Source organism: Bufo gargarizans, chromosome 2 (assembly GCF_014858855.1).
Source record: "Bufo gargarizans isolate SCDJY-AF-19 chromosome 2, ASM1485885v1, whole genome shotgun sequence".
Classification (NCBI taxonomy): Eukaryota; Metazoa; Chordata; class Amphibia; order Anura; family Bufonidae; genus Bufo; species Bufo gargarizans.
This window is the reverse complement of record NC_058081.1, coordinates 25,792,637-25,864,725: the sequence shown is the minus strand read 5'-3', so window position 1 is coordinate 25,864,725 and position 72,089 is coordinate 25,792,637. Positions and strand designations below refer to the sequence as shown.

General features: G+C 44.3%; 2 protein-coding genes across 4 annotated transcripts; one reads left to right on the top strand and one right to left on the bottom strand.

The window, feature by feature from the left end:
* Window positions 1–23,540: 23,540 nt before the first annotated feature.
* Window positions 23,541–65,332, top strand: LOC122929253 (aspartate aminotransferase, cytoplasmic-like). Of its 3 annotated transcripts, none has more exons than XM_044282765.1 (10): window positions 23,541–23,672; window positions 27,100–27,238; window positions 35,131–35,312; window positions 35,543–35,660; window positions 56,169–56,281; window positions 57,000–57,101; window positions 57,633–57,783; window positions 59,682–59,847; window positions 62,896–63,038; window positions 64,982–65,332. In XM_044282765.1, the coding sequence occupies exons 1-10, from the start codon at window positions 23,637–23,639 to the stop codon at window positions 65,119–65,121; spliced, it is 1,290 nt and encodes a 429-aa protein (XP_044138700.1). In that variant the 5' UTR covers window positions 23,541–23,636; the 3' UTR covers window positions 65,122–65,332. The 3 variants fall into 3 exon arrangements, with proteins under 3 accessions (XP_044138700.1, XP_044138702.1, XP_044138701.1); XM_044282767.1 differs by having other exon boundaries at window positions 27,090–27,238; XM_044282766.1 differs by having other exon boundaries at window positions 27,011–27,238.
* Window positions 65,333–68,572: 3,240 nt separating this feature from the next.
* Window positions 68,573–69,520, bottom strand: LOC122925547 (olfactory receptor 1L4-like). The gene has a single exon (XM_044276906.1). The coding sequence runs from the start codon at window positions 69,518–69,520 to the stop codon at window positions 68,573–68,575; it is 948 nt and encodes a 315-aa protein (XP_044132841.1).
* Between the last annotated feature and the right edge of the window lie 2,569 nt (window positions 69,521–72,089).

Below are 72,089 nucleotides of genomic sequence, written 5' to 3'. Positions count from 1 at the left end.
TGGATTTACAACTAAGCTGATAAAGCTAAACACAATAGTACAGGTCCCACACGATCAGAAATGCTTTGGCCATTTATTGAAGGCTATTCCTAATAAAAAAAACTGACGGAACCTGCGATCAACCAGGGTGGAACGATTCTTCACTAACAGTTCCAGTGTCTACCCTTTGGAATATCCTCGGCACCTCGCATTTTCATGAAGGTAATCAAAGTGGTGGCATATCTAAGACAACAACAGATAAAAACTATTCCGTACCTAGACTATTTCCTCCTTATTGCAGAGACAAAGCAGAGTCTAGAGAGCAATGTCCAATAGACCCTGGCCCTTTTCAAAGATTTGGGCTGGATAATAAACTACGCCAAATCGGACCTAGAACCAAGTACCAGGAAACAGTTCCTGGGAGTCCTCTTAGATTTAGAGAAACATTCCTTTCTTCCACAGATAAAAAAGGAAAAAAATAAGGAAGAGGATAAAAACCTTTCAAAAGAGAAGGGACCATACACTAAGAGAAGCTATGCAGGTTCTAGGCCTAATGACATCCTGTATCTCAGTCATACCTTGGGCACAGTACCATTCCAGGATCCTACAGAGCTCAGTACTGGCAGCATGGGACAGAGATCATCAATCCTTGAACTCAAAAATAATTCTATCAAGGCAAAGTTTAGATTCTCTATCCTGGTGGACCAACCCAGAAAACCTAAGGAAAGGAGTCTCCTGGAATCTTTTACCGTCCATAGTGATCACCACGGACGCAAGCCAGAGCCCATCTGAGAGATCATTACTTTCAGGGAAGATGGTCGCAGATCGTCCAACTTCAGAGAACTGAAGGCAGTATGAGAGACTCTGAAGAAGGCAGAGCAGATACACTCCAACCACCATATCAAGGTCCTATCGGACAATGTGACGATTGTCTGTTACCTAAAACGTCAAGGTGGAACCAGAAACCCTCATCTACAAGGATTGACGAACCAAATATTTTGTTGGGCAGAGAAGAAAGTCTCCTCAGTATCAGCAGTCTACCTAAAAGGTGTAGAAAACTGGAACTGGGGTACGCCTTTCCTCCATTTCCCCTGATTCCATTGGTCCTAAAGAAGCTGAGAACATGCTCAATGACCCTAATTCTCATAGCTCCTGCCTGGCCGAAGAGAGCCTGGTTTCCTCTGTTGACAGAAATAATTATAGGGGATCCAATAACCCTTCTGGGAAGGAGGGACCTTCTCCTACAGGGACCTCTAGAACATCCGAACCTCGAGAAACTGAGGTTAACAGCTTGGATCCTGAAAGGCAGACCCTAAAAAGAAAGGGTCTGTCAGATAAGGTAATATCAACCTTACAACAAAGCCGCAAGCCCATAACCTCAGCCATATACTTGAAAATATGGAAAAGATTTACTTCATGGCTGTCACACTCGCATCCAGGGGTCTCAGACCCATCTATATGCTGCATTCTGGATTTTTTACAGATGGGGTTCGATTTGGGCCTCAAACCTAGTACCCTTAAGGTCCAAATTTCAGCTTGGAGTTGCTTTTTGGACACTTCCTTAGCAGACCAAAAATGGGTTAGGAGATTTATAAAAATCTGTTTCCAGAATGAGACCCACTATCGGGCAGACAGTACCACCATGGGACCTAAATATAGTTTTAGAGGGTCTATGTAACCCCCTGTTTGAACCAATTGAACAGTTATCAGATAAGATGCTTTCTCTTAAGACAATTTTTCTTCTAGCAATAACCACAGCAAGCAGAATAGGAGAAATTCAGGCCCTTTCCATCAGGGAACCATATCTAAAAATTTTGGACGATCGGATTATATTAAAGTTGGATCCATCCTTTTTACCAAAAGTGGTCTCTCCATTCCATAAAAATCAAGAAATAATTATTTCTTCCTTTTTGTGCCTCCTCAAAAATGTACAGTAAGAAAAATGTCACTGTTTGGATGTAAGAAGATTGGTTTTAGCCTACTTACAAAGAACAGCTTCTTGGAGAAGATCATCAAACCTCTTTATTTTGTTTGGAGGAAAGAACAGGGGCAACAAGGCCTCAAAACAGACTTTAGCTCGATGGATCAGAGACACGGTTCGGCAGTCTTATGTGCTGAAGGGACTACCTTGCCCTTTATCCATAAAAGCCCATTCCACCAGGGCCGTGGCGACTTCATGGGCAGAAAAAGTGGAGGCCTCAATTGAACAAATATGCAGGGCCGCTACATGGTCCAGTTTTTCTACCTTTTCTTGGACATTACAGACTAGATTCTCTTGCCAACCAGGACCTAGGGTTTGGTCATAAGGTCCTCCAGGCAGTGGTCCCTCCCTAAGTATTAAGCTGGTCGTTTCCAGGACGTCCCTCCATGACAGCACCCACTGGAGAACTAAGATTTAGTCTTACCGGTAAATGGTTTTCCAGGAGTCTGACATGACAGCACCCGTTAATACCCCCCCCTTTTTTTTATATTTCTTTGGATCCGTATATAATTTCCAATGTGAGGATAACATGGAAGTTCAAATAGAAGTTTGGATCCTATCTGGTGTAGTCATTTGGAAAAACACTGGTAGGAGGGGTGAAGAGGGGCCTTTTAACCTCTCACGCTTCCTGTCCCTACAGAGATCCAATAGGACATCCTCCAGTGGGCGCTGTCATGTCGGACTCCTGGAAAACCATTTACCGGTAAGACTAAATCTTAGTTTTCACCTGGACATTCGTTGTGCATATGCTCTGTTAGGGCAAATGGGTGGAAAAGAGGTAGGACCCTAATGAAATATTAGCTGATTACGGTTGGATCCATGGCAATCGGCTAATCATCAGGGTTGCTGTGGATTAGCTGTAGATTTAGGTTACATGAGCGTTATTTGTGACTTATTTTGATTCTTACAATAAATCTGCTCCAAGAGAAATGTGTGTTACATGTGAATTTGGTCTCTAATATTGTTGTGGATTTGCCTTGGATTTCACCTTTTGTAGATTTTCAGTACAGATTTTATCCTCACCAATGGAAAGAGAATTGACATTTAGAATCTGCACTGCAAGTGATTCTACATTGGGGAAATTGTTTTCTAGCATGTGAATGAGGACTTTCTTAAAATCTTATCCACCTAGCTGGGATGGTGAAACACTGCAGATTTGTTGCACAATGTTCAGTTACTGTATTTTATTTCCAAAGATAGTAGAGCGGTAGCCGTGCTTACGTGGAAAGCTTTCCTTCTTTTCAGGGGCCTTGTTCTCTACATAGGTGCAGGTTCTTCAGCAAGCCCCGGTGGGAGTCGGTGTTGAAGATGAGTGGTAGTGGCCCTGATCTAATGTTATAGTGTTATGGTGTCATACCTCAGGACACCACTCCCTGGGCTCCATTGCAGTGAAAGTTGTAGCACTGAACAATGAGGCCAGAGTTGAACGTAACAAAGTCCTTTTTACATACAGTAGCAGTAAGCTTAAGTTTAATACTTCTCTGACACCAGCTGAGGAGGTATGGTGGCAGATTGCATGGCTGCAGTTTTGCACTTAAACATTGGTGGCCTTGTGGTTGTTTGAGAGTGTCTTTAGCCGTAATCCCTAACTTTGCAGCAGTGTCTGTAGAAGTGCTGTCACAGTTCACTCTGCTGTCTCAGATCCCCAGGCTACACTTGAGTCTGTTCTGAAGAGTTGGTGATCTACAAGCTACTTCCCGACTCTATGGCAGGAAAGGGGTAACTTGGATCCTGAGCTTCCTTCAGATGGGAAACAATATGGTTCTTGGGAGTTGCTGCTCTGAGCTGCATTCTCACTTCCCTACTATCTAGATGGGACCTCTTGTGTCCCCTTTCTGCCTAACTCTGACCATAGATTACTGAACTACACTAGACTCCCCCCGGGTAGGAAGTTTGACGAGCCGAGCCCATTCTAACCGGGGGGTGGAACAGGGTGGTTAAACCCTGTTACAGCCAGCCATTGCCAACCAAAACCTCCTCCTGCTGGATAAAATGACATTGCATATAAAACATAAGAATGCAGCAATTAAAGAACACAGTTGTAATATTCTCGGGTCTGGGATATTACAGTTCCACCTTTGGGACTCACTCCTATCTGACATTGATGACCTATCTGGGCAATATACCAACAATGCACGATTAGAGATGAGCGAACCTCTGTTTTAAGTTCGGCGTCTAAAGTTCGGGTTTGGATTAGCGGAGAATCCCGATCTGGAACCGGATATGGATTCCGACTTCCGTTGTGGTCCGTGGTAGCGGAATCAATAATCGGCCGATTATTGATTCCGCTACCACGGACCACAACGGAAGTCGGAATCCATATCCGGTTCCAGATCGGGATTCTCCGCTAATCCAAACCCGAACTTTAGACGCCGAACTTAAAACAGAGGTTCGCTCATCTCTATGCACGATCATTTTCAGCAGATTATGACTTTATTAATAGACCGGCTAATCGGAGTCAAAGGTGGGATGACTTTCTTCTAAAAGACTGACACACCAGGACAAAGGAGCATTTTCCATTCTTGCAATTCCCACCTCTATGTATGATTTGTACTAATACAGATCAATGCAAATAAGAGGCTGCTCACATGTAACTTCCTTCCCTAGCGTTGAAGAAATGATAAAATATGTGCAGGGTTTGACTAGGGTTCCTTGGGCCCACCAGAATAATCGACTCTAGTGGCTCAAACCTCCTATCATCAATAAAGTCTAATAGATTTTGATAGTGGCAGGTTATTGTCTACAATTTTTTTTTTTTTTTTTTCCTGGATCTCTTGGCCCACTATGGTACCTGGGCCCACTGGAAGATCCTCTGGTACTCTGGTGGGCCATTCCGACGCTGGATATGTTTAGTTTTAGGCCCCTTTCACACGGGCGAGTTTTCCGCGAGGGTGCAATGCGTGAGGTGAACGCATTGCACCCGCACTGAATCTGGACCCATTCTTTTCTATGGGGCTGTTCACATGAGCGGTGATTTTTCACGCATCACTTGTGCGTTGCGTGAAAATAGCAGCAAGCTCTATTTTGGGTGTTTTTTTTTTTTTTTGTCTTTTTTTTTTTTTTTCTTTTCACGCAACACAGGCCCCATAGAAGTGAATGGGGCTGCGTGAAAATCGCAAGCATCCGCAATCAAGTGCGGATGCGGTGCGATTTTCATGCATGGTTGCTCGGAGAAGATCAGGATGGGGACCCGATCTTTATTATTTTCCCTTATAACATGGTTATAAGGGAAAATAATAGCATTCTGCATACAGAATGTATAGTACAATAGCGCTGGAGGGGTTAAAAAAATAAATAAAAAATTTAACTCGCCTTAATCCACTTGCTCGCGCAGCCCGGATTCTCTTCGGTCTTCTTCTTTGCTGAGTACAGGAAAAGGATCTGTGGTGAAGTCACTCCGGTCATCACATGGTCAATCTCATGATACATCACCATGGTAAAAGATCATGTGATGACCGGAGTGATGTCACCACAGGTCCTTTTTTCTGTACACGGCAAAGAAGCCGGGCTGCGTGAGCAAGTGGATTAAGGTGAGTTAAATTTATTATAATTTTTTTTTTAAACCCTCCACACCTCCAGCGCTATTGTACTAAGCATTCTGTATTCAGAATGCAATTCTTTTCCCTTATAACCATGTTATAAGGGAAAATAATACAATCTACAGAACACCGATCCCAAGCCAGAACTTCTGTGAAGACGTTTGGGTACCAAACATGCCGATTTTTCTCACGCGCGTGCAAAATGCATTACAATGTTTTGCACTCGCGCGGAAAAATCACGCATGTTCCCGCAACGCCCGCGTGAAAGATGCCTTAGAGCAGGCATCCTCAAACTGCGGCCCTCCAGCTGTTGTAAAACTACAACTCCCACAATGCCGTGCTGTAGGCTGATACCTGTAGGCTGTCCGGGCTTGCTGGGAGTTGTAGTTTTGCAACAGCTGGTGTGCCGCAGTTTGAGGATGCCTGACTTAGGGCTGTTTCACACGAGCGGATGCCGTGCGTGACATCTGCCCCGTGAATGACAGCCAAGACCTGATGCGGACAGCAGAAGCACGGAGCATTAACATGATTGATAATGCTCTGTGCCTCTCTGTGACCTCTTTACTACGAAATCACAGTGACAACTTTCTCACTCGTAGTAAAGAGATCTCAGAGAGGCACGGAGCATTATCAATCATGTTAATGCTCCGTGCTTCTGCAGTCCGCATCGGGTCTTGGCTGTCATTCACGGAGCGGATGTCACGCACGGTATCCGCTCGTGTGAAACAGCCCTTAGAGTAATGAAATACTTCTTACCTATTCATATTTGCTGTCCACAAGGAGCACTAGATGACTCTTGTGTGAGATGCAGTTCCACCCTTTGGCATCCTGCAGCTTCTTGAATTTTTTTCAGTTTTTTTATAACCTACAGCAGTGTTTCCCAACCAGTGTGCCTCCAGCTGTTGCAAAACTACAACTCCCAGCATGCCTGGACAGCCTTCGGCTGTGCGGGCATGCTGGGAGTTGTAGTTTTGCAACAGCTGGAGGCACACTGGTTGGGAAACACTGACCTACAGGTCCTTCTAAAAAAAATTAGCATATTGTGATAAAGTTAATTATTTTCTATAATGTACTGATAAACATTAGACTTTCATATATTTTAGATTCATTGCACACCAACTGAAGTAGTTCAAGCCTTTTATTGTTTTAATATTGATGATTTTGGCATACAGCTCATGAAAACCCAAATTTCCTATCTAAAAAAATTAGCATATTTCATCCGACCAATAAAAGAAAAGTGTTTTTAATACAAAAAAAGTCAACCTTCAAATAATTATGTTCAGTTATGCACTCTGAATACTTGGTCGGGAATCCTTTTGCAGAAATGACTGCTTCAATGCGGCGTAGCATGGAGGCAATCAGCCTGTGGCACTGCTGAGGTGTTATGGAGGCCCAGGATGCTTCGATAGCTGCCTTAAGCTCATCCAGAGTGTTGGGTCTTGCGTCTCTCAACTTTCTCTTCCCAATATCCCACAGATTCTCTATGGGGTTCAGGTCAGGAGAGTTGGCAGGCCAATTGAGCACAGTAATACCATGGTCAGCAAACCATTTACCAGTGGTTTTGGCACTGTGAGTAGGTGCCAGGTCGTGCTGAAAAATGAAATCTTCATCTCCATAAAGCTTTTCAGCAGATGGAAGCATGAAGTGCTCCAAAATCTCCTGATAGCTAGCTGCATTGACCCTGCCCTTGATAAAACACAGTGGACCAACACCAGCAGCTGACATGGCACCCCAGACCATCACTGACTGTGGGTACTTGACACTGGACTTCAGGCATTTTGGCATTTCCCTCTCCCCAGTCTTCCTCCAGACTCTGGCACCTTGATTTCCGAATGACATGCAAAATTTGCTTTTATCTGAAAAAAGTACTTTGGACCACTGAGCAACAGTCCAGTGCTGCTTCTCTGTAGCCCAGGTCAGGCGCTTCTGCCGCTATTTCTGGTTCAAAAGTGGCTTGACCTGGGAATGCGGCACCTGTAGCCCATTTCCTGCACACGCCTGTACACGGTGGCTCTTGATGTTTCTACTCCAGACTCAGTCCACTGCTTCCGCAGGTCCCCCAAGGTCTGGAATCGGTCCTTCTCCACAATCTTCCTCAGGGTCCGGTCACCTCTTCTCGTTGTGCAGCGTTTTCTGCCACACTTTTTCCTTCCCACTGAAGTGCCTTGATACAGCACTCTGGGAACAGCCTATTCGTTCAGAAATTTCTTTCTGTCTTACCCTCTTGCTTGAGGGTGTCAATGATGGCCTTCTGGACAGCAGTCAGGTTGGCAGTCTTACCCATGATTGCGGTTTTGAGTAATGAACCAGGCTGGGAGTTTTTCAAAGCCTCAGGAATCTTTTGAATGTGTTTAGAGTTAATTAGTTGATTCAGATGATTAGGTTAATAGCTCGTTTAGAGAACCTTTTCATGATATGCTAATTTTTGGAGATAGGAATTTGGGGTTTTCATGAGCTGTATGCCAAAATCATCAATATTAAAACAATAAAAGGCTTGAACTACTTCAGTTGGTGTGCAATGAATCTAAAATATATGAAAGTCTAATGTTTATAAGTACATTACAGAAAATAATGAACTTTATCACAATATGCTAATTTTTTTTTAGAAGGACCTGTATTGGTTTTTCTCTAAACGCTCTAAAAATGGAGCTTTAATAAAAAGTAGTGCAAATATAAATAGTGAATTACCTATAACAAGTTGACTCCTAGTTATATTTCAAAGTATCGTCCCTCCAGGTTACATGTGTACGTGGTATAGCCATCAAGTTTTGCCCTGGCCACAAAGCACTAAGGGAAGGGGGGCCCAAGCTGAATTCTTGCACCAGGGCCCATGAGCCTTTAGCTACACCCCTGCACCAACCTATCAAGTTTAGCAAGAGCATACTTCTTTCTAACATCATATTAGCCCAAAGACACATCGAGGGGAGTGTGACTGCAGGATCAGACTACTCAGGGTTTGTCTGTAGACAGCTACCACAGAGATGAGTAAATCTGCATAGTAGCTATTGATATCAAATTATAAAATTTTTATACATAAAGACTATGCTTCATTTTTCATTTTGGATACATTGGGGCAATAGAAAATTGGTTTCCAAGGTAGAATCAGCCCCACAATTTCAGGGCACAACTCTGCAGGTACACATAATGGGGGAATTTGTTATCAGAGCAATTTTGAAGTAAGGTTTTTATGACTCTGTGTTGGCCTAATTTGCACCAAATTTTATCAAACGTTGCACGCTGTTTGATAAATTTGAAGCACAAAACGTTTGTCTAGAGGTGTTATACCAGATTTTTGTATGCCACCCTTTAGTACAGTAAGATGGCGTGCGTTTTTTATTTTATTTTTTGTGCTCCTCTGTCTGGAGTTAAATCGCATAACACGGCTAAACACGCATCCTTTCAAAACAGAAAAAATTGTGTAAAAATGCAACCTGACACAAAATTTGTGGCCCAAAAAGTCACTACGCTTTATTTAGCTTCTTTTTTTTTTTTTTGACAGAATTTTGGAGCGCAGGGTGTGATAAACTCTCCCTAAGGTAGAAGTGACAATATTGAGCCTATGGACTTCATTTTTTAAATTTATTTTTTATATGAATAATGACCATTGTGATAAATATGGAATATTCACTGATGGTATGTGTGTAGTGTATTCTCAAGTTTTATGTATATTTCTTTGTTTGATGTAGATTGCTGTAATCTGACACCTGCGAAGAAGTACGGTACACCTCTACCAGCTACAGTATGTTCCTGCTGACATGAACCTGTGGATGATATGGACCTTTTTCATTATACTCAATAAACTATGATGACTTTAATAAATTAGTATTAATAGCCTGTTTTTTTTTGTTCACATCAAGGCTTCCTGCACACGTTACAGATTACGTGCAGATTCTCGTGTGGGGGAAAAATGCAGCATAATCCGGTACCAGCAAAGTTAGTGAGATTTCACAAATCTCATGTACAATTTGCTTTTCCCTTCTGTGAGGGTTTTGAAATCCTCAGGCCCGTCAATTGTTCGTATGGTTCTTTTGTATGAATTTCACCATTTTCAATACAAGGGCAGGATTGGTAAACCCACACCAAAAACCACACAAGCCGTTTTTGGTGTAGATTTGGTTGAGGAGCATGGGCGGTATGCTCTCCATTCATTTCAATGGGAGTTCTGAAAAGCTTGCTTCAGGTGTACTTTAGAGATAAATGAAGAGTACACCATGCAAGCGCGGCCACTGCTCCATTCACTTCTATGAGACTGCCGAAAAACGCTGAGACTTGTGCTATGGCTATTCTCAGCAGTCCCAAAGAAATGAATGGAGAACGACTGCTCACCTCTCACATTGGGGGTCCCATTCTGGAGATAGATGTGGATCCCTCCTCTGGGACTCTCACCTGACTTCGGTGGCAGCTCCGAGTGCAGTGATGGCTAACCTCCGGCACTCCAGCTGTGGTGAAACTACGACCCACAGAATGCTCCATTCATTTCTATGGAGTTCTGAGAAAATCCAAGCAAGTGTGCATCTTGGGAGTTATAGTTTTACCACAGTTGGAGTGCCGGCGGTTAGCCATCACAGTCCTAGTGATATGACACCAATGTCTCAGATGAGACAACCCCTTTAAAGCTCGGACTGGCCCACATGGAATCCCCCAATGGGCCACTGCCAAAGATGGGCCCCCAGTCCCCCAGCACAGCATCTCAATCAACCTACAGTTGCAAGAAAAAGTATGTGAACCCTTTGGAATTATATGTATTTCCATTACGCCCCATGACAGCACCTGTGAGAGATCCTCCTCCCTCCGGACAGGAAACAGGAACTTCCCAGATCTTTAAATTGGTCCCGTGCCTTCTACCTTCAGTTCTTTCCTGTTTCCTGTCCAGGGACAGGAGGATTTCTTTCCAGGTCTATTTCTTGGCTGCAGGACCTCTAGGGTTAAAACCAAAACCTAGTGGAGGTACCTGTCGGCGTAAGTCTCCACTAGGAGCCGCTGAGAAGCCCGGCGTCTGCGTTTCATTCCCTTTTTCGGAGCCATGGGGGGATGCCTGGGCTGCCTCGTGTCCCTGCCTGCCGGCGAAGTTGCGGCATGAGGGGGGAGGTGCGTCTTCCCCTCTCATTGAGGCTGGCTGTGCTGGACGTGCGCGTCGCACCGGAAGTGACGCGTGCGTTCCATCGGCCGGAAGGGGAGGAGCTTAACATGGGGGCGCTGCGCGGCCCATTTGAAAAAGGGAACGCCGGCCAGCCAGCGTGGTGGTGAGTAGCAGCAGGAGATCGATCGGGACACAAGCGGCATCTACAGCCCTCAATTGGCCCCCCTTTACGCAGCATTATGATGCAAGAAGTAGGGGATGTACAACAGCGCACCGACGGACAGGAGCAGCTTTTGGAACCAAGCATGGTACTCCTGGGGGTAAGAGGGGTTAACCCCCACCATCTCCCTTTGGGGAGTTGTTTGTTTTTATGGTCAGGTTAAGCTGATGGGTTGTTTTATTAAATGCAGGCTAAAGAGCACCCAAAGAAAGCTTCCCACAAAAGAGCTAAGGAGTGCGGAATTTGCAAGAGGAAGCTGGATCCATCTTACTCCAAGACATGTTGTCAACCATGTCTGGATAAGTTAGTGGCCGAGGAGTCGCCATCTTTATTACAGAGTATCCAGAATTTAGTAAAAAATGAAGTCCGTTCGTCAGTAGAGGAGCTTAAAAAATCTCTGCCTAGCTCATCCAGGCATAAGAGGCCCCAGGCGGTAGCGGAGGATGCTGTGGACTCTGGGTCTGAGGAAGGCGCTATTGCAGACTCGGATTCCTCTTCTGAGGATTTGACAGGGAAGCCGTTGTTTAGAGCAGAAGATACGGACCTGTTATTGAAGGCGGTTAGATCCACGATGGAGCTTGAGGAGGAAAAGGAGTCCAGGTCTAGACCAGAGCTAATGTTTGAGAGCCTAAAAAGTCTAGGGTTTTCCCCATTCAGGACTGTATCAAGGATCTGATTAAACGTGAATGGGAGAAGCCCGATAAAAAATTCTTTATCCCTAGAGCGGTCAAGAGAAAGTACCCCTTTGATGATCAGGAAGTGTCAGCTTGGCAGGAGGTACCGAGGGTAGACGCTCCCGTAGCCAAGATAAATAAGAAGTCAGCTCTCCCATTTGAGGATCTAGGGTCCCTTAAAGATCCCATGGACAAAAGGGCTGATGCATACCTAAGGAAGAATTGGGAAGCTTCCACTTCTGCCTTTAAGCCAAATATAGCAACTACCTCGGTGGCTAGGTCATTAAAGCTCTGGTTGGAGGAATTAGAGTCTCATATAGAGAATAAGACTCCTAGGGATCAGCTGCTGGAGGCGATACCAACTATGTCCAGTGCAGTGGACTTTATCTCTGATGCCTCCGCTGACGCATTGAGGCTTTCCGCTAGGGCGGCTGCACTCTCCAATTCAGCCAGAAGGTCGTTATGGTTGAAAGGGTGGAAGGGCGATGTAGCTTCAAAATCTAAGCTTTGTGCCTTACCTTGCCAAGGGGGTTTTCTATTCGGATCAGCCTTAGATGACATTTTAGATAAGGCATCCGATAGGAAAAAAGGTTTTCCAGCACCGTCCTTTCCTAAACAGGGGAAGCCATTTCGGAGTAATGAAAGAAGGAAGGCTTTTGGGGATCAAAAGAAAAGGAGGGAGTGGAGATCTGATAAATCAAAAAGTGTGCTGTTTAAATCCAGACCTCAAACCTCAAGTTCCACTCAACAATGACGCCAGACCCCAAGTGGGCGGTCGTCTTTCTTTATTTTTTCCAGCCTGGAGAAATATTACCGCAAGCGCTTGGGTAAAGGATATTATAAAGGAAGGCTATCGCCTAGACTTCAAGAGACTACCGCCCAGGACTTTCAAAGTTACTTCATTAAGCCAAAATTCTCCAAAACAGGTGGCACTTTTGGAGGAAATAAACAGCCTCCTGGAAAAGGCAGTCCTTGTTCCAGTCCCAAAGGACGAGCAAGGAGAGGGATTTTATTCAACCCTATTTCTGGTCCCCAAGCCCAACGGAACGTTCAGACTGATTATAAATTTGAAGGGTCTCAACCAGTATCTGTCCTATCAGAAATTCAGGATGGAGTCCATCTCCTCCACGGTCCTCCATCTGTTCCCCAACTGTGTGATGGCCTCAATAGACATAAAAGATGCCTACTACCACGTGCCCATCCATCCCTTGTCCCAAAGATACCTGAGGGTGGCAGTGAAGATAGGGGAATCAATTGTTCATTTACAGTTCAGAGCTCTTCCTTTTGGGGTATCGCAGGCGCCGAGGCTCTTCACAAAGCTGATGGCGGAGGTAATGGCAGAAGTAAGGAGGTCGGACATCATTATAGTCTCATACCTGGACGACCTTCTCTTGGTAGGGCAGTCCCCAGAGCAGCTGAAATCTCACATACAGAAGGTCCTGGGGATCCTGACGAGCCTGGGCTGGCTAATAAATTGGGACAAATCATCCCTGATTCCAACATCCAGATGTGTTTTCCTAGGCATCCTGTTAGACTCTCAGACTCAGAAATCTTATCTTCCAGCAGTCAAGAAAGAGGGGATTCAGCAAAAGATCAGGTCTTTCAGCAAGATCAAGGAAGTCCCCTTAAGAAAAGCGATGTCTATTCTGGGTCTGATGACGGCCTGTATTCCAGCAGTGAGGTGGGCCCAATTCAGGTCCAGAATACTGCAATGGCTCATTCTGTCCAAATGGGATGGGAGGTCGCTATCCCTAGATCACAAGATTGTGGTCCCGGGGTCAGTAACCCGATCCCTAGCTTGGTGGCTAAAGGCTTCGAACCTCGATCAGGGGGTAGAGTGGGTGAGACACGACCCATTAATAATAACTACCGATGCAAGCCCTTGGGGATGGGGGGCCCATTCAGTTTTGGGGTTTTTCCAAGGTCCTTGGTCAAAAGACCAGAGTGCTCAGTCCCAAAATGCCAGGGAGTTAAGAGCGGTCCTGTGCGCACTAGAGAAGAGTCTCCCCTTTTTGTCTCAAAAACATGTCAGGATCCTATCAGACAACGCCTCGGTGGTGGCTTATATAAACAAACAAGGGGGGACAAGATCCTATCAACTAATGGAGCTGGCATCCAGGATTTTCTTGTTAATGCAGGGGAAAGCTCTGTCTCTCTCGGCGGTTCATCTGAAAGGCTCAGAGAATCGCCAGGCGGACTTTCTCAGCAGACACAGATTCAGTCAGGCGAATTGGTGTCTGAATCAAGAAGTGTTTCACCAAATACAGGCCCTATGGGGATCTCCTACGATAGATCTATTCGCCTCGGGGGAAAACAAAAAGTGCAAAAAGTTCTTTTCTCTCAGCAGGGAGGATCAGTCGATAGGCACAGATGCGCTCTCACAGACGTGGGGGAAGGGCCTAGTCTATGCGTTTCCTCCCATCAGCCTATTGCCCAGAGTGATCCAGAAGATCAGGGGGGAGCAGGCGACTGATTCTAATTGCACCTTTTTGGCCAAGAAGAGTCTGGTTTGCTTGGTTGAGGAGACTATCGATAGCAGATCCCTGGGTGCTTCCAGAAAGACAGGACCTATTATATCAGGGCCCTCTACATCATCCGGAAGTCAAGAATCTCCACCTGACAGCTTGGATTTTGAGAGGTCTTTCTTCAGGTCTAGGGGCCTATCAGAACAGGTCATCGGGACTCTCCTAGCTAGTAGGAAAAAAGTCACCTCCGATATCTATCTGAGGGTATGGAAAGCCTTCCTTCGGTTTGCAGGTCCAGGCTTAGACTTGAACTCGCCCAACATCCCGTTAATTTTGAACTTTTTGCAGGAAGGCCTGAACAAAAAGCTTAAACCCAGCACTCTCAAGGTGCAGGTCTCGGCACTGAGTGTCCTGTTTGACTTTCGTTTGGCTACTCATCCTTGAGTCAAAAGGTTCATTAGGGGGTCCTCTAGACTTTGTCCTGTAGTTAGATCTAAGTCAGCCCCATGGGACCTTAACCTGGTTCTTTCTGCTCTAACCAAGGCTCCGTTCGAGCCTCTGGGGGACATCCCCTTAAAGATGCTGTCCTATAAGACTGTATTTTTAGTGGCCATTACATCTGCCAGACGTGTTGGAGAGCTGTCCTCTTTGTCCTCTTCCCCTCCATATACCCAGATTCTGGAGGATAGGATTGTTTTCAGACCAGACCCTGCGTTCCTGCCCAAAGTAGTGTCGGTGTTTCATAGGTCTCAGGAGATAGTTCTCCCTTCCTTTTGTCAGGACCCAAAGAATGAAGGAGAGAAATCCTTTCATACTTTAGATGTTAGAAGGTGTGTCTGTGAGTATTTAGAATCTACGAAGGACCTTAGAAAGACCCCGCAACTCTTTGTTCAATTTCAGGGTCAGAACAGGGGCTCCAAGGTTACAAGCCGTACCTTAGCCAGATGGATCAAGAGAGCGATAGGTTTGGCATATTCCCTATCAGATTGTCAGGTCCCTTCAGATTTTTCAGCCCATTCCACCAGGGCAGTAGCCTCTTCCTGGGCAGAAAAAGGGTGCGCTACCATAGAACAGATCTGTAGGGCTGCAACGTGGAGTTCCCCCTCTACGTTTTACAAACACTACAGGTTGGACCTTTCATCTGTGCAGGATATGTCCTTTGGGAGAAAGGTGCTGCAGGCTGCAGTCCCTCCCTAATAGTTATCTAGTCTAGTCTCTCACAGGTGCTGTCATGGGGCGTAATGGAAATACTTCAATTACTCTTACCGGTAATATGTTTTCCATGAGCCCATGACAGCACCTACATAATTCCCTCCCTTAATAAAAAAAAAATATATATATATATATTATTTTTTATATATAAAGAATAATGGGAAAAAAGAGAAGTCTACTCTTTAGTATGGTGCCAAAGAAGAGATATGCCTGGCATATATTTGGCGCAGAGTTTTTTGTCTATTATGTTTTCTCGCCTATGTTGTTAGTTCTCACTATATATAGGTGCGTTGCTGGTCCCAGGAATCTTGTCAAATACTGAAGGTAGAAGGCACGGGACCAATTTAAAGATCTGGGAAGTTCCTGTTTCCTGTCCGGAGGGAGGAGGATCTCTCACAGGTGCTGTCATGGGCTCATGGAAAACATATTACCGGTAAGAGTAATTGAAGTATTTCTGCACAAATTGGTCATAAAATGTGATCTGATCTTCATCTAAGTCACAACAATAGACAATCAGTCTGCTTAAACTAATAACACACAAAGAATTACATGTTACCATGTTTTTATTGAACACACCATGTAAGCATTCACAGTGCAGGTGGAAAAAGTATGTGAACCCCTAGACCAGGCATGTCCAAACTGCGGCCCTCCAGCTGTTGTAAAACTACAACTCCCAGCATGCCTGATAGCTTACAGCTATTAGGGCATGCTGGGAGTTGTAGTTTTGCAACAGCTGGAGGGCCGCAGTTTGGACATGCCTGCCCTAGACTAATGACTTCTCCAAGAGCTAATTTTAGTGAGGTGTCAGACAACTGGAGTCCAATCAATGAAATTAGATTGGAGGTGTTAGTTACAGCTGCCCTATAAAAAACACACACCAGTTCTGGGTTTGCTTTTCACAAGAAGCATTGCCTGAAGTGAATGATGCCTTGCACAAAAGAGCTCTCAGAAGACCTATGATTAAGAATTGTTGACTTGCATAAATCTGGAAAGGGTTATTAAAGTATCTCCAAAGCCCTTGCTGTTCATCAGTCCACGGTAAGACAAATTGTCTATAAATGGAGAAAGTTCAGCACTGCTGCTACTCTCCCTAGGAGTGGCCGTCCTGTAAAGATGACTGCAAGAGCGCAGCACAGACTGCTCAATGAGGTGAAGAAGAATCCTAGAGTGTCAGCTAAAGACTTACAAAAGTCTCTGGCATATGCTAACATCCCTGTTAGCGAATCTATGACACATAAAACACTAAACAAGAATGGATTTAATGGGACGATACCACAGAGGAAGCCACTGTTGTCCAATAAAAACATTGCTGCACGTTTACAGTTTGCAGAAGAGCACCTGGATGTTCCACAGCAGGCAGACAAATTAAACCAAAGTTGAGTTGTTCGGAAGAAACACACAATGTGTGGAGAAAAAGGCACAGCACACCAACATCAAAACCTCATCCCAACTGTGAGGGATGATGGTTTGGGTCTGCTTTGCTGCGTCAGGGCCTGATGGATAAATTCCCAAGTTTATCAAGACATTTTGCAGGAGAACTTAAGGCCATCTGTCCACCAGCTGAAGCTAAACAGAAGATGGGTGTTGCAACAGGACAACGACCCAAAGCATAGAAGTAAATCGGCAACAGAATGGCTTAAACAGAAGAAAATACGCCTTCTGGAGTGGCCCAGTCAGAGTCCTGACCTCAACCTGATTTTGAGATGCTGTGGCATGACCTCAAGAAAGCGATTCACACCAGACATCCAAAGAATACTGCTGAACTGAAACAGTTCTGTAAAGAGGAAAAGTCAAGAATTACTCAGGACTAGAGTTGAGCGAACCCTGTAAAGTTCGGGTTCATAAGGAAATTTAAGGTTTTCGGCACCCAGACCCCAACCCGAACATTTACGTAAAAGTTCTGGTTCAGTGTTTGGCAATTTATTATGGCGCTTTTTGAAAGGCTGCAAAGCCAATCAACAAGCGTCATGCTACTTGCCCCAAAAGGCTATCACAGCCATGCCTACTATTGGCATGGTTGTGATTGGCCAACTGCAGCATGTGCCCCAGCCTCTATTTAAGCTGGAGTCACGTAGCGCCGCCCGTCACTCTGCTCGGATTAGTGTAGGGATAGGCTGCAGCTGCTGTGAGGGAGAGATCAGAGAGAAATCTTATGAAGAACTGCTTCTTTACTCAGCGATCAACAGCAAATGTGCTTTGTGGGTGCAGTGCCCAATTTTTTTTTAAGCCTGCCCTGAGCCAACTACTACTGAAAACTAACTTTTTTTTCTTTCAGTTAGTCAATGTCAATATCAATACATCATCCGTAGCCATTTTATGCAACAATAGTGCACCAGCACAGGATATCTGCAAGTCCAGAAATACTGCTTTGAGTTCATATAGTGCACATCTAGGATTATCGCTGCATAAGTGACTGAAATTTAGGCCAGAAATACGGCTTTCTCATACTGGGGTGAAAAAAAAATAAAAAATCTCTTTCATATAGTGCACATCTAGGATTATAGGTGCATAAGTGACTGTGAAATTTAGGCCACAAATACGGCTTTTTGCTTACTGGGGTTAATAAAGCCTCTGATATACTGCACATCTGGGATTAGACGTACATAAATTACTGTGAAATTTAGGCCACAAATACCGCTGTCATATACAGGTCCTTCTCAAAAAATTAGCATATTGTGATAAAGTTCATTATTTTCTGTAATGTACTGATAAACATTAGACTTTCATATATTTTAGATTCATTACACACCAACTGAAGTAGTTCAAGCCTTTTATTGTTTTAATATTGATGATTTTGGCATACAGCTCATGAAAACCCAAATTTCCTATCTCAAAAAATTAGCATATCATGAAAAGGTTCTCTAAACAAGCTATTAACCTAATCATCTGAATCAACTTATTAACTCTAAACACCTGCAAAAGATTCCTGAGGCTTTTAAAAACTCCCAGCCTGGTTCATTACTCAAAACCGCAATCATGGGTAAGACTGCCGACCTGACTGCTGTCCAGAAGGCCATCATTGACACCCTCAAGCAGGAGGGTAAGACACAGAAAGAAATTTCTGAACGAATAGTCTGTTCCCAGAGTGCTGTATCAAGGCACCTCAGTGGGAAGTCTGTGGGAAGGAAAAAGTGTGGCAGAAAACGCTGCACAACGAGAAGAGGTGACCGGACCCTGAGGAAGATTGTGGAGAAGGACCGATTCCAGACCTTGGGGGACCTGCGGAAGCAGTGGACTGAGTCTGGAGTAGAAACATCCAGAGCCACCGTGTACAGGAGTGTGCAGGAAATGGGCTACAGGTGCCGCATTCCCCAGGTCAAGCCACCTTTGAACCAGAAACAGAGGCAGAAGCGCCTGACCTGGGCTACAGAGAAGCAGCACTGGACTGTTGCATGTCATTCGGAAATCAAGGTGCCAGAGTCTGGAGGAAGACTGGGGAGAGGGAAATGCCAAAATGCCTGAAGTCCAGTGTCAAGTCCCCACAGTCAGTGATGGTCTGGGGTGCCATGTCAGCTGCTGGTGTTGGTCCACTGTGTTTTATCAAGGGCAGGGTCAATGCAGCTAGCTAGCAGGAGATTTTGGAGCACTTCATGCTTCCATCGGATGAAAAGCTTTATGGAGATGAAGATTTCATTTTTCAGCACGACCTGGCACCTGCTCACAGTGCCAAAACCACTGGTAAATGGTTTACTGACCATGGTATTACTGTGCTCAATTGGCCTGCCAACTCTCCTGACCTGAACCCCATAGAGAATCTGTGGGATATTGGGAAGAGAAAGTTGAGAGACGCAAGACCCAACACTCTGGATGAGCTTAAGGCCGCTATCGAAGCATCCTGGGCCTCCATAACACCTCAGCAGTGCCAGAGGCTGATTGCCTCCATGCCACGCCGCATTGAAGCAGTGATTTCTGCAAAAGGATTCCCGACCAAGTATTGAGTGCATAACTGAACATAATTATTTGAAGGTTTACTTTTTTTGTATTAAAAACACTTTTCTTTTATTGGTCGGATGAAATATGCTAATTTTTTGAGATAGGAAATTTGGGTTTTCATGAGCTGTATGCCAAAATCATCAATATTAAAACAATAAAAGGCTTGAACTACTTCAGTTGGTGTGTAATGAATCTAAAATATATGAAAGTCTAATGTTTATCAGTACATTACAGAAAATAATGAACTTTATCACAATATGCTAATTTTTTGAGAAGGACCTGTAGAGTAAAAAATAAATAAAATTCAGTGCAATACCCTACATCAGGGTTTTTATTGATGGTTAATTATTTTTAACAGACAACCACTTTTTACTTTACTTTGCTTGGCGAACGCTAACTATGAGGCAAACATCTAATAAGGGAAGCGGTCATGGTCGTGGTGTTGGTGGAGCCTCTGGTGCAGGGAGAGGATGTGGCTGTTCTGCCACAGCTACACGTCCTACTAAACCTACTACCTCAGGTCCCAGTAGCCGCCAGAATCGACAGCAATATTTGGTCGGGCCTAATGCCGTTCTAAGGATGGTAAGGCCTGAGCAAGTACAGGCGCTAGTCAATTGGGTGGCCGACAGTGGATCCACCACGTTCACATTATCGCCCACCCAGTCTTCTGCAGAAAGTGCACAGGTGGCGCCTGAAACCCATGCCCATCAGTCTGTCACATCACCCCCTTGCATATCAGGGAACCTGAATGAGCCTCAAGTCATGCAGCAGTCTCTTATGCTGGTTGAAGACTCTGCTGGCAGAGTTTCCCAAGGGCATCCACCTAGCCTTTCCCCAGGGGTGGAAGACATAGAATGCACTGACGCACAACCACCTATGTTTCCTGATGAGGACATGGGAATACCACCTCAGCACGTCTCTGATGATGATAAAAAAAACAGGTGCAAACTGCTATGTCTTTCTGCAGTGTGCAGACCGAAAAGGGAGTCAGGGAGGAAGACTGGGTGGAAGACGATGCAGGGGACGATGAAGTCCTAGACCCCACATGGAATTAAGGTTGTGCCACTGACTTTCAGAGTTCGGAGGAAGCGGCAGTGGTGAGACCGAGCCAACAGCGTAGCAAAAGAGGGAGCAGGGTGCAAAAGCAGAGCAGCCGTCGCCAAAACATTTCGCCTGCTACTGGTCACCGTCACCAGGCACCGAGCACACCAAAGGTAGCTTCAAGGAGTTCCCTGGCATGGCACTTCTTCACACAATGTGCTGACGACAAGACCCGAGTGGTTTGCACACTGTGCCATCAGAGCTTGAAGCGAGGCATTAACGTTCTGAACCTTAGCACAACCTGCACGACCAGGCATCTACATGCGAGACACGGGCTGCAGTGGAATAAGCACCTTCAAAACCAAGAAAGGGCTGAGGCCTCTCCTGCTCCCTCTTCTGCTGCTGCCTCGAACTCTTTCTCCGCCTCTGGAGGAACATTGGCACCTGCCGCCCAGCAAACGGAGGATGTGCCACCAACAACACCACCTCAGTCACCAAGCATCTCCACCATGTCACACGGAAGCGTTCAGCTCTCCATCTCACAAACCTTTGAGAGAAAGTGTAAATTCCCACCTAGCCACCCTCGATCACTGGTCCTGAATGCCAGCATTTTTTAAACTACTGGCCTTTGAAATGCTGTCATTCAGGCTGGTGGAGACGGACAGCTTTAAACAGCTCATGTCGCTTGCTGTCCCACAGTACGTCATTCCCAGCCACCACTACTTCTCCAGGAGAGCTGTGCCCTTCCTGCACAACCAAGTATCGGATAAAATCAAGTGTGCACTGCGCAACGCCATCTGGGGCAAGGTCCACCTAACCACAGATATGTGGACCAGTAAGCATGGCCAGGGACGCTATATCTCCCTAACTGCACACTGGGTAAATGTAGTGGTGGCTGGGCCCCAGGCGGAGAGCTGTTTGGCGCACGTCCTTCCGCCGCCAAGGATCGCAGGGCATCATTCTTTGCCTCCTGTTGCCTCCTCTTCCTACTCTGCTTCCTCTTCTACCACCTCCTCATCTGGTCAGCGACAGACCTTCACCACCAACTTCAGCACAGCCCGGGGTAAACGTCAGCAGGCTGTTCTGAAACTGATGTGTTTGGGGGACTGGCCCCACACCACGCAGGAGTTGTGGTGGGGTATAGAACAACAGACCGACGAGTGGTTGCTGCCAGTGAGCCTCAAGCCTGGCCTGGTGGTGTGCGATAATGGGCGAAATCTTGTTGCAGCTCTGGGACTAGCCGGTTTGACACACATCCCTTGCCTGATGCATGTGCTGAATTTGTTGGTTCAGAAATTCATTCACAACTCCCCCGACATGTCAGAGCTGCTGCATGAAGTGCGGGCTGTCTGTGCGCACTTCTGACGTTCCCATCCTGCCGCCGCTCGGCTGTCTGCTCTACAGCGTAACTTCGGCCTTCCCGCTCACCGCCTCATATGCGATGTGCCCACCAGCTGGAACTCCACCTTGCACATGCTGGAGAGACTGCTAGGGCCCACTACTGGAGGAGGAGGAGGAGGAAGATGGGGATGAAGCATGCTCACAGCGGGGTGGCATCCAATGCAGCTCGAGCCCATCACTGGTGTGTGGCTGGGGGGGATACTGAAGACGCAGACGATATGCCTCCCACAGAGGACAGCTTGTCCTTACCTCTGGGCAGCCTGGCACACATGAGCGACTACATGCTGCAGCGCCTGCGCAACTACAGCAGAGTTGCCCACATTTTAACGTGTGCTGACTACTGGGTGGCCACCCTGCTGGATCCCAGTTACAAAGATAATGCACTGTCCTTAATTCCCTCACTAGAGCGTGATCGTAAGATGCGCGACTACAGACGCACGCTGGTAGACGCGCTCCTGAGAGCATTCCCGACTGACGCCGGGGGACAAGTGGAGGCACAAGGCGAAGGCAGGGGAGGAGGAAGAAGTCACCAACGCAGCTGTGTCAGCGCCAGCACCTCAGAAGGCAGGGTTAGCATGGCCGACATGTGGAAAAGCTTAGTCACCTTGCCACAACAACCGGCCCCAACTGCTGATATGGAGCGTGTTAGCAGCATTTAAACAACATGGTGAAACAGTACCTGTGCACACGACTACACGTACTGACTGATGGTTCTGCCCTATTCAACTTCTGGGTCTCCAAATTGTCCACATGGCCAGAGCTTGCCCTGTATGCCTTGGAGGTGCTGGTCTGCTCTGCAGGCAGTGTACTCTCTGAACGTGTATTTAGAACGGCAGGAGGCGTCATTATAGACCGACGCAGCCGCCTGTCCACAGCCAACGTGGACGAGCTCACGTTCATTAAAATGAACCAGGCCTGGATCCAGAATGGACAGTTCTTGGCTACCTATTCCTCCTTCGCTGCCGCTTCCACCTAGACCGCCACGTGAGCCTACACGGCCACATCCACCCATTCACCGCCTCCTCAACCTCTTCCTCCTACATCATTCCTAATTTTTTATTTTTTTAAGATTTTAGTTTTTTTTTTTATTCATTTCCCTATCCACATTTGTTTGCAGAGCATTTGCCATGCTCTTAAGCAAATTTTTATGCCTTTTGCAGCCCTCTAGCTCTTTCCAGGGCTATTTTAGAGCCACTTTAGTGGCCATAAGTTCGGGTCCCCATTGACTTCAATGGGGTTCGGGTTCAAGTTCGTCCGAACCTGCTGAACCCAAACATCCTTATTGCTGCCTGCCGCCATGTGAGCAGGTAATATTTGCATGTAGCTGTACTGGTGGGCTCTAAGCATCCCAGTCAGACACTACATGATGGACAAAGCTCCCAGAAAGGTGGAGTTGCGAGGTGTTGGTCCCCACCAATCATTGATGGCCTATTCCAAGGATAGGCTATCAATATTAAAATCCTGGATAGGCTCTTGTAAGGCCTCATGCACACTAACGTTGTTTGGGACTGTATCTAAGCCGCATTTTTTGTGGTTTGGATGCAGACCCTTTAACTTCATTGAGGCCATGAAAGATGCAGACAGCCCTCCTTGTGCATTTGTTCCTGTGGCTCCACAAAAAAATATAGAACATTTCCTATTCACGGTTTTGAACCGTGAGTAAGAGATTTCCATATTTTGGGGCTGAGATTTGTTGACTGTTTAGCCTGCCCCCATGCTGAGCATCTATGAGCAGTTAACTCCACTTCTAGTTTGCCTGAGGGGGTTGGAACTAAAATCCACATTAAAAAATATAGAAACATTATCGCATTACACCATGTTTTTGGCACTTGTTCTGTGAATGTCTTGTGCTTCACAATGTCATTACACCTCCCCCACCCCAAGGCTATGTTATCAGATCACCTTGGTGACTACCAGTCATTCATGTTTCGTTACCAACGACATAAAGGAACTGAAACATTGACTGCCATAGTCTGGAGGCTCAAAGGACTAACGGGTGGCCGGAGGCTGTGTACAGGAGATCCACCTGATAATTCTGTGTACACTGTGGAGGAATGAGCCTGAAGACTTGTCCCTGAAGGTGCACAGGAATGTGCTGAACCATTGAATAGATGAACCCACAGGAACAGAACTTTCTAGTGCAAACGGTAAGGTATCTAAAATGTTTTCATTTACCTTTGCTCCTTTGACGTGGACATTTTCCCTACCATATACCTAGGTGTACCATGCTCAGGAAGATTTCAACAGTGCTAAAGTGGGTTTCCCACTATTTCAAGTAATCACTCGTTGGTAGGGATCTAATCACCGGGATCTCCATTGGTCATGATAAAGGTGCTGTAGCCACTTTAACAATTTTTGTGAGACACTCTCTGTGCAGGCAACTACAACAGAGCCCTGTTTATTTAAATAGAGTTGCCTGTACCTATGGATGGCGGGGAAGGGAGCTTTTCTCTTTCTTTATCGGGATTGGTAAGATTCCCTGAGGTAAGGCCACTGTAGATCTTAAAGGGGTTGGCACATCTGGGACACTTATGGCATACTGCTAGGAGTTGTCATCCATGTCAGATGCGGGTCCCACCTCTGGGACCAACTCCTGTTTCCAGAACGGGACCCCCGATGAGAAGGAGAACACACCACCCTTGCTCTCTATTTACTGTGAGGCTGCCTTCACACGTGGCAGATTTTGTTGAAGAGTTTTCTGCGCCTGAAAATCGGTTAAAAATGAATGGAACCGATTTTCAGGCTCGGGAAATTCTGGAACAAAATCTGCCCCGTGCGAAGGCACCCTTATGCTAGTGCCGAAAATGGCAGAACCAGCGCTCTGCCTTTTTTTCTGAACTCCCATAATGGAGAATGGAGCGTGGTCACACATGCTTGGCTGCTCTCCCAGTACTTTTTGGGCCCTGTTCTGGAGATAGTAGACAGTCCCAGATGGGTTGTTCAGTTTTATACTTCTACTATATTGATATTTTTTTAAAACTTTTTGTCAGTGAATGTGCACAATCAAAGATCCAAAGGATGAAAATGTGTATGGACCAAATACCTCATATCTAAAGATTGGCTATAATAACATCCAGTGTCTGTGAAGGCTTTCATCGTATATCAGTAGTAAGAAGTTGTATATATATTTTTTTTTCTTGAAGATGTTTTGGCAGTCAGCCAACTGGCATCCTCAGTTAGAATGGTTAGAATTATCTAGCATTAAATACTGGTGACTCATGTTTCAGTCATGGAGTAAGCTGTTGATTGCATTTGCGTGACTGAAACCATTAAATGTGATTAAACTGCCTCAAAAGAGGTGTTAGAACAGCATTGTAAGGGGCCGACAATCCTCAGTGACCTAAACATTAGGGATGAGGAAAGCGAGTTTCAGATCCAAGATTCGAAGTTGCTTTGCTCCAAACTTTGTTTTAATGCTGTATGAGGATCCGTCTCCGTACAGCATTTTAAAATGTATGGGCTCCAGCAAGGCAAATTTGTTATCACCGAAATCTGGGGGATTCGGTAAATAACTTCGGGATTTGATTTTTCAACTTGAAAGCCATTTTAAAACTTGGTTCAGAAGTCTGCTTTGGTACTGAAGTAGGAATTGGTGCAGAAGCCAACTTCAGATACCTGTTTTCAAGTTTAATAATTATATGCTAAAGTTATTCCTCGAAGTCTCCCGAGACTTCGGCAATAACTAATTTCACCTTGACAGATCTCCGTACAGCATTAAAACGAAGTTTGGAGCAAAGCGACATCGGATCTTGGATCCAAAACTCGCTTCGCTCATCCTTAGGCCTCATGCACACGACCGTGCTGTTTTTGCAAAAAACGGAAGTCGCCTGTGTTGCCTTCTGCAATTTGTGGAACGGAATGGGCGCCGGCAATATAAATGCCTATTCTTGGCCGCAAAGCGCGGACAAGAATAGGACATGTTATATTTTTTTAGCGGGGCCGCAGAACGGAGCAACGGATGCGGCAGCACAAGGAGTGCTGTCCGCATCTTTTGCGGCCCCATTGAAGTGAATGGGTCCGCATCAGAGCCGCCAAAACAGGGGCTCGGATGCGGACCCAAACAACGGTCGTGTGCATGAGGCCTTACTAAACATCACAAGCTCAAATTGTCTCTCCTATCTAATCTGCTTGGTAGAACGTACGGTATTAACATAGGTAGATGTCAACCTGAAGCCCAGACTGTATAATCCTATACCAACTATTTTAAATGGCCCCTAAGGCTATAATCAGACCCTGTCCTGCCTACAATGAACACAGTGCAAGTACCCCCAATGGCTGGGATGGCTAACCTCCAGCACTCCAGCTTTGGTAAAACTATGACTAATAACTTGCTTGGCTGTTCTCAGAATTCCATAAAAATGAATGGAGCATGTTGGGAGTTGTAGTTTCACCACAACTGGAGTGCTGGAGGTTAGCCATCACTGCCCTAGGGTATACATCCCACAGGCTGAGAAGAAGTCAAGGGGGTAGCCCTTCCCTCACTCCAGGCTGTAACTCCCCTGCCCTAAACCCGCCTCTATGCAGTCTAATTGACACCCGGCTCAGTCGCTGGGACCGCGCCGTCGGCCTCAGTAGCAGCGCGATCCCGTCTATTGCGTGGACTCAAGTGCAATCCTGTAACTGAATTACAGGATCGCGCTTGAGTCCGCGCGATAGACGGGATCGTGCTGCTACTGAGGCCGACTGCGCATGCGCCACCTGTACAAGCGCGATCCCGGCGACTGAGTCGGGTGTCAATTAGACTGCATAGAGGCGGGGTTAGGGCAGGGGAGTTACAGCCTGGAGTGAGGGAAGGGCTACCCCCTTGACTTCTATCGTGACTTGTGGAGCTGGAGAAGAGGACTTTATAAGGCGATTTTTTCATGCATATACATGGCAGAAAAGTGGGACAAGACTGTATGATAACACAATGAGGATGATCTATAAGTTTATTAAGTGAAATGCAGGTGAAAGGTTCGCTTTAAGTAACCAAACATTTCATTCAGTGACAGCAAGTAGAGATCTTGTTAAACAGTTGTAGAACTTTATAGTATTCAGTAAGTACATAAAACTATCCTGAAGGCCAAAATTAGCTGCATCCTCCTGCTGACTGTTTGATGGTCAATGAGGACAACTCCTTTTAAGAGGTTAACCTTCATGTACATTGGATTGGAGACCATTTTAAGAGTCTCTATGGTGTTTAATGTTCAGTGGATGGAGTAACTAGCAAATGTGCCTATGTGTCCTCCCTATAGGGCAATGCTAAGCATCTCCATAGCTTTCAGGAAGGCATGTATAAGGAACAGCAATGTAAAATGTATGATGACATAATATTCTCCAGCTTTTTCCTTATTTGTGCTACATTTCTCACTAAAGGAAAATCATTTGCTACAAATAAGCTATTGTTTTAGTTCAAAATGTCAAACAAAGTAATTTTAATATTAATAATCCTCTATCATTTTGTATCTACTGCTCCTATACTGGCCTATATGTTTCCATGGTAAAGGACAACAAACAAACCTAGCGTCTGATTCTACACTTAATGTATATCGTCTTCCATCCATCTCCTACTGAACGTTCTTCAGTGCTCCTCAGGGAAGAAATGATAAACACAAGATGACAACCCTCTCCGTGTTCCTCGATGTTCCCAAGTCTATAAAGGATAAAGATCAGCAGCAGGAAGAGGCTTATCATAAAGACAGGGACAGAAGGAAAGTTTTCCTTGGACAGAGAGGTAATGTGAAAAGCTGAAATTTCATCTTACAACATCATTCATTTTTGATGACCTATTTAGAACCCTCCTTAAACATAATCAGTCATACTCAACTGGTCATGTTTCATCCTCAAATGGAGGCCCCCGGAGCTGGTGCACCATAATGATCCTTTTTGGTCTCCTACAATCAGAGCAGATGGGGAGGCTCATGCTGCAGTCAGTTGTCTTACAGCCAGACTCGGGTTAGTGAGGAGATTGTGAAAGCTACTCTCCAGGGACCCATAGAGAAGATTATATTATGTGCTAGGCTTTCCACTTCCATAAGGGCAAGGGACACTCTGCACACTGACCAATATATATCCAAACATCAGCGCTTGCCCACTTATGATCCCCTGAGCCTAAGGCCTTATGCACATGACCGTTGTTTTAGTCGGCACCCGGGCCGCAGTTTTGGCGGCTCGGATGCGGACCCATTCACTTCAATGGGCCGCAAAAGATGCGGCCAGCACTCCATGTGCTGTCCACATCCGTTGCTCCGTTCCGTGGTCTGCAAAAAATAAACAAATAACATGTCCTATTCTTGTCCACGCTTTGCGGACAAGAATAGGCAGTTATAATAAAGGCTGTCCGTGCCGTTCCGCAATTTGCGGAATGCACACAGGCGCCATACGTGTTTTGCAGATCCGCGGGTTTGCAGACCAAAAAACACACAACGGTCATGTGTATGAGGCCTAACTCTGCGCTCACTTGAACCAATGGCAGCATAGGTTTGCTACTTACGTGTTGCCCTGCGTTCAGTCCCTAGTTACATAGCCCTCAATACAAATAGGCTACATGTGTAACTTGTTTCCTTGCTGGACTCGGCCAGGAATTCATCAGGAGTCAGATCAGATAAGCGCTGCACACCTCTGATATGGTGCATGCAGCTCAAAATAGCCACCGGCACTAGGATGGCTGTGGCACGGCCGCAAAATCCCGCTCCTTATAAGCAAGTAGCCACTCCCTCCCGGCGGAGCCTCGCAGCAGTGCGTCCAGTTAGACGAGGAGGTGTATACAGTACTCCTTCTCCTGCTGCCTTAGTAAATGCGAAGTTCGGGAGGGTAAGAATGGGTATTAGGCTAGGTCTACACAACGACATTTGTCGCAACAATTTTTATAATGATAGGCTATGGTGTCACACTGCGACGTGACAGTTGCAAAAAATTCATTAGTCGCAGCATGTCGCGTTGCGACACCATAGACCAGGCATCCTCAAACTGCGGCCCTTCAGCTGCTGCAAAACTACAACTCCCAGCATGCCCGAACAGCCTACAGGTATCAGCCTACAGCAGGGCATTGTGGGATTTGTCGTTTTACAACAGCTGGAGGGCCGCAGTTTGAGGATGCCTGCCATAGACTATCATTAAAAAAAATTGTCGTGCGACAAATGTTGCAGTGTAGTTGTGCCCTATCTGCGCGACACATGTCGTCGTGTAGACCTAGCCTTAGAGTTATACAGTGAATAAACCTGCAGCTATTTAAATATGTTCTTTGGGGACATAGTACAATGAAGAGTCGGGTAATCAGATCGATCTTAGTATTCCTCAACTAACAGCATGCCACCTAGTGAATAGACAATATACACTGTAGTGACATGACTACATCTGGTGCCTCCCTAAAATAGGGAAATCATCAAAAATTACCATTGTGTTTACATTAGCATGATCAAGATATTACCCAATACACAGCTGCGGTAAACATCAACGTAGGAGAGAGGAGTTATCCAATATCACTGTGTGCGCCTCCAGCGTGGCTCAATTACCAATCAGCCCCACATCTGGAATCGGCAATTCGCAAGAATGAAATAAAGAAACAGAAACATGAAAATAAAAATATATAGAGAATAAGGGACATACATCACTGGCCCCAACTCCCTAGATATCCGTATTTTCTAGCCTAGGGAAGTACATTAAAGATGAACGCACACCTTCCCTATGAACTGATTCCTTCATCATAGTCATATAAAGCAGGTGTATGATATAAACTCATTTAGTCCATTAGGTTTTACAGTATGGAGTCTAAATGTCCACTCTGCTTATTTCCGTAGCAGAAGGTTATCAATGTCCCCTCCTCTTGGTGATGGCCTAACATGTTCAATCCCCTGGAAGCTTATACAGTCAAACCTTCCTGCATGATGATTCAGCATATGTTGTGCTACCGGGGTATCATCCTGCTTAGTAATGTTGGATAGGTGTTCCCTATCCGTCTTCTAAATTCCCTCTTGGTCTCGCCCACATATTGCTTTTGGCAAATACACGTGGCTACGTACACTATGCCTACCGTTTTACAGTTGATGAATGATCTAATGCTGTAGTTACGTCCCGCCACAGAGCTGGTATCTGTGCTGCCTTTTTTTGATAACCTTGCATGCAACAAAGTTACCACACCTAAAGGTGCCACGTGTTATTTTTGGGAGCCAAGTGTCATTGATCGGGGTCCTGAATGCACTATGAACCAATCTGTCTCTCAGATTGCCACCTCTCCGGTAGGTGATTTGTGAGTAATCACCGACTAAATAGGTTAGATTTCAGGATACCCCATGAATCCTGAAGTATCTCCCGTACCTCTTTGTGTGCCAAATCGAATGTTCCAATGATTCTCATTTGCTCTTCATCAATGTCCCATTTCTTGGGATACAGTAAACTCTCCCTATTTCAACCAGCTGGATGCTGGTATGCCCTCTTAGGAGAGGACAGTGGATAGACTCTTTGCCTAAACCTTCTTTGGAGATCACTTGCTGTTATCTTTAAGTCTGCCCATTCTGAGCAATTCCATCGGGCCCTTAAATATTGGCCCTTGGGAATGCCCTGTTTTAGTGAGATTGGATGTTCACTGTCCCATTGTAATAGGGAATTGGTAGCTGTAGAGTTACAAAACATCTTGGTGACTATTTTTCTCGACTTGTCAATGCTGATGGAGAGGTCTAAAAATGTGAGGTGGGTATCACTGATTTCATATGTGAAATATAGCCCCAGCTCATTCACATTTAACGTGGACACAAATCCCTCAAATTCGATCTTAGTGCCTCTCCAAATTTTGAATACATCATCAATGAACCTCATCCATAACACAGTGTACGAGGTCCATATATCCATCACTTCACCAAATACAATCTCCTTCTCCCACCAGCCCAGGTACAGTTTGGCATAAGTCGGGGCACATGGGCTCCCCAATGCCATACCCCTGAGCTGGTGGTAGTTATCATTATTGAAGGAGAATGTGTTACGCCTCAAGATCAATTGTAGTAGCTCTGCCACAAACTCATTGTGCACCACCAGATGTGTACCTCTTTCCGCCATAAAAGCTCTGATCACCTTACATCCTTTATCGTGGGGGATCGAACTGTATAGAGCCTCAACATCCAAGCTGGCTAACAATGTATCTTTTTCACAGTGTATGTCTTTCAAGTGCCTTAGCACATCCATTGTGTCCCGTACATAAGCCGGCAAACTGACTACAAATGGCCTCAGGATTCTGTCTACATAGAGGCTGATCTTTTCTGTTAGGCTACCAATTCCCCACAAGTGATCTCCAAAGAAGGTTTACACAAAAAGTCTATCCACTGTCCTCTCCTAAGAGGACATATCAGCATGCAGCTGGTTGAAATAGGGAGAGTTTACTGTATCCTAAGAAACGGGACATTGATGACGAGCAAATGAGAATCATTGGAACATTCGATTTGGCACACAAAGAGATATGGGAGATACTTTAGGATTCATGGGGTATCCTTAAATCTAACCCGGTTGTGGGAGATTTAGTGGTGTAGTGTACGTAGCCACGTATATTTCCCAAAAGCAATATGTGGGTAAGACCAAGAGGGAATTTAGAAGATGGATAGGGGAAAACCTATCCAACATTACCAAGCAGGATGATAACCTGGTAGCACAACATACTGTATGCTGAAAAGTCATGCAGGAAGTTTTAACTGTATAAGCTTCCAGGGGATTGAACATGTTAGGCCATCGCCAAGAGGAGAGGACATTGATAACCTTCTGCTATGGAAAGAAGCTGAGCGAACATTTAGACTCCATACTGTAAAACATAATGGACTAAATGAGTTTATATCATATATTCTTATAGCCAAATTTACCACCCTAACTTCTCCCACAGTTTTTACACTACATAGACAGTAATATACCGAAACGTGCGGATTGTTCCCGATTGGTGTGCTATTACTTTATGGAACATTTTGCCAAATGGTTCACGAAATATCAGTGTTTTTGTGGTGAAATTGGTCCTATAGGAATGAATGGCGGAATGTTCAAAACTAGAGTGGGAGCTGACAAAAGCTCGAGTGTGAGCTGAAATATCAGGACATGATTTCTAAACTGCCTCGTTTTCAAGCCCACCTACACAAATTGGCTGCTAATGTTTTTATAAATGTATGTTTTAATGTAATTGTGAAGCACTTTGGGCAACAACATTGCAATTAAATGTGTTATATAAATAAATAAGTTGAAATGCATTACTCACTCTATCAAGCTTGCCATGTGCACTTTTTAAATTTGATCAATCAATTGGTTAGTGTGATGTTTACTATGTTACTCACTCCAAACACTCTACACAGGTACTCTGCCCAGTCCAGCTTTTCCACAGTTATTCCAGCCACTCCAACCACACAACAGTTACTCAAGCCAACAATTTCTGGGGAAATTGTGTGAAGTGTTCTGGTCTCCACCAGTAGTCTACAACTGGAGTGCGCGGAGTAACTGGGTGGTGTACCCAGTTACTTCGCCCACTCCAGTTGTAGACTACTGGTGGAGGCAAGAACACTTCACACAATTTCCCCAGAAATTGTAGCTTTTCTAGTTCTCTATATATTGTCATATGTTTCTGTTTCTTTATTTCATTCTTGCGAATTACTGTTGCCAATTCCAGATGTGGGGCTGATTGGTAATTGAGCCACGCTGGAGGCGCACACAGTGATATTGGATAACTCCTCTCTCCTACATTGATGTTTACCGCAGCTGTGTATTGGGTAATATCTTGATCATGCTAATGTAAACACAATGGTAATTTTTGATGATTTCCCTATTTTAGGGAGGTATCATATGTAGTCATGTCACTACAGTGTATATTGTCTATTCACTAGGTGGCATGCTGTTAGTTGATGAATACTAAGATCGATCTGATTAACCGGCTCTTCATTGTACTATGTCCCCAAAGACACACTGCTGCGAGACTCCACTGGGAGGGAGTGGCTACTCCCACGGATTTGCCGACCGTGCCACGGCCATCATAGTGCCGGTGGCTACTTTGAGCTGCACGCACCATATGAGAGGAGTGCAGCGCTTATCTGTTTTGTTATTCTGTTTCAGTACGTGCGCTGACTCCTCGTCGAGGAAGACGTGAGTTATGAACCAAGTTACACATGTAGCCCATTTGTACTGAGAGCTATGTAACTAGGGACTGAACGCAGGGCAACACGTAAATAGCAAACCTATGCTGCCATTGGTTCAAGTGAGCGCAGAGTTAGGCTCAGGGGATCATAAGTGGGCAAGCGCTGATGTTTGGATATACAGTACAGACCAAAAGTTTGGACACACCTTCTCATTCAAAGAGTTTTCTTTATTTTCATGACTATGCAAATTGTAGATTCACACTGAAGGCATCAAAACTATGAATTAACACATGTGGAATTATATACATAACTAAAAAGTGTGAAACAACTGAAAATATGTCATATTCTAGGTTCTTCAAAGTAGCCACCTTTTGCTTTGATTACTGCTTTGCACACTCTTGACATTCTCTTGATGAGCTTCAAGAGGTAGTCACCTGAAATGGTCTTCCAACAGTCTTGAAGGAGTTCCCAGAGATGCTTAGCACTTGTTGGCCCTTTTTGCCTTCACTCTGAGGTCCAGCTCACCCCAAACCATCTCGATTGGGTTCAGGTCCGGTGACTGTGGAGGCCAGGTCATCTGGCACAGCACCCCATCACTCTCCTTCATGGTCAAATAGCCCTTACACAGCCTGGAGGTGTGTTTGGGGTCATTGTCCTGCTGAAAAATAAATGATGGTCCAACTAAACGCAAACCAGATGGAATAGCATGCCGCTGCAAGATGCTGTGGTAGCCATGCTGGTTCAGTGTGCCTTCAATTTTGAATAAATCCCCAACAGTGTCACCAGCAAAGCACCCCCACACCATCACACCTCCTCCTCCATGCTTCACGGTGGGAACCAGGCATGTAGAGTCCATCCGTTCACCTTTTCTGCGTCGCACAAAGACACCAAAGATCTCAAATTTGGACTCATCAGACCAAAGCACAGATTTCCACTGGTCTAATGTCCATTCCTTGTGTTCTTTAGCCCAAACAAGTCTCTTCTGCTTGTTGCCTGTCCTTAGCAGTGGTTTCCTAGCAGATATTCTACCATGAAGGCCTGATTCACACAGTCTCCTCTTAACAGTTGTTCTAGAGATGTGTCTGCTGCTAGAACTCTGTGTGGCATTGACCTGGTCTCTAATCTGAGCTGCTTTTAACCTGCGATTTCTCAGGCTGGTGACTCGGATGAACTTATCCTCCGCAGCAGAGGTGACTCTTGGTCTTCCTTTCCTGGGGCGGTCCGCATGTGAGCCAGTTTCTTTGTAGCGCTTGATGATTTTTGTGACTGCACTTGGGGACACTTTCAAAGTTTTTCCAATTTTTCAGACTGACTGACCTTCATTTCTTAAAGTAATGATGGCCACTCGTTTTTCTTTACTTAGCTGCTTTTTTCTTGCCATAATACAAATTCTAACAGTCTATTCAGTAGGACTATCAACTGTGTATCCACCTGACTTCTCCACAATGCAACTGATGGTCCCAACCCCATTTATAAGGCAAGAAATCCCACTTATTAATCCTGACAGGGCACACCTGTGAAGTGAAAACCCTTTCAGGTGACTACTTCTTGAAGCTCATCAAGAGAATGCCAAGAGTGTGCAAAGCAGTAATCAAAGCAAAAGGTGGCTACTTTGAAGAACCTAGAATAAGACATATATTTTCAGTTGTTTCACACTTTTTTGTTATATATATAATTCCACATGTTTTAATTTATAGTTTTGATGCCTTCAGTGTGAATCTACAATTGTCATAGTCATGAAAATTAAGAAAACTCTTTAAATGAGAAGGTGTGTCCAAACTTTTGGTCTGTACTGTATATTGGTCAGTGTGTCGAGTGTCCCTTGCCTTCATAGTAGTGGGAACTATATAAAAATAAGCCACCAATTTACACCCGTCAAGATTAGGGTGTCATGGTGGGTTTGGTGGTTATGTGAAGTTTATCTATAAAAGAGGTAGACAGCTATTTGAAACTGATATTTTTATCAGAGATTCCAACAAAGTTTTGGGTTTTCTTTTTAATATTTTTGAGCTCTATCCTTTATAAAGTTAAGAGTCTTTACATATTGATAGACGCAAATTTCTATATCACCTCCTTAGTTAATTGCAGTGTCTGTCAGAAAAAAATATATATACATATGTGGTATCGCTGTAATCGTACTGACCCGGAGAATGAAAATTACAGGTCAGTTTTACTGTATACGGAACACCATTAAAAAAAACTGTTGCAGAATGTTTTTTTTTTCCAGTTTCAATCCGTTTGGATACTATGCAATATTAAATTATGCCATCAGAAAGTACAACTTGTCCCACAAACATAAGCCCTCATAATGGTGTGTCAATGGTAAAATAAAAACTTTATCGCCTCAGAAAGGCAGGGAGTGAAAAACAAAAACACCTCTGGGGCTGAAAGTGTTAGTGAGGCATTGCCAATGTTTTCTCTATGTAGATATGGAAAGCATTATGCCGTACCATCTTTATTTGGTCTGTGGGGGCAGAATGTCCCATTAACTAGGACGCATGTCTATCATATTCTATCATATTTTTTTTAATAGCCCTCTTATCTGAGGATGGCCAACCATGGGTTCCGATGCCAGTGAAGAAGGCCTACCTCAAGATAGTCAATGACCCAACAAGAAATTATGAGCATCTGCCAGTCGCTGGAGCACCAGAGTTCATCCGAGGAGCTACAGAGTTTGCTCTTGGGAAGAACAGCAAAGCTATCTTACAAAATAGGGTAAGTGAAATTTCGAGGAATCTCGCCAACTTCCATAGTGATTACCTTAGTCAATTGTTGGAGCTGAAATTGTTTATGTCGGGGGTGTGGGGGTGTAAATGAGTAGTTTTGTAAAACGTAGTCTTTTTTCCAAAACCCACTAAATGCTACGATGATTTTCTGGTGATAACTAAGGAAAACATTTTTATTTAATTTTTTATTTCCCCTTATGTTTTTTTTTTTTCTGTCAGGCAAGTGGTGTACAAACCCCAGGATCTACCGGGGCTTTCAGAATAGGAGCGGAGTTCCTAAATCGCTGGTATAATAGCAATCGGGAAACTTCAGTCTGTCTTGCTCTGCTTGCTCATGGTAAGCCCCATTTTGATAGATAAGGCAGGCACCTCTGTATCTTTACGCCTGCCATGAGAAACATGGACATAGCTTTTATGTCCACCAGCCATCTTGAGCTGTACATTAAGTGGAACAGTGTTTAGAGGTTAAAAGAAATGTCGCCAAATTTTTTTATCTGCCAGTTAACCCCTTCCTGGCTGCCCAAAGCAGCTCTGTACAGGTAACTACAAAAAAGTTATAGAGGTCAGAATATTGCGATGAAAAGAAAAAAATATATAAAAATTCCCCCCCCCAGGATTGGTATGCAATATAATGATTGTATTATGCCACTTCTCAGGCACATTTTGTAATCTGTTGGTCCACTGGGGGTATGGATGGTGGATACTATGATACTTATCCACTAAGAAATGGAAATGATAAACTAGTGTCTGTGCAGTTTGACTTATAGAAAATGAATTGGAACCATATTGGCCTATTCATTCGTTATAAGTAGGGTTGAGCGAAACCAAACTGTAATGTTCGGGTTCATACTGAACTTTAGGATTTTTGGACCCCGAACCCAAACATTTCTGTAAAAGTTTGGGTTCGGTGTTCGGCGCTTTCTTGGTGCTTTTTGAAAGGCTGCACAGCAGCCAATCAACAAGCGTCATACTACTTGCCCCAATAGGCCATCACAGCCATGCCTACTAATGGCATGGCTGTGATAGGCCAGAGCAGCATGTGACCCAGCCTCTATATAAGCTTGAGTCAAGTAGCGCTGCACGTCACTCTGCTGTTACAAGTGTAGGGAGAGGATGCTGCTGCTGTGAGGGAGAGAATAGGAGAGAATCTAACTCTGCGATCTACCTAGAAATAGTTGTGTGGGTGTAGGACACAATTGTTTTACCCTGCCCTGAGGCCATTGACCAAAAAAATAAAAATAATTTAGAATTCTGTTAGTTAGGTGGGTGGTGGCGCCGGCCATTTTATGCATGCTCAGTGCACCAGCACTGCATCTGAGCTTTTGGGACATTGCAAATTACCATTTTTGGGGGGCAAACTACAACATCTGGATTAGTCAGTCTGCAATTTAAGCTAAAAATACACCCAGAATTTTCTGGGGTTTGAAAAACACACTTTTTTGACAAAAAAAACACTTTTTTCAGGCCTTGCAGCATCAGCACGTGTGAAATTACAGGCTTATCTACTGCTGTCAAATTCAGTTGTTAAAAAAACACTTGTTTGGGCACAAAAAATTTATTTGGCAGCCTTTGATGCAGATGTCATTGCGAGATACACCCTTAATACCAGGGGCGTAGCTAGAACTGACTGGGCCCCACAGCAAATTTTTGTACTGGGCCCCTCCCAAACTTAATGGACGCACTCATACACACACTCGCCACATACATGGACGCACTCATACACGCATTCACCACATACATGGATGCACTCATACACTCACCACATACATGGACGCACTCATACACGCATTCACCACATACATGGACGCACTCATACACGTACTCACCATATACATGGACGCACTCATACAGGCACTCACCACATACATGGACGCACTTATACAGGCACTCACAACATACATGGACTCACTCATACAGGCACTCACCACATACATGGACGCACTCATACAGGCACTCACCACATACATGGACGCACTCATAAAGGCACTCACAACATACATGGACTCACTCATACAGGCACTCACCACATACATGGATGCACTCATACACTCACCACATACATGGACGCACTCATACACGCATTCACCACATACATGGACGCACTCATACACGTACTCACCATATACATGGACGCACTTATACAGGCACTCACCATATACATGGACGCACTTATACAGGCACTCACCACATATATGGACGCACTCATACAGGCACTCACCATATACATGGATGCACTCATACAGGCACTCACAACATACATGGACTCACTCATACAGGCACTCACCACATACATGGATGCACTCATACACTCACCACATACATGGATGCACTCATACAGGAACTCACTACATACATGGACGCACGTATACAGGCACTCACCACATACATGGACGCTCTAATACAGGCACTCACTACATACATGGACGCACTCATACAGGCACTCACTACATACATGACTCACTCATACAGGCACTCACTACATACAGGGACGCACTCATACAGGCACTCACCATATACATGGACGCACTCATACAGGCACTCACCACATACATGGACGCACTTATACAGGCACTCACCATATACATGGACGCACTATACAGGCACTCACCACATATATGGACGCACTCATACAGGCACTCACTACATACATGGACGCACTCATACAGGCACTCACTACATACATGGACGCACTCATACAGGCACTCACCATATACATGGACGCACTCATACAGGCACTCACCACATACATGGACGCACTCATACAGGCACTCACTACATACATGGACGCACTCATACAGGCACTCACTACATACATGGACGCACTCATACAGGCACTCACCATATACATGGACGCACTCATACAGGCACTCACCACATACATGGACGCACTCATACAGGCACTCACAACATACATGGACTCACTCATACAGGCACTCACCACATATATGGACATATATACTGTGTGTATGTGTATATATATATATATATATATATATATATATATATACACATGAACTTACAAGTAGTTATACACCTATTTCTACAGACAGACACTTACCTTTCCTGTAGACAGCTGATGTCTGGTCCTCACAGGCAGCCTGGAGAAGTAGGTGCCATCACCCCTCTGTGCCATCCAGTGACAGCAGTAGTAGGTTTTAGGCGGGACCAGTCTCCCTCCATAGTCCCACTCCCAGTCCCTCCTCCCCACAGCAGGACAGGTAACAACCCCCCCCCCCCCCCCATTTAATAAAACATGAAAAACATGAAAAAAAATTGTTTAAACAAAATACTAAATATGAGCGGAGGGGGTTGTAGATTAGATATATGATAGATAGATAGATAGATGGAGTCATGCATGCTGATCACTGCAGTCTGCACAGTCCTGCTTGTACATACACACCTCATATCTCAGCAGGAGTGTGAACCATAGGAATCTAATAGAGCAGTTTCACGTTACGTCATTCCTGTCATGTGACGTCTGCCGGAAGTCGAGCTGCTTTGTGATAGGAGCTTTACAATTCAAGTTAGTAGGCAGGAAATGGTGTGTGCACGGTGATGACAATGCCGGGGACGGGCGGATGACAGCTGTAGGGCTCACACTGTGTCATTACTAGGTGAGATCATGGCATTGCTGAGGAGTGGGGGCCACTAAGCGCCCAGTGTAGTGGGCGGGGCGCGGGCGGTCCAACATGAGGTAGGCCGGCGGATGCGGTGGAGGGGGCCGGAACGGGGGTGTAGCGGAGGCGGAGCCAGGCTGGCACCAGCGCCGCCCGCAGACCGCAGTGCAGGAAAGGAATGAATTTCCCCGCCCCCTCCACCGCCTGAGTCCGCCTCCTACTAACTAGAGGGACTGGGTGGGAGGACTCAGGAGGCGGACTCAGGCGGTGGAGGGGGCGGGGAAATTCATTCCTTTCCTGCACTGCGGTCTGCGGCGGCGCTGGTGCCAGCCTGGCTCCGCCTCCGCTACGCCCCCGTTCCGGCCCTCTCCACCGCATCCGCCGGCCTACCTCATGTTGGACCGCCCGCGCCCCGCCCACTACACTGGGCGGGCGGTCGGCCCCCTGGCTGCCTGTGAGTGCTGTGATGTATAAAAAAAAATTAAAATGATGCGGTCCGGACGGGCGGGCCCCCAGTGGCGTAGGGCCCCATAGCCACTGCTATGGTTGCTATGGCGATCCCTATACATTTGGGTTACATTAAGAGATTTGAAATACCGCCATTTGGTGCACCAATATTGAATTCTGACCTACAGTGGTTCAGACCGTGTGAGATACTACCTCTACATACAGAGGTTTGATTCAGGGATTTGAAATGCAGCCATTTGAAATACAGCCATTTTGGGCAAAGATATATTTACTTCAGGCCTACACTGGTACAGGCCCTGTGAGATACTCCCTCTACATACAGGGGTTTGATTCAGGCATTTGAAATACAGCCATTTTGTGCAACAATATATATTTACTTCAGGCCTACACTGGTTCAGACCGTGTGAGATGCCCCCCTACATACAGGGGTTTGATTCAGGGATTTGAAATAAAGCCATTTGAAATACAACCATTTTGGGCAAAGATATGTTTACTTCAGGCCTACACTGGTTCAAGCCCTGTAAGATACTTCCTTTACATACTGTCGTTCTATTCTACTATTATTTAAACACCCATTTAGGGCAAGATCCTAAATTCGAAAAATATGAGGAGAGCGTCAAAAAAGGGACGTACCCCAGGTCGTGGTGCTGCTGGTGGATCTCTTCTTGCACACATTAATTTCCCTTATTAGCAAGACGTATTTTGCAATAGTCTTTAAACATAACCAATTAAAGTAATGTTCCCAAATATTTAGGAGGGTCACGCAGGGCCGGACTGGGGATAAAAACCAGCCCTGGAAAAAGTTGCACACCAGCCCCACAACGTTGCGTCATTATTTACTTGTTTATAAAAGGGGAAAGCATTCATTTTAAAACACGTGTGTAAACACGAATATGAACTTTGCCCCACAATAGCTCTTTTGTAGAACCCCATTGTTCATATTACCGTTTTACTGGCTAGGGCAGCGCTAAATCCCAGCCATCAGTGCCGTTGACGTCACCGGGGTTCCTGGCAGCCCCATGGAGAGCCCCGGCACATCACCAGATCTTCAAAAAATGCCTTTGCCCTGCGCGATTTAGCGCAGGGCAAAGGAGAGCATCGGAGCATGAACTGCTCCGATGCTCAAGTCAGAAGGCCTGCCTGGGTGAAAATGGAGGGATGTCCGGGTTCAGCTCTGAACCCGAACAACCCCTTTAATTTATACTCCGATATAGTCCTCCTGTAAGTACCTGGCCTTCCCCCTCTGTCCTCCTCTTCCTCACCCCCTTCCCCTTCTGTCCCCCTTGAATGTATGTCAGCAGCAGCACCAGGAGAAGGACTGGAGCTGCAGGCTGCACAGGGACAAGTGAGTGACTGGCAACCCCTTCCTGCTGTCACAGAGTTGCTGGGTTCTCCTGGAAAAGTTGTTGAAGTGCAGCTGCCTGGAGGTGGTGGGCTTCAAGCTTCTCACAGCCACTCTGACCACCATGCATGGAGTTTCAGCTGCCTGGAAGTGACCTCCAGGCTTCTATGTAGGAAGGCACAGTAGACTGCTGGGAGCTGCCTGTGTGGAGGCTGAGCAGCCTGCTGGATGCAGAGAGCTGTGTGATCACTGTCCCCTCCTGTACAGAGAGCAGCAAGGGACTCTCCAGGAGTGGCATCAGCTGGGCAGATCCGCTTCTAGGATGTGGGCTCCATGGGCATTCTGTAACCCTCACATGCTTCTTTATACATCACAGCAAGGAGATTGGGGCAGTTGACAGCAGGGCTCTGGCTGGAGGTAGCACTTTGTGAAAGGTTGTCACACAGGTTGTCAGGGGCTGGGAGTGGAGAACATCTTGGTGTGTAACCTGGTGTCACTGTGCTGTACAAAGGATCTGCTGGGCATGGTGCCTCCACAGAGGGCAGATAATCAGATTGACTGAGGAGGGCTTGTACTTTGGAGAAGAATATGTGGCTTCATGTGACAGAGCAGAGGAATCGCACAGAAGAGTGTGTGGATGAGGATACGTCGTGTCTCCAGGAGCTCTGCCGCTGACATCTCCAAGTGACAGACACTGCTGACCCCCCTGGCACCCTGCACACAGAGCCTTCCTGTATGTATGGCTGGTGCCAACTTGTGATCAGATCTGACAGTCTGAAGCCAGGAAGCGCTGCCACCCTGTCCCCAGGTCTGCTCTGTGCATGCACCCAGAGCCCTCTGTGCCCACGCCGGTGATGCCATGTCCCGCAACCATAGTGGAGGTGATGTGGGAGGCTCTGGGCTCTGGATAAAAAGCAGCTCTGGAGGTAAAGGCAGGGGCAGGGACCGTTACTACGGCACGAAAGATGTGGAGTCGGGGCAACAGGGTGCTGTTGAACTCCAGTAGAGGGGATGGGCTGCTTCTCCTGGGCGCCGGTGACACTGGCAGGGGCAGCGGTGTGGGACCAGGAGGGGGCTTGCAGGAGAGCCGCCGTGGGAAGCAGGGAGCTCGCATGAGCTTATTGGGGAAGCCGCTGTCGTACAACAGCAGCCAGAGCTGCCGGAGGAACGTGAAGTACCGGAGGCTGCATAACTACCTGTGCAACGTGCTGGAGAGACCCCGGGGCTGGGCATTTGTCTACCACGTCTTTGTGAGTACCGGACACCGTGCTGCTGTGTATAATGCACCGCCACTCGCCACATGTGGGCATGGCCCTGACATCCAATACATACCAGGGAAAGCTATACTGTGCATTTATAATATGTGCAGGGTGCCTGGGGGGGTCCAGCAGGGTCTGTCACTTGGAGATGTCAGGGGCAGAGCTCCTGGAGACACGACGTATCCTCATCCACACACTCTTCTGTGCGATTCCTCTGCTCTGTCACATGAAGCCACATATTCTTCTCCAAAGTACAAGCCCTCCTCAGTCAATCTGATTCCCTGCCCTCTGTGGAGGCACCATGCCCAGCAGATCCTTTGTACAGCACAGTGACACCAGGTTACACACCAAGATGTTCTCCACTCCCAGCCCCTGACAACCTGTGTGACAACCTTTCACAAAGTGCTACCTCCAGCCAGAGCCCTGCTGTCAACTGCCCCAATCTCCTTGCTGTGATGCATAAAGAAGCATGTGAGGGTACAGAGTGCCCATGGAGCCCAGATCCTAGAAGCTGATTTGCCCAGCCGATGCCACTCCTGGAGATTACTGTAAACTGGAGACTGTATGTAAACTAATAGTATACACTACATAACCCTGGCAGCCTGCACAGTCACATGTGGGCACAGCCCTGGCATCCAATACATATCACAGAGAGCTATACTGTGCATTATAAGCTATACTGCACAGTATAGCTCTCTGTGATATACCATATTTTTCGCCGTATAAGACGCACCGGCCTATAAGACGCACCTAGGTTTTTGAGGAGGAAAATAAGAAAAAAAATATTTTGAACCAAAAGGTGTGCTTTTGGTGGGTTTTGAACTAATTGTGGTCTGTGGATGGCACTGTTATGGGGGATCTGTGGCTGACGGACACTGTTATGGGGGGGATCTGTGGCTGACGGGCACTGTTATGGGGGGATCTGTGGCTGACGGGCACTGTTATGGGGTATCTGTGGGTGACGGGCACTGTTATGGGGGATCTGTGGGTGACGGGCACTGTTATGGGGGGATCTGTGGGTGACGGGCACTGTTATGGGGGATCTGTGGGTGACGGGCACTGTTATGGGGGATCTGTGGGTGACGGGCACTGTTATGGGGGATCTGTGGGTGACGCACATGGGGGATCTGTGGGTGACACTTATGGGGGATCTGTGGGTGACACTTATGGGGGGACACTTATGGGGGATCTGTGGGTGACACTTATGGGGGATCTGTGGGTGACACTTGTGGGGGATCTGTGGGTGACACTTATGGGGATCTGTGGGCGGCTCTTATTGGGGTCTCTGTGTATGACAGTTATGGGGGGGATCTGTGGATGACACATATATAGCATCTTATGCTATGTGTCATCCACAGATCCCCTCCATAAGTGTCCCTGCAGTGAATGACCCTCAATACAGGGCTGGGGGCCGGCATCTGGCTTTATAATGACAGCGGGGCCCGTGCAGTGACTATTCTACTACACGGGCCCCGCTCACTGTATAATCGTATGTCTAATAGTAAATAGTTATGTGCATAATCGCATAATGAGCGGAGTACTTACAACTACAAGCGCTCGCCGAGAGGAGGGAGGAGGCAGGAGGCAGGCCGGGAGGACAGGCGCTGGCAGCGTGAGTCATACGTCATGCGCCCACGCCGCCTGCTTCATTCATAAAGTGGGCGGCGCAGGCGCGTGACGTATGACTCAAACACTGCCAGCGCCCGTCCTCCCAGCCTGCCTCCTCCCTACTCTCGGCGAGCGTTTGTAGTTGTAAGTACTCCGCAAAAAATTTGCGCAAAAAAAATCGCGCAAAATTTCGCGCGAAAATTCGCACGGAAATTCGCAAATCGCAAAATAAGCTGCATTCGCCGTATAAGACGCACTGCTATTTTCCCCCCACTTTTGGGGGGATAAAAGTGCGTCTTATACGGCGAAAAATGGTATATTGGATGCCAGGGATGTGCCCACATGTGACTGTGCAGGCTGTCAGGGTTATGTAGTGTATATTAGTGTACATACAGTCTTAAAATTTATAGGACTGTATGTAAATAATATACACTACATAACCCTGACAGCCTGCACAGTCACATGTAGGCACAGCCTGGCCCCTTCTTACCCCCAGTATTTGCGGCTCCTCAAGTCCTCTCAGGGCTGTTTGCATAGGTCATGACGGCGGGCGGCAGACACAGGGGTCGGGCTCTGCTTCCGGTCTGCGGCCTGGGCATCTGGAGGTGAGGCCACTTGCAGGAAGTCAGAGAGGGGCAGCCACACACAGGACAGCCAGCCAGGAGGATCACGGGCTGCTGCTCACAGTGACACCAGGTGGTCGGAGGGAGCAGTGCCGCTCCCACGGAGGCCGGCTGCCGGCCTGCTCAGCTCCACCCACCGGCCACCACTACAGAGCTTTCAGATTCGGCCTGCCGGCCGCCGAAAAGGTGCAGACACATCTTAAAGCGGCCCCAGGGCCGGCGGCCTACCGGGAAATTTCCCGGTATCCCGGTGGGCCAGTCCGGCCCTGGGAGGGTGTTCATTTACACCTTAAAAGGAAATCATTGACTTATAGTATTTACAGGGACATTAAAATACACATTTCTAGCTGTGTAGAGGGAAAAGGTACAGTATAATGCTTTTTCAAGATACTACAACCATTCTCCTTTCCCATAGATTCCCTTAAATGTGTTTTCCGCTTTTTACTATTGATGACCTATCCTTGGCGCTGGAAGTCAGACTGCACCGATCTGATATTGATGATCTATCCTGAGGATAGGTCATTAATAGTAAAAAGTGTACAACCCTTTAAGAAGGGTAAGTGTAGATACTTGTCAGGTAGATTCTAAAAAAATGACCTGGGGTACAATTCCATGCCCATTTGCTCCCAACCTACAGCATTTGAATTGCGAGTAGTGCCCCTTTATCACACTAAGAACATACAGAACCCCTAAACAAATATAGACCCTCTAAAGAAATACAGAATCCAGACCCTTTAAATAAATCTACAGTCAGGTCCATAAATATTGGGACATCAACACAATTCTAACATTTTTGGCTCTATACACCCATGGGTGTAGGAACCCCCCAAAATCTCGGGGGGGACAGCATTTTTGCTCGCCAGGGTATATTCTTATTCAGTAAACTGCGAGTTGTTTATATTGTTAAATTTTAAGTGTGTGTGTGTGAAAAATCTCACAGCAAAAAAAATATATGCATAATGAACAGTTCTTTGGTTATCAGGTCACAGAAATTAACCAAACGTTTGGCATATATTTCAGTTATTCCGGGTACTTTCTCTGCCCCCCTCCTTCCCCCCCGCCGAAAAAATAATCTCCCCTTATATATAATTTACTTACAGTTCTGAAGACTCAGGGGTGCTGGCTGGCTTGGCCGGGCAGAAGGAGACTGTGAGGCCTTTTTCTCCAAGCTGCTCCGGATCAGTGCTCTGGGCAGCTGGGCTCCGGGCTGGAAGTGGGCACAATAAGAAAAAAAAAAATTTCATTACACCTCAGGTCAGACCCCCAATGTTAATCAGACCTCAGCTAACAGCCCCAATAAGATCCACAATGTTAATAAGACCTCAGATCACACCTCAGCTCAGACCCCAATATGAATGACCCCCAATCAGACCTCAGATAAGAGCCCCATGCCTCATAGTAGCCCCCAGTGCCTCTCATCAGCCCCCCAGCGCCTCTCATCAGCCAGTACCAACAGCCCCCCAATCATGTGCCAGTAATAACAAGGAACAAGGCCCCCCCAATCATATGGCAGTATAAGCAGCCCCCCCCAATAATGTGCCAGTAATAACAGGCCCCCCCAATAATGTGCCAGTAATAACAGCCCCCCCCATTATGTGCGAGTAATAACAGACCCCCCGCCCCCCCATTATGTGCCAGTAAAATTAAGTATTGTATATATTTAAAAAAAATTAACACTTATCCTTACCTCTTTGGAGCGATGCGATGCAAGCCTCTTCCGGCCTGTGTCCCGACTCCAGCGCTGTACGGCTCAGGCCTAGTAGTGCCGGCAGCCTATCAGAGGAACAGGAAAGGGACACACCTCCCTGCCCTGCTCCTCCGCACATCCTTCTGTTTGTATCACTGTCCTGAGGACGGCAATACAAATAGATCACTATGGAGATGAGCGCTTTGCTTCCACAATGGAAGCGCTCATCTCACTCAGTGCCTGTGCCTGCCCCGCCGCCGCCGCACACACACACATTGCCCCCCTGCCGCTGGGGGGGATTTGACCATACCTGTCCCCCCCCCCCGCATTATTTCCTGGGGGGGGAACCCGTCCCCCCTGCTTCCTACGCCCATGTATACACCATCACAATGGATTTGAAATTAAACTAACAAGATGTGCTTTAACTGCAGACTGTCAGCTTTAATCAGGTGAACTGGTGTAGGAATTACAACAGTTTGCATATATGCCTCCTACTTGTTAAGGGACCAAAAGTAATGGGACAGAATAGTAATCATAAATCAAATTTTCACTCTTTAATACTTGGTTGCAAATTCTTTTCAGTCAATTACAGCCTGAAGTCTGGAACACATAGACATCACCAGACGCTGGGTTTCATCCTTGGTGATGCTCTGCCAGGCCTCTACTGCAACTGTCTTCAGTTCCTGCTTGTTCTTGTTCTTGCATTTTCCCTTCAGTTTTGTCATCAGCAAGTGAAATACATGCTCAATCGAATTCAGATCAGGTGATTGACTTGGCCATTGCATAACATTCCACTTCTTTCCCTTAAAAACCTCTTTGGTTGCTTTTGCAGTATGCTTTGGGTCATTGTCCGTCTGCGGTGTGAAGCACCTTCTGATGATTTCTGAAGCATTTGGCTGAATATGAGCAGATAATATTGCCCGAAACACTTCAGAATTCATCCTGCTGCTTTTGTCAGCTGTCACATCATCGATAAATACAAGAGAACCCGTTCCATTGGCAGCCATACATGCCCACACCATGACACTACCACCACCATGCTTCACTGATGAGGTGGTATGCTTAGGATCATGAGCAGTTCCTTTCCTTCTCCATACTCTTCTCTTCCCATCACTCTGGCAAAAGTTGATCTTGGTCTCATCTGTCCATAGGATGATGTTCCAGAACTGTGAAGGCTTTTTTAGATGTCGTTTGGCAAACTCTAATCTGGCCTTTCTGTTTTTGAGGCTCACCAATGGTTTACATCTTGTGGTGAACCCTCTGTATTCACTCTGGTGAAGTCTTCTCTTGATTGTTAACTTTGACACACATACACCTACCTCCTGGAGAGTGTTCTTGATCTGGCCAACTGTTGTGAAGGCTGTTTTCTTCACCAGGGAAATAATTCTTCGGTCATCCACCACAGTCGTTTTACATGGTCTTCTGGGTCTTTTGGTGTTGCTGAGCTCACCGGTGTGTTCCTTCTTTTTAAGAATGTTCCAAACAGTTGTTTTGGCCACGCCTAATGTTTTTGCTATCTCGCTGATGGGTTTGTTTAGTTATTTTCAGCCTAATGATGGCTTGCTTTACTTATGGTGACCTTTTATCTGCTCATTGTAATTGGGATAATGAGGGAATAACACACACCTGGCCATGGACCAGCTGAGAAGCCAATTGTCCCATTAATTTTGGTCCCTTAACAAGTGGGAGGCACAGATGCAAACTGTTGTAATTCCTACACTGTTCACCTGATTTGGATGTAAATACCCTTAAATTAAAGCTGACCGTCTTCAGTTAAAGCACATCTAGTTTGTTTCATTTCAAATCCATTGTGGTGGTGTATAGAGCCAAACATTTTAGAATTGTGTCGATGTCCCAATATTTATGGACCTGACTGTAGTCCCCAGGCAAGACCTTTATGGTACTACTGCATGGAGGAGTCATGTGGCATTTGGGAAGCAGCCATGCTGTGATCAAGAGCTGCACGGCCCTACTAAAACTAATGAGACTGCACTGTGTAGCCTATCTGCATTATTAATGACAGTGTGGCCCCTTTAATACTGTACAGCCCTTAACAATGCAGACTGGCTTAAACAGTGCAGTCTCATTAGTTTAATTAGAGCCTCATCGCACTTATATGGCCACGCGGTTCTTGATCGCAGCACAGCAGTGTCCTGTAGTCATACTGTACCCTTAAAAAAAATACTGAGTTCAGACCAAATCCCCTAAATATGTACAATCCCCACACCACGTATAGGCCTCTTAAATGAGCGCAGCCAGTGCGGAAAACGGTATTATGATATATAATACTTCTGCCTGAACTTTCTTCTACAGAAATTATACTGAGAGCATTATGCCGGTGTAATTCAGTAGATACAGGTCAGGGACACGCAGCATTATAAATCATTATAATACCGTGCAGGCCTGTGAAATGAACAATATCCATAACCGGAAATCATTGCCATGCGGAGCTTGTTTTCCGCACTGTACACACTTGTCTGAAAGAGGTCAGGTTTAGACTCCCTAAATAAATACACACCTAGAATCGACCACTAAACAAGTATAGGCACCAGACTATGAAAAAATACAGACACCAAACAAAACCCAAAAATAAATACTGTCTTTAAATAAGGACCACCAAACAAACACAGACCCCAGACCTCCAAACAAACATAAACCCCAGGCCAGACCCCTAAAGAAACACAGACCACAGTCCAGGCTCCCAAACACAGACCCCAGACTAGACCTCTAACAAACACAGACCACAGACTAGACCCACAAACAAACACCAACCCCAGACCAGACCCCCAAAGAAACAAACCACAGTCCAGACCCCCAAACACAGACCCCGGACCAGAACCCCAAACAAACACAGACCACAGACTAGACCCCCAAACAAACACAAACCCCAGACCCCCAAACAAACAGACCATAGAACAGACCCCCAAAGCGATACAGACCCTCAAACAAACAGACCCCAGACCAGACCTCCAAGCAAATACAGACTAAAGACCAGACCCCCAAATAGATACAGACCCCAGACCAGACTCTTAAATAAATACAGACAAGGTTCTCTAAATACAGATCCAAGACCAAACTCTGCAGATACAGTACTGACCTGATTTCAGCAGTTTGCCATCTTCCACACCCCTGAACACTGCCATCAGCATCTTGTTGTCTATGATGGAGCTGGGAATGGAGACGACATGTGGGACACCAGGGAAATTTTACTGCTCTTATCTCATCAACACTAGAGTGAAAAAGCATCTAATAATGTATGCAAGATGGTATCTACTCTTTCTTGCTCACTGGGTTCCATGTGATGATTGTACACTTGTACAGAAGCTTTATTATCAAGACTAGGCATTTAATATTGGCCTTGCACCTCTTTGAAGACCAAATGACACCCTTGATACTATTTAGGTTTGGCTTCACATAAGTACGGTACTCTTTGAGAGTAGAAAGAAAAGACTGGATAGTATTACTTGGTCATTCAGTACCTATTCTTGAGCAGTTTCTCACAATAGAATATGCAAAAGAGAGAGTCTCAGAGGAGCAATTCCTTGTCCTGTCCCTGGATTGCTGTCATTGCTCATTGTCACAAGGCTTGTCCTAGGATGTAACCTAGGAAATCCTACCACAACCGAGAAAAATTCCTCAGCATGTGCGTAAATACGACTAATCAAACACTGAGTGACCCAAGTGGGATCTACCCCCAATAATCAGAAGCAATCGCTGCTGCTAAATAAAGTTATTCAAGCTACCGTGTAATAAGTGTACTTGATTTTTAACCCCTTCCCTACATTAGAGGTGCAAGTATGTCATGATGCCAGAGGGGGTGCATGGTGTGGGTTCACAGGCAGGATGCATTAGATAACAGCACAATACACGACAATACAAAAATAGTATGTTTAAAAAAAAAGTACACTAAGGCCAAAAAAAGCTTTCAAACCTAAAAAATCCACAAATACTAAAATTGATAAAGTTCTCGTATCAAGTAAAAATATAAACAATAAAAAACTAACCTAATATGAATCGCCGCCTCTGAAAAAGTCTGAAATATTACTAAATCCAGTTATTTATCCCATATGAAAAACTTTATAAAAAAAAACATAAAAAGTATTAAAACATAAAGAAAAACAATATCGATTTGGATATCAGCAAAATTGTAACGACCCACAGAATAAAGTTGTCGTATCATATATACCGTATGAAGAACGCTGTAAAAACGACTCCCCCCCACCAAAAAAAAAAATTACATTAGTGTTTTTTGCCATGCAGCAAATATTTTTTTTTTGTATAAGTTTCTCAATACTAGTGAAGGGTCATATTCAAATTTGTGATATTTCGCGAATATTTTGTAGAACATTCGTCATATATTCGCGAATTCGTATATTCGTTATATTCTACATTATTTTATTTTTTTACGCGAAAATCAGCAAGGTAATGAATATTGAATTTTGCGCGCTCAATACAGGCGTGGGTCAAAAACGAATATAGTGCTATATATTAGTTTTTTAGAATATTCATTATTTTTTCCATCTGAAGTAATGATTCCTCCCTGCTTAAGTTGCTTGTGGACCAATGACTCATTGGCCCACAAAGCAAGAAGCAGGGCGGAATCATGTGTTCAGATGGAAAAAAATTGCGAATGTTCGTCATTACGATTTATATAGCACTATTTTCCTAATATTCGCAAGTTCTCGAAGTGCTGATAGTCGAGATTAAAATTTGCTATTCTGATATTTGCGCTCAACGCTACTAAATACATGATATGGTACATAAAAATATCATTTAGTTTGGAAAAAATAACCCTTTATACGCTTGATGGAGAAATAAAAAAAAGCTATGGCTTTCAAAGGTATGGATGAAAAATGGATGGATAGGAAGGGGAATTCTCAGGATAAAAGGACTGATTTAGAACCCTACATGGTGACATGCTTACCTGATTTTGGAGAAGACAGACTACGTACCTTTAACTACTTTACATTTTCTTGATAAAACTTTTTGAAAAACAGCTGACACCGTGCTGCAACTAGTGTTGATCACGAATATTCTAATCACGATTTTTTTTGCGAATATTGGCACTTCGAGAATTTGCGAATATCTAGAATATAGTGCTATATCTTCGTAATCGTGAATATTCTAGATTTTATTTTCATCAGTACCCATGATCCCTCACTGCTTCTTGCTTGTGGGACAATGAGAAGGCTGCAATATCTTTGACTTTAGGAGTAGTGTTGATCGCAAATTTTCAGATTGCCAAGAAAGTTATGTCTGGAGATAACGAATTCTCAAATTTGCGATTATATGACGAATATTCGCCCAAATATTTGCTAAATATTACGAATTCGAATATTGCCCATGCCGCTCATTACTGGCTGCAATGGCTAAAGGTGGATTGTGGATTCTCTGACAGATTATTGGGAATGAATGTTCCTGCAACCCTATTTCTTGAAATCTGCCCCTATAATGCTAGGGTTACCAGACGACATGTGTCGTGCTAAATTTTGTCACACTAAGGTTGCGCAACAATTTTTATAATGATAGTCTATGGTGTTGCATTGCGACATGTGACATACTGCGACAATCGTGAAATTATCGTTTCTGGGCAGCAGATCGTGCTCTCCAAGCAACAAAATGCAATAGTGATCCACCATCCTCATACTGTGGAGGAGATGGCTCCATGTATCCTGACAACCTGCTGCTGCTTGGCGTCCCAACAATCTGCTGCTGCTAGGTGTGTCTTAATGCTCCTTAAGACCTGAGTTAGCTCTGGAGATTCCAGGGAGAGTCAAGAACTCCAGAATATGAGGACTTTTCGGCGTATGCACCCTGCTGAGTGGATGTCTGTGTTCGGGTCAACAAAAGTAATCACCCTGGCCTTCAATCAAGGATCTCTGATGCTACTCTCAGGGCTGAATAAAATTGGAGATGGATTCCATTTAAAGGCTTTAAACAGTTATTATTATTATTTTTTTTTACTCTCATATGTGGAGGATTTTCTTCCCTGCCTGTAGGTGGGCAGCAGCCCACAAATCAACTGCATCTCCAAAGATGCATTGCAATTAGCTCCTGTTAACCCCGTCAAAGGTGTCAGAAGTCAGGACCACTTTACCTGTTTATCTACGCCAGCACGGAGAGGAGAAAGGGTGCAGAGAAGCTACTGATCAGGTTAGTCCACCACTGAATGCAGGAGACAGTGGAGCTAATGGAGAAACAGAAGTTGGATTTGAAGGACAAATAATTTTTCAACCTAAGTAACATATTCACAATGTAGCCAGTGACAGTACATGTCATGTTAAAGGGGTTTTCCTAGACTTTTTATACTGATGACCTATCATCAGGATAGGTCATCAGTATCTGATCAGTGGGGGTCTGACTACTAGAATCCCTGCTGATCAGCTTTTTGGGAAGGATCACCACGCACAGTGCTGTACATTGTATAGTGGCTGTGCTTAGTATTGCAGCTCAGCTCCATTCACTTCAATATGGCTGAGCTGCACCTAGGCCATGTGACCGATGAACATTGCGTCACGTGGCCTAAGGTAAGCTACGAGAAGGCCGCAACGCTACTGCAAGCTCTGCTGCCCTGTCAAACAGCTGATCAGTCGGGGTCCCAGATGTTGGACGCCCACCGATCAGATACTAATGACCTATCCAGGTAGGTCATCAGTATAAGGGCTCGTTCACACGACTCTATGGCTTTTTCAGTGTTTTTAACAGAGATCCGTTTTTTGTTTCAGCAGTGTTTCCGGTTCTGTTCCATTTTTTCCGTTCCGTTTTTCAATATGGCATATACAGTATACAGTAATTAAAAAGAAAAAATTGGGCTGGGCATAAAATTTTCAATAGAAGGTTCCGCAAAAACGGAACGGATGCGAAAGACATACGGAATACATTCCGCATGTGTTCCGGTTTTTTTGCGGACCCATTGACATAAATGCAGCCACGGAACGTGGTTTGCGGGCAATAATAGAACATGTTCTATCTTTGAACGAAACAGAAATACGGAAACGGAATGCATGCGGAGTACATTCCGTTTTTTTTTTTGCTGAACCATTGAAATGAATGGTTCCGTATACGGACGGACCGTATACGGAACGCAAAAAACATTCGTGTGAATGAGCCCTAAGAGTTTTAGAAAACCCAGTCAAGACCGTTATCCTGTTACATAACCTAAATGATCAAGTGGTGGCATTGTTGTGAGGTTGTCTGGTTGAGCGATTATCTAATACTCATGTGCACAAAGGCTCTGTAGTGATGACGCTGGTGCATCCGCTTTCCCACAATTCCCAACGAGGTATTTAAAACTGGCATTTGTAAACAGATGTTCCTTGGCATGCTAATAACAATCAAAGCTGCTCTTGGGAAAGATTTCACTAAGTGCCATATATACACAGCTGACTTCCCACCCGCTGACTCGAATTGTAGTTTCTTTCTTCTGACTTTCAAATGCCTACTGGGACCATTGCCCACAGTCACGATCAATTACTATTTGGCTATTTTTATTCACTTCCTCCTTGTAGTTGTCTCTCTCTATTTCTCTCTTTTAACTTGCCTTATTTCATGACAGGAAGAGCTGGGTGGCTACTGCAGTCAGAGGAAAAAACAGGAGCTGACTGTTCTGTAGCTTACTGGGGACTCTAGGCCTATGGTATTCAGACGAAACTATAAATATGCTCCCATCTGACCCTTTTGCTCAGCAGGTTCACACGCGATGTTATTGTGTAGGATGGCACCACTGTCTACTTGCGTAATCTTAGTTTAGAGCATTAGGCGTGTATCTGTAGAGCTGTACAATATTTCATTGTTGTGCCAAGTGTAGGGAGATGTACCGTACAGAACCACGGAAGCTTCCATACACTATCTGTTCGGTGACCTTTTATGGAACAATTTTTCAACAAGTTGCTGATCTTGAAAGTAATAATAACAAGAAATCAATGAAGAATTTCATTGAAGGGTATGAACGAGAGATGGAGATCTAGGTTCGGTTCAGCTGACCCATTTGGTTTTGGTACAAATTGAAAGTGCACCAGTTGGTCTGAAAAATTTGCTTAGTTTTGTTTTCTCCCTTTCCCAAGATTCATCTGAATCAACTTACTAAAAATTTGCAGCGGGATGCAACTCAAATTTTTACAAAATTTGAGATGAATCCAAGTAGTTTAGAATCTATTTTCTAAAATTCACATCCCCAATTCCCCAGCCATCCCTTGTTTGAACTAGATGGATCGTATTAACTATGATTCATTCATCTGTAATAATAAATGATGTATAAAAGAGTATTGGTTATGCTCTCAATTCATTTTCAGGCGGTACTTGAAGCCCTTGGCCCTCACTGCTAAATTGTGCTACCAACTGCTATTCACTATTCATATATGGAAGAGGGACTTTAGCTCCCCTAAGTCACCAGGGCCTGTGTCCAGTGGCGGATCCAGAGCCTAGTCTCGGGAGGGGCACTTCCAGATTGTTTTGTGACGGCGGACACAAAATAATGTGGTGCTTATAGAACAGACTATTTTATTTAACCTATCATACAGCTCTAACCTTATTTATAACTGAGGAGGGCTATCAGGGTACATTATACAGGGGTAATATAACTTATATTACCCCTGTATAATGTACCCTGATACCCCTTAGTTATATAACCGCCTGTATAATGTACCTTGATACCCCTTTTTTTATATTACCCCCTGTATAATGTACCCTGATACCCCTCAGTTTTATAATATAACTTAGGGGTATCAGGGTACATTATGCTGGGGGTAATATAACCGAGGAGGGGTAGCAGCCTAGCAGGTTACATACTTTATATGCGTTTACTGTTATACGGTATATAACTTATACAGAGGGTCTCAGCCAGGGCAGAGCAGAGACAGTTCTTGTAGTTAAGGGAGCAGCTGGGCACGAACGAACACTATCACTCCGCAGCCGGCAGCCCTCACCTCGCAGCAGCTTCAGGCTCTTCTTCCTTCCAACTCTGCCACCCAGATGAGACGGGGACCACTCCCTCTCCTGGCTGCGTGCTCTGCCTCTGAGTCCACCCCCCTATGTGAATTTAGCTACCGGCAGCCACCCCGCAGGTATTGTAAGTACGGCTGTGGCAGCGACCAACGCTAAAGGGGAATCAGCCAGCGGGAAACTATATTCTCGGATTCCGGGGGGGGGGGGCAATTGCCCCATTGCCCCTCTGGATCCGCCAATGCCTGGTTGTGACTGCTTCCTCTGTACTCCCTATAGCTACACCCATGTGAGCCAACTTTTTTGGAATCTCCCAGAGAAAAAGGGAAATCTCAAAGACTTAAGGAAAGTAGCCATCCATGAGTGGATTTGGCACTGAGATGCTGGGTCATCACTGACCATACATGGTCTGAGAGGGCGTGATGCATCATGGAAATGGGGCTGACATGTCAAGGAAGGGTTGTGCCCTATGCAGGATGGAGTGTGGACTTCAAAAGAGGTGTGTCCACGCCTGAAAACCTTTTATGTGCCACACTCTGATCTCCCGCAGGCCATCTTTAGTTGGCAAGTATAGCTACACCCCTTTCTCCACTGACTATTGATCTTCCCTCCCTGTGCTCAGAAGGTTCTGTGCTAGCTGAAGAGTATTTCATATATAAGGTCTTTGGTAGCTAGAAGCTGACCTGCCTACACCTCAGTATTCAGTAATGTGGAGCAATGTTCAGTGTGGCATGGCAGAGGAAAGGTCGAGAAGAAAGTCAAACAATTCCAGGTTGGTCTCATCACAAGTTTTAATGAAGAGTGATGATGTGCACAGGGATGCAGAAGATATTTCAAGTTGTTAACAAAGGGGGATACTTGGACCTTCAATCTTTTAGGAGACACCATATTTTTCACCAACTAAAAAACTGCCGGGAAAAAGTAGGTGGTCATGTATCCATTATACATCATCTCATTATGAGCATAAGATGGCAAAAAAATAGGAGAGCGTGACATACATAAATTCTGTGCTAGAATGACCCCCGTCATTATAGATAATGGCCTACTAGTAAGTCAGGCCCTGGCATTGAATGTGGAGTCATTGGCGTAAGAAGTATAACTCAAAGCCCTAAGACCCTTACCTACCTTGTGCGCTTATAATACTGGAGTCTTCTTGTGTGTCAAAGGGGCCTTTGGGCTCCAGTTTTAGCTACACCCCAACATTTGTACATATAGGGGTATTCTAATGTCAGCAAATATGTGCCTAACATTCAATATATTGATGCTTTTGAGCCTTGAATCCGTTTTTTTGTGTTTGCCAGACATGTATCGTTGGATATTTGAAGCTGCTGGATCAACACATATCTATCCTTATCGGTTTTGGGATAACAAAACTATGGGCCTGGCATTGCCAGACATGCTAGAGGATCTGGAGGTACAGTATCCTGACTCTTTACATATGTCTTCACCTTTATCTTGACTCCAATTTGGTTAAAAAGAACCAATCAGATGGATAAATTCTATTAAAGTGGGTATACAGACTGGTAGGGTTGATCCTGCCAATTAAATCGGTTCCTGTCTTGTGAAAATCTGATGGCAGGTGCCCTTTAAGGACTCTAACTTAACCGGACCGTATGTCTCAGAGGGCATACGGTCATGTGCAAAGGCCTTAACACAAAACCATGCTTTTTTTAAGAGTTGGTCTCTTGATTTGTTGAAGCAGGAGTAAAAGTAAGGAGGACACATCTGTATCTAATTTGTGATTTGTGTAAGGATACAGAGGGGCGGTAACCAGTTGGGTGTGTACCTGCACAGAGTCACTCTATCCAATCAGTGCTGCCATTTTAAGTCTGTGTAGGTACCCCCCCCCCCCCCCCAACTGGTTACCACCCTCTGTACCCTTACTGAAGGCTAATAGCAATTCATTCATAACTTCTAGTAGAAATAATAAAGGAACTGCACAACATGGAGCCATTAGAATAGATGCTCCAGAATTGTTATTACATGGGGAATGCATGAAGCTATTAAAACAGACATGTCGGGAGCGGTTAAAGGTCCTCGTTAAGAATTTTCAAATCAGTTTTCTAAACCAGACAATTTCTGACGAGAGTGTCCAAAAAATGTATCTTATTTTTATTTAATTTTTTTCATAGAAGTCTCCTGACTTTTCTATAGTTCTCCTACCAACTTCCTGCAACCCAACTGGAATCCAACCCCAAATCAGTGACTGGAAACAGATAGCAGATCTCATGAAGGTACGGTATGATGAAGGTTGCTTTTCTTTAACTTTTAAGAAAATAGTGGCACTTAAGAGTTAGGGTTCATGCACAAAGTGTTTTGAGGTCCGCAAATCGCGGATCCTGGACAAGTGCATGCCACCTTTTATGTTTTGACTTCTGTAGAAATGTCCTATCCTTGTCTGCAAAATGGACAAGAATAGGACATGTTGTCTGTATTTTTTTAGGCCCCATTGAAATGAATGGGTCCGCAAAAAATGCGGATCAGATACGGACAGAAACTACTGCCTTGTGCATGAGCCCTTAAAGAAAAGAGTCTAATTGCTGAGCGATGATCTGTGTATCCAGGTTGATTACAGATATTGTTGTTGGTGAATGGGATCCTTCATTGGTTCCTTCATTGGTGGGATGAAAACCAGTGCTGGTGGAGTGATGGACACGTCTGTGCAGGGCTCGTTACAGTACAGGTATCTTGTAACGAGCCATGCTCCTGTGTGATCAGCGGTCATCTATCCGCATCTTGGTTTAATCTCTTTATGGTCATTTCAGAGGAAGAGCATGTTCCCGTTTTTTCACCTTAAAGATCAAGGCCTGGTGTCGGGAGACATGGACACAGATGCTTGGCCTGTGCGCTACTTTATATCTGAAGACTTTGAGCTCTTCTGTGCCCAGTCATTTTCAGCAAGTTTTGGATTGTACGGTGTGTACAGATTATGTTGTGTGTGTAAATTATATTGGGAGTTTATAGATTATATAGTGCAAAGGAAAGTCTTGTATATGGTATGTATATACTGTTATTTATATGTTTATGTGTATAAATTATATAGTGTATGTACAGATTATGGGGTATTCTGTGTACAGATGATATAGTGAGTAGATGAAAATACTGTATATGGTATGTATATACCATAATTTATGCTTGTGTAAATTATATAGCGTATGTACACATTAGGTTACAGTACAGGGTAGGCCATTTATATGGATACACCATAATAAAATGGGAATGGTTGGTGATATTAACTTCCTGTTTGTGGCACATTAGTATATGTGAGGGGAGAAACTTTTCAAGATGGATTGTGACCATGGTGGCCATTTTGAAGTCGGCCATTTTGAATCCAACTTTTGTTTTTTCAATAGGAAAAAACTTATTGGGAATTTCACACGAAAAACAATGGTGTGCTTGGTTTTAACGTAACTTTATTCTTTCATGAGTTATTTACAAGTTTCTGACCACTTATAAAATGTGTAGAATGTGCTGCCCATTGTGTTATATTGTCAATGCAACCCTCTTCTCCCACTCTTCACACACTTATAGCAACTCTGCAGGAGAAATGCTAGCACAGGCTTCCAGTATCCGTAGTTTCAGGTGCTGCACATCTCGTATCTTCACAGCATATGCTGAAACTACGGATACTGGAAGCCTGTGCTAGCATTTCTCCTGCGGTGTTGCTATTAGTGTGTGAAGAGTGGGAGAAGAGGGTTGCATTGACAATCCAACACAATGGGCAGCACATTGAACACATTTTATAAGTGGTCAGAAACTTGTAAATAACTCATGAAAGAATAAAGTTACGTTAAAACCAAGCACACCATTGCTTTTCTTGTGAAATTCCCAATAAGTTTTATGTGTCACATGACCCTCTTCCTATTGAAAAAACAAAAGTTGCCATCAAAATGGCAGACACCACAACTGATCCAGTTTTACATTAATGGGATCCTATTATGACTTCATGACTGCTATTATCTACTTTATTCAAATTTCCATGCAGTTATAAACCATGACGTTTCCGTCCTGTCAGAAATTTTATTTTATTTTTTTATCGCTTGACACTTTCTGGAAAAATTTTGAAAATATCCTAACAGCAACTGATCCCTCTCCAGAGGCAGCTGGACACCATTATAGTGGTCCTCTGAAGCAGAGCTAATCAGTGTAGTGTTATACAACCACATTGTGTCCTGAATTTCCAGCACTTTATGAGAGTGAACCTGCTTTGATTAATGACATCTGATGGACTATGCTAAAATAATGCAAATATATATACACCTCAATATCATTACTCGGAGGCATGCATGCTCTATGCTGCGAAGGAGCTGATTTGATTGTAGCAGTTTCTGGAAATTCTGATTAATATTACGCCATCTGGTGGCAGAAAGCTTGATTGCAATCTTTCCATTTTATTACATTTAAGTCCATTAACAAGAACTTTGAGGGTTTTCCAGATTTAGGATATTGATGTCCTAGCTTCAGAGTAAGCCATCAATATTAGATTAACGTCTCGGCTATTTGATGGGACTGTGGTGCCACATATTTGTTGTTTACATGAGGCTTCCTACTCATCAGTAGTGGTTTAGGATATAGCAGCTTTGTCCTGTTCAAGTGAACGTCTGGAGTTTGAGAGTCGATCCACCACCAATCTGATAGTGATGGCCTATCCTAAGGATAGGCCATCAATATCATGACCCCTGAGAACCGCTGTAATGAATTCCCGTAGAGAATGAGGGTGGCAGAGGCACATTAATACGGACACTTGTTCTTGCATCAATTTTCCGCTTTATATATTTAGTGAGAGCTTCAACGTCTTATTTGCTAATCTGCAGGGGAGAGAATCGGGAATCTGTTAATTGTTATGAGGAGCAATGAAGTTCTTATCAGTGTCCGCTCCCAGCTAGAAAGTCTTGCACGTGAGATATGGTCAACACCGCCATGTTTCGGTTCACGGGTTGTGGCAATGGTGCTGAGCAATCCCTTACTGTATGTAGAATGGTAAGTCGTTGGCTTCCAATTATGTTGTGGTTTTTCGGCTATGTTAGAGACATTGCAATCATCTGTGATCAGATCGGCAGCTCGAATGCGAATCATGTTTTCCTCCGTATTGGCACTGTAAAGTCTCATTCAAAACACTGACGTGTGGTCAGTGATTTCCATCAGTGATTTTGAGCCAAAACCAGGTGCAGCTCTAAATACAGAACAGAAGCAGAACTTTTCCTTATACCTTATGTCTGTGAAGGCTCCAATCCTGGTTTTGGCTCAGAATCACTGATGGAAATCATTGACCAAAACACTGACAAGTGAATGAGGCTTAAGACTTCTATTCACTGGATTGGATACCAGAGCTAAGAGTCCTACTTTACATGACTCTTGGCTATAGTTAATTGTATTTGCCAGTTCTCAACCTTGAGGTGCCACTAAGTTCTTAATGGGAACCTGTCCTGTAGTCTGATCCACAGGAGAAGCTGCCCAGATTCATAATTACTGATAAAACTGTCTGCTAGACTCCTAACCCCATAATGAGAAGCAATTTTAATAAGTGCATAATATGATGTTATAAATGTAAAACATATATGTATATATATACAGTACAGACCAAAAGTTTGTACACACCTTCTCATTCAAAGTGTTTTCTTTATTTTCGTGACTATGAAAATTGTAGATTCACACTGAAGGCATCAAAACTATGAATTAACACATGTGGAATTATATACATAACAAAAAAGTGTGAAACAACTGAAAATATGTCATATTCTAGGTTCTTCAAAGTAGCCACCTTTGCTTTGATTACTGCTTTGCACACTCTTGGCATTCTCTTGATGAGCTTCAAGAGGTAGTCACCTGAAATGTTTTTCACTTCATAGGTGTGCCCTGTCAGGTTTAATAAGTGGGATTTCTTGCCTTATGAATGGGGTTGGGACCATCAGTTGTGTTGTGGAGAAGTCAGGTGGATATACAGCTGATAGTTCTACTGAATAAACTGTTAGAATTTGTATTATGGCAAGAAAAAAGCAGTAAAGAAAAACGAGTGGCCATCATTACATTAAGAAATGAAGGTCAGTCAGTCCGAAAAATTGGGAAAACTTTGAAAGTGTCCCCAAGTGCAGTCACAAAAACCATCAAGCGCTACAAAGAAACTGGCTCACATTCTGAACGCCCCAGGAAAGGAAGACCAAGAGTCACCTCTGCTGTGGAGGATAAGTTCATCCGAGTCACCAGTCTCAGAAATCGCAGGTTAACAGCAGCTCTGATTAGAGACCAGGTCAATGCCACACCGAGTTCTAGCAGCAGACACATCTCTAGAACAACTGTTAAGAGGAGACTGTGTGAATCAGGCCTTCATGGTAGAATATCTGCTAGGAAACCACTGTTAAGGACAGGCAACAAGCAGAAGACACTTGTTTGGGCTAAAGAACACAAGGAATGGACATTAGACCAGTGGAAATCTGTGCTTTGGTCTGACGAGTCCAAATTTGAGATCTTTGGTTCCAACCACCGTGTCTTTGTGCGACGCAGAAAAGGTGAACGGATGGACTCTACATGCCTGGTTCCCACCATGAAGCATGGAGGAGGTGTGATGGTGTGGGGGTGCTTTGCTGGTGACACTGTTGGGGATTTATTCAAAGTTGAAGGCATACTGAACCAGCATGGCTACCACAGCATCTTGCAGCGGTATACTATTCCATCCGGTTTGCGTTTAGTTGGACCATCATTTATTTTTCAACAGGACAATGACCCCAAACACACCTCCAGGCTGTGTAAGGGCTATTTGACCATGAAGCAGAGTGATGGGGTGCTGCGCCAGATGACCTGGCCTCCACAGTCACCGGACCTGAACCCAATCCAAGATGGTTTGGGGTGAGCTGGACCGCAGAGTGAAGGCAAAAGGGACAACAAGTGCTAAGCATCTCTGGGAACTCCTTCAAGACTGTTGGAAGACCATTTCAGGTGACTACCTCTTGAAGCTCATCAAGAGAATGCCAAGAGTGTGCAAAGCAGTAATCAAAGCAAAAGGTGGCTACTTTAAAGAACCTAGAATATAACATATTTTCAGTTGTTTCACACTTTTTTGTTATGTATATGATCCACGTGTGTTAATTCATAGTTTTGATGCCTTCAGTGTGAATCTACAATTTTCATAGTCATGAAAATAAAGAAAACTCTTTGAATGAGAAGGTGTGTCCCAACTTTTGGTCTGTACTGTGTGTATATATATATATATATATATATTTGCCCAGCTTCTCCTGTTCTATAGCATACTGTCCATAGTTCAGACTGTTAAACATGATGGGTTCCCTTTAAGGAGGTATGGACTCCCAACTTTGGCAGGACATTCCTACTGTTTCCAAACACATGGATTGTAGATGTGATCTATCACAAGAAGGCAAATTGTCACAGGAACAGGGAGTTATTGCAGCTTTCTTCTTATGGCAGGAGCATGGAGCAGGTAGGTTTTGTGCTAGTGGTTGTCAGTGTGGTGTAAATTAAAGCTCTAGAGTCCCAATGGGCACCCTCTGGCACCAGGGCCCAGGTAAGATTGCTGCTCCTTGCACTTTGCATAACTACATCCTCTGCAGTAGGCTGATACTGTGAGCAATGAGACCACCACTAAAAAAGCTTTGCATGTCCCTCCTTTGGCTTGGATTGGTGAGGTTCAGGTATCACCATGGTTTGGTTGGTGAGGCCCATGAAGAACTATGGGAAGCCTAATACCTGCTTAGTCTACTGTATAATTGCTGGATGGAGGCATCTTGGAACTCCACAACAGCACAGTACTCAACTTTACCATAATGTATGTGACTTGCACCATCCACATGGCCTCAGTAAAAATATTGACTATATGGCCATGTTGTTGCTAATCTATGCCCCTCTCCCCTGATCACGCTCTTTGCAGACACCGAACAAGCAGGGAAGAACTGAGCTAGCAAACGTTCAGAATTTTGACTTTATCTGTGGATGTGTTTCAATTCTTAATTTGAGATTTAGGATGAATGCTCAACAGTTTCTTTTTTGTTTCACCATAATGATTTTTTGCCTTCATAGGAAGGACAGTTTGAAGACGGCGGTAAGACGCCTCATGATTATCAGAGAAAAAATTAGGGAGAAGCTGAGACTACTGGAGACTTTAAAATCTTGGGAGCATCTCACCAAGCAGGGTGGTTTGTTTGCTTTTATGGCATTAACACGTAAGTAGCTGTATTTTATAGGGTTAACCTGGAAGCAGCTGTATGGTGGATATTTATATCTGACAATATATTTTGGATGAACTGTGAGTGAAACCTTCAATTCAGTGAGAAGGTGTTGTCAGGCCTATTTAAAGAGGACCTGTCCGCTCTTCTGACCTCTGACTTCTGTGTCTCCTTCTGGTCTCTATTCTTCTTGGTCATGGAAATGTGATCCTTCAACCAAATACTGGCTATAGTGGGTCACTTCTGCAGTCAGTGTTTTGCTTAGCAAATGTCCATGTCAACCAGAACCAAGAAGTACAGACACTGAAGGAAAACAAGCAAACATCAGAGTGGGGGTTTTGGTAAGGGGTTATTATTTCTTCTATTATTTTAAAGTGTATCGGAATTTTCAAAAAAAGTATGCATAATGACTTTGCTTCTTTGTACAATCATAACTGGGATGGAACAGTTATGTTTCGGCTTCCCTAATGTTTTTCAGCCATATTATTCCCTGTTTCAGCTGCATAGCTAGATGCATTTCAGCTTACAAGCAGGGGGCATCTCTCTTCTGCCAACACTGTACTGCTGTTACATCCTTTGGCTTACTTTCCACTATGTTTGTTTTTTGCTCTGCAGCTCACAGAACAGATAAGGAGGGATAAATCACACTTATAGACACATAGGAGGCTCATGTGATGTTTAGAAGCAGTGTATAAGCAGTGTTTTTTTATCAGGCTCAGGAGCTCAGCTAGTTCTGAAACACCTCCACTTCCTCTTAGCTGCCTTCTGACAACAGGCAGTGCACTGCAACGTAGGTGGAAGTGAGACCCCTAGTGGCCATGATGTTATAGCTTTTTCAGGTGGAACCAGGCAGATATTTAAATAAAGCAATATAGAAAATTGATAGTTACATTATTCTCTATTAAATGAAATTAAATTGTATGGAAGTACAGTGATTCTTTAAAGGATTCTTATAGTAAAAAAAAATGTCAGGATGACTCCTCCATAGGCTGCTATTCAAAGGGGTTGCCTAGTATTAGAAAAAACAGTGCCACACCTGTCAATGGGTAATGTCTGGTATTGCATCTTGGTCCCATGGTATTGTATCTTGAGTACCCCTTAATTGAGCTAGTTACTAGGGATGACCGAACCAAAGGAAAATAATAGCATTCTTAAGACAGAATACAAATTAATATGGCCATATAGGGGTTTAAAAAAAATAATAAAATCACTTCATCCAGTTGATCGCACTGAAGCAGCTACTTCTATCTTCACTGAACAGGACCTGCCAAAGGACCTGCGATATGCGTGATGACGTCACCACGTGGGAGAGCACAGTGACATCATTGCGCACATCACAGGTCCTCTGCAGGTCCTGTTTAGTGAAGATAGAAGAAGCTGCTTCAGCGCAATCAAGTGGATCAGGTGAGTTGTTTTTTTTAACCCCTAAATGGCCATATTGTTTTGCATTCTGTCTTAAGAATGCTTTTATTTTCCAATATGACCATGTTATTATTGAAAATAATAAAATTACCTAAACACTGAACCCGAACCTGGACTTCATTGAAAAGTACGGGTTCGAGTTCGGGTCCAGGTACCCGAACTCGCAAAGTTCGGTACGAACCCGAACTTTGCCGTTCGGGTTTGCTCATCCCTACTAGTGACTCTTGGGCCACATTTATATCTGCAGTGGAGGTTCCGGCAATAAAAAATAAAAAATACCGCTGCATGCAGTAGTTTGTCCGGGAGATTCACAGTATCCATGCAGAAAACCTGATGGATCCTGTTATGGTCTATGGGATTCATAGATTCCAATTTTCTGTTTCTGTGTGGAAACAAAAAGATAAGAACCCGATTGGAGCCATTGTTAGGAATAAAATTAGCAGCAATGTGATAATATAATATGATTATTGGAATATTTTACAGAAATTGTATCACTATGTCCTTTCTTCCCATGACAGCGAATCAAGTGGATTTCCTGGCTAAAAAGAAGCATGTATATTTATCAGAACATGGGCAGATGAATATTTCAGGCCTCAATGCAAATAATCTGGATTATGTCACACGGTCTATACATGAGGTTACTATGAATGACAATTAGCATGCGGCTTCCAACTGTAAGACGATCCAGATTCTCACTAAACGAAGGGAAGAAGGACAATTATTAGACAACTTGAAGGATATGAACACCTTTGGGGCAATGCTTTTTTATCATTGTGAAGTACCCCAGACTTGGGTGTGTTTGTAATTTGAAATGTCATGATATGTATTTTCATTGTTATGCTTAATACTAGTGTTGGGCTAACTTGTTTTTTAATTTCTGCGTCCAAAGTTCGGGTTACTGAATAATCCCTGTGAATAGTATATCACCCGTGGGTGATGTGAGACATGAGCGCTGGTGGACACAATCAAACAGCTAATCCTTTAAATTTGCACAGTCAGTTAGTGCCAGTTTAAAAAGTGAGGGGTTAATTTCCAAGGTTGGCTGGGCTAGAGTAAGTTTGTATTGTTATTAGAATCTTGACAGGAAATCGAGCGGTGAGGGCAAACAAGAGGATAAAGGGATAAATATATTTACTATATGAATTGCATATTAAACGGTGAAAGCAAGGGTTAAGAACAATAGTAGTAGTGCGGTCCGTACCTTGTCTTCCATCCAAAATTATCCCCTAGTTGATTTTCTAATGTACCGCTCAATACTTGTCTGTTTTGTGTTCTTCTTTTGTTGGTACTGTCTTTTTAAATTGCTGCGTCCTCCTTGCTCACCTACCAGTAGCAGCGCGGCCCTGGCCGGAAGCACGCGCGGTGCGAGGGAGCTTGTGAGTCTGTTGTCCGGGAAAACGCTTTCGGTGATGTCACCGTGGGAGTACAGGTGCCTCCGTAGGACAAAAAACTACCTACGAGTTTCGAAAACTACCTAACCCTGATGAAGGAGCCCGATAGGCCCCGAAACGCGTAGGTAGTTTTTTGTCCTACGGAGGCTCCTGTACTCCCAACGGTGACGTCACCGAAAGCGGTTTCCCGGACAACAGACTCACAAGCTCCCTCGCACCGCACGTGCTTCCAGCCGGGGCCGCGCTGCTGCTGGTGGGTGAGCAAGGAGGACGCAGCAATTTAAAAAGACAGTACCATCAACTAGGGGATCATTTTGGATGGAAGACAAGGTATGGACCGCAGTACTATTATTGTTCTTAACCCTTGCTTTCACCGTTTAATATCTAATTCATATAGTAAATATATTTATCCCTTTATCCTCTTGCTTGCCCTGACCGCTCGATTTCCTCTCAAGATTCTAATAACGATGCAAACTTACTCTAGCCCAACCGACCTTGGAAATTAACCCCTCACTTTTTAAACTGGCACTAACTGATTGTGCAAATTTAAAGGATTAGCTGTTTGATTGTGTCCACCAGCGCTCATGTCTCACATCACCCACGGGTGATATACTATTCACATACATTTATTTAAGGAGGACAATAGCTCCTTGCCAGACACTAAGCAGCAGAATCTTCCCTCACAGGTAGATTGACACATCCAAACAATAGGAGCGCAGGGGAGGGGGAATCTTTTACTTTTACTGAATAATCCCGTTATGGATTCCAGATTCAGTTATAGTCCGTGGTAGCGGATTCCATAATAGGATTCTTCAATAACCCAGACTTTGAACACAGAACTTAAAACACAAGTTTGCTCAACACTACTAAGTACACCAGCAATGATAAGGTATGGTTGGCATTAGGAATGGTACTTACCATCCCATTCCTCTCCTCTTGGTAGGAATGGGCTGGTCCTACATCCTGCCAGGAGCAAGAGTTCTACAGAGAGCTAGCTAAGCTACTGAAGAAGCACATATACCTGTTCCCATTCCAAGGGTCTTTAGGGCCACAAAATCTGCTCAACTGTGAGGAACACTGCTCTACAGAGACTAAAGGTCCAAGACCATGGATTTTCTTTGCAGCTATGGTGCTACAGTCAGTGGGGTTACCAGCAACTACAGTTTCACAGATCCTGCTGCAGATGAGGGAGAACACGTTAAGACACCAATCAACATAAAACAACTAAGGAAAACCTAACAGCCTGTATTTATCAAGTAAACACCTTCAGACACAGGTGCCAGTTTATAGCTGTAGAGAAGAGAAGCCAGGAAAGAGAGAGAAGGACTACCCTAGAGGGCTATTTTGCCTGCCACCATACTTCATCATCTGGGGAAAGAGACATTGCACTGTGTACAGATGACAGCTGGATATACTGTAACTCAACCTTTGCACTCTGTAAAGTAAACAATTTGTTGTTCTCCTACATCTGCCTGATTGCTTTACTCCACCTTTTCACTGCACCAATTACCAGGGAGTGACAGCCTCAGAGAGTACACCATGACACAATGGCTCATCAGGGCCACTACGACTCCCATCCTCTTCCCTTGCCCCTTAGGGTGTCACTGCAATTGCATTTTACACATTTTGGGATATAATGTTCATAGAGTATTTCCTCCCAGGCCAGTAAGTTGATGGCTCATGTGAAGCATTATCTATGATCTCCTGATCTCATAAACACTCATTCACGCTTCACATGAGCCATCAGCTGATGGGGCTTAGATGTGATACTCTGCAAACAGAAATTTTTAAATAAAGACCAACTGAAAAAAATATTTTTATCCCAAAATGAGTAACATGCAATAAAAAAAAATGGCCTGAAGCAGGTTATAGTGGTATATTTAATGTTGCTATTTTATATCTGTCCATCTTCTAGGACTTTAGAAATAATCTAGTTTGGATGGCTAAAATATTGTTTAGAAAAGTAATGGGACAGAGTGTCATACATGATAGTATGGAGGCCTGAGACTATACCATGGGTATGAGTTGTCATGAAAATGAGGACAAAAAAACCTCCCATCAAATTCTCCAGTCTCAGGATGTTAGAAGTGTGGAAGTCCTAACCAGCCTGTATAATATGTAGCACTTCAGCCACCTGTAGCAAATACAAGTCCACACTGGGAGCTCTGCTTAACCCAGCACTGACAGTCTTTCAAGTCTGCATGTTAGAAGTCCTAACCAGTACCATTAGGTAGACCTATGAGAATCTTCATAGATGCTCTTGTCGAGAGGATTGTTTTGTATGAAGATGTCATCATATTTATTGAACCTATAATCCACGTAAAACAGACAAGGATAGGACATGTTCTATTTTTTCTGGAGAACAGACATATGCATCCGGACAGCACTCTCATCCTTTTTTGTGACCCAATTGTAATAAATCGATCTGCACCAAAAATATGGTGGTCTGCATGGAGCCAGATCAATAAACTGGAATGTAGAGCATCTTTCTTTGTGGAGGACTCATCCCCATATGTGCTTTACACATACAAATCATGCTAATAACTGTGTAATACCTCATTTAGCCTCTTGGTGTGCTGCTGGAATACTTGCTCCTAGGTTCTCCCATAGAATTTTACAGATTAGTTGCCAACAGTAGAACAACTTGTGCTCAACTTCAGTTTAGAGACCCTTCTTATAAAAAGGATTGCAAAAAAATAAATAAAATGCTTTAAGGGGTTACAGACCTTTGTCCTTTAACAGTGATTTTAACTTTTTTCTTAAAGCCTCTTTCACGCTTTCATTTCTGAAGCTATAAACCACTGGGTTCAGCAGGGGGATGACATACACATATAATGTGGTTAATATTTTGGCTTGATTTAATGACATTGAAGATGGTGGTCGCATGTATAAAACAAACACCATAATGTAGAAGAGACTCACAACTGTGAGGTGGGAACCACACGTGGAGAAGGTCTTGTATTTTCCCCTCGATGTCCGGATCCTCATTATACTAAATAATATCTGTAGATAGGATATCAGAGTAAGCGTGAAAGATGTCAGAACTAGGACTACTCCTTGTATGAATATTACAACATGGATAAGTGTCGTGTCATTACATGCCAGATGTATGAGTGCATTAATGTCACAGAAGAAGTGATTAATTAGGTGTGAGCTGCAATAATCAAGGGTGGAGGTGACAGACGCAATCGGAATTGAGGCCACTATTCCCCCCAACCATGAACCAATGGCTACAAATATACATACATGTTGGTTCATTACAATGGGGTAATATAGGGGTTTACAGACCGCTACATAGCGGTCATACGACATAACAGTAAGTAAAAAATACTCTGTGCTACCGAAAGCGATGAAGAAGTAAAGTTGTAGGATACATTCCACGTAGGAAATTCTACCATTGCTGGTGGTAAAGATTGAAATGAGCTTTGGGCAAGTGACGGATGTATAAACAATATCAAGGGATGAGAGGTTACATAAGAAAAAGTACATGGGGGTAGAAAGCGATGGACTCAACATTATAAGTAGAACGAGGACCAGGTTACCACAAATGGTTAAGATATAAACACTAAGAAAATACAGCAATAAAGGGGTTTGCATGGCTTCAAAGTCCAAGAAGCCAACGATGAAGAATTCCACCAATTTGCTACTGCAATTTCTCGAATCCATAGCTGCAAAAAAACACAATGGTGCCATTATAGAACTGTCTCCTGTAGAAATAAATATAATGAGTGAATATACCTCATTCTTTCTCATTTACAAGGTTTGATCTTCTTGATCTTTACTGATGAGGTTAAAAATAAGGATACCATGGACAGTGTAGATGATTAGATCACGGTCTGAGAGGATCTTGAAGGAACATAATAATAATCTTTATTTATATAGTGCCAACATATTCTGTGGTGCTTCACAATTCAGGGGTTCATGTACAAATAGTCTTAACCCCTTAGTGACCAAGCCTGTTTGGGCCTTTATGACCAAGCGTTTTTCTTCCTTTTTTCATGGTCTCGTTCCAAGAGCTATAACTTTTTTATTTTTTCGTCTATATAGCTTTATGAGGGCTTGTTTTTTACGGGACAAGTTGTAGTTTTTAATGGAACATTTTGGGGTACACATAACTTTCTGATTAACTTTTATTAACTCTTTTTGGGAGGGAGATGGGGGAAAATAGCAATACTGCCACTGCGTTTTTACATTATAAATTTTACGGCGTTCATTTTTCGGTACAAATAACATAATATCTTTATTCTCTGGGTCAGTACGATTACAGTGATACTAAATACTTATATTTTCTTTTACGTTTTACTACTTTTTTTCCAATAAAACCCCTTTTATTAACCAAAAAAATGATTTTGCATTGCCACTTCACAAGACCCATAACTTTTTGTTTTCTTTTTCTGTGGAGTTGTGTGAGGGCTTGATTTTTGAGGGACAACTTGTATTTTTCATTGGTATCATTTTGGAGTAAATGGCGCTTTTTGATCGCTTGTTATTACGTTTTTTTCGGTGGAAACTAAGAATAAATTAGAAATTCTGTCTTTTTTTTTTTTTTTTTTTTACGGCGTTCACCATAGGGGATAATTTATGTAATATTTATGTAGTCCGGGTCGTTACGGACGCGGCAATACCAAACATATGGGGGATATTTTCTTTTTGCAATTTTTTTCATTGAAAAGCGTATTTTCAATGAAAAAAAAAGCATATTTTTTTTAATTTTATGGAATTTTTTTTATTTAATAAATGTGTATTTATTTATTTATTTTTTTACTACTTAAAAGTCCCACAAGGGGACTATAATATACAGTATTTTGATTGCTTTTAAAATGTAATGCATTATCTCTATAAGGCATTACATTTCAATAGCATTTCAATAGCAATGCTATTCAAACCTTTACCAGCAGGTGGCGCCAGAGAGGCACAGCCTGCTGGAAATAACTGAAGACAGGCTCGGGGCCCTGAACGTAAGCTTCCGAACACATCAGCACCCCGCGATCTTATTTTCGGGGTGCTGATGGGAGACAGAGGTAGTCCGCTCCCTCTGTCACCACTTTACATGCAGCGGGCGCCATTGCGCCCGGCATGTAAAGGGTTAAACAGCCCGGATCGGCACTCCTGCCGGTCTGGGCTGTTAGAGCAGGGTCCCGGCTCTCATGTGAGAGCCGGGTCCGTGCTCCCCGCTGCACGGGGGAGCCGTGCAGTGCTTAGACCGGGCCGCCGTAAAAACGCGGCGGCCCAGCCTAAGGCCCCTTAGTGACCGCCGTAAAAACACGTATGGGTGGTCACTAAGGGGTTAAATAACAGAGCAACAGACAAGTCAATAATTACAACAAGAGGAATGAGGACCCTGCTCGCAAGAGCTTACAATCTATGAGGAGATAGCGGTGACACATAAGCTAAAAGTGCTGTTTTGTTCAATAGTCCAGCCATCTTGGGAAAATAGGGGAGCAGACATTAAGCTGCATGAGCCAGTTGCCAGACGATGTCTGTAGTGCTTCTCGGTGCATGGGTGTGGTGGAGAGTTTGGTGGAGGATCAGTTTCAGGAAATAATGATAAATGGTCTACAGGTGAAACTCGAAAAATTAGAATATTGTGCAAAAGTTCATTTATTTCAGTAATGTAACATTAAAAGTAGTTGCGTTAATGCAACTTAAAATTAGAATATTGTGAAAAGGTTCAATATTCTAGGCTCAAAGTGTCCCACTCTAGTCAGCTAATGTATCCATACCCCCTGAGCAAAGGGGACCTGAGATTGTGACTTTGGGGTTTCATAAGCTGTAAGCCATAATCATCCAAATTATAACAAATAAAGGCTCGGAATATCTCGCTTTGCCTGTAATGAGTCTCATATGTTAGTTTCACCGTTTAAGTTGCATTACTGAAATAAATAAACTTTACACAATATTCAAATTTTTCGAGTTTCGCCTGTACATATGGAGAGGGGTTAGATCAGAGGATGTGATAGGCCACCCCAAAATGATGTGTTTTTAGGGAGCTCTTAAAACTGTGTATATTTTGATTTAACCTAATTTTTTGGGGTAGGAAATGCCAGAGAATTGGTGCAGCTCAGAAGAAGTCTTGGAGCCGGGAGTGAGAGGCTTGGATTATGGGGGATGTTAGTTGTAAGTCATTGGCTGAGCGGAGGTCACGTGTAGGGTGGTAGACAGAGATGAGGGAAAAGATTTAGGTGGGTGCAGCACTGTGGAGATCTTTGTGGGCGAGTATGGAAGTTTAAATTGA

Coding starts and splice junctions, on each gene's coding strand:
- LOC122929253 (XM_044282765.1), top strand. CDS start 23,637: ATGAACCCACAGGAACAGAACTTTCTAGTGCAAACG. Junction 23,673..27,099: donor AGAACTTTCTAGTGCAAACG/GTAAGGTATCTA, acceptor AGTGCTCCTCAG/GGAAGAAATGATAAACACAA. Junction 35,661..56,168: donor TCTTGCTCTGCTTGCTCATG/GTAAGCCCCATT, acceptor TGTGTTTGCCAG/ACATGTATCGTTGGATATTT.
- LOC122925547 (XM_044276906.1), bottom strand. CDS start 69,520: ATGGATTCGAGAAATTGCAGTAGCAAATTGGTGGAATTCTTCATCGTT.